Source organism: Paroedura picta, chromosome 2 (genome assembly GCF_049243985.1).
Source record: "Paroedura picta isolate Pp20150507F chromosome 2, Ppicta_v3.0, whole genome shotgun sequence".
NCBI lineage: Eukaryota > Metazoa > Chordata > Lepidosauria > Squamata > Gekkonidae > Paroedura > Paroedura picta.
In genome coordinates this window covers 61,711,408-61,782,056 of record NC_135370.1, presented here as the reverse complement: position 1 = coordinate 61,782,056, position 70,649 = coordinate 61,711,408, and the positions used below count along the sequence as shown (strand labels likewise).

General features: G+C 49.3%; 1 protein-coding gene and 1 long non-coding RNA gene across 6 annotated transcripts; both read left to right on the top strand.

The window, feature by feature from the left end:
* The first annotated feature begins 15,442 nt into the window (after positions 1-15,442).
* Positions 15,443-24,363, top strand: LOC143828677 (uncharacterized). Its single transcript, XR_013227825.1, has 3 exons — positions 15,443-15,568; positions 18,907-19,056; positions 24,149-24,363. It is a non-coding gene; the product is annotated as an uncharacterized LOC143828677 (long non-coding RNA).
* A 17,864-nt stretch (positions 24,364-42,227) lies between these two features.
* On the top strand, positions 42,228-54,345 carry EN1 (engrailed homeobox 1). Of its 5 annotated transcripts, XM_077320310.1 has the most exons (4): positions 42,353-42,449; positions 45,756-45,827; positions 47,790-48,844; positions 53,262-54,345. In XM_077320310.1, the coding sequence occupies exons 3-4, from the start codon at positions 47,926-47,928 to the stop codon at positions 53,693-53,695; spliced, it is 1,353 nt and encodes a 450-aa protein (XP_077176425.1). In that variant the 5' UTR covers positions 42,353-42,449; positions 45,756-45,827; positions 47,790-47,925; the 3' UTR covers positions 53,696-54,345. The 5 variants fall into 5 exon arrangements, with proteins under 5 accessions (XP_077176427.1, XP_077176423.1, XP_077176424.1 ...); XM_077320312.1 differs by lacking the exon at positions 45,756-45,827 and having other exon boundaries at positions 42,228-42,410; positions 47,790-48,469; XM_077320308.1 differs by lacking the exon at positions 45,756-45,827 and having other exon boundaries at positions 42,260-42,410.
* The last annotated feature ends 16,304 nt before the right edge of the window (positions 54,346-70,649 follow it).

Below are 70,649 nucleotides of genomic sequence, written 5' to 3'. Positions count from 1 at the left end.
GGGTGGGTGGCAGGCAGCTTGAAAATGTTCTCCACCTGCAGGGCTGGGCTGCCCTTGGTGTTTGTTTCCTTGCTTGTGACTGATGGGGCTCACAGACATATGGGGGAGGCTAGGATTTCTGTTCCATGCTGCCCAGAACACCCCTGGAGACCCAGCCCTTCTTGCAGGCCATCCTGCCCGATTTCCTTCCCTTACAGAGGAAAGAGAAGAGTGCTTCCTATCCTTGCATTGGGAACTTGCTGGCATCACATGGGGCTTACTGGTAAATGAGGTTGAAGTCTATCTCAAGATTATTTTGGGGTGCATCCTTGCCCCGGTGTCAGGGTGGCCAAACTCAGGGGCTCATAGATATTGTAGTCCACAGATATCTGGAGAGCCGCAGTTTGGCCACCCCTGGGGTACCCCGCTTTGGAGTAGCTGACCTAAGTACCAGGATCTGGACCATAAACAGCATACATCTTCTCAAAGATGCCAGTCCCCACCTTCCATTTCCCACCCCCAGGCTCTAGCACCCGTTGTACTCCTCGATACAATGGGTTTTACCCCTAGTGTAATATAAAAACACAGTATCCATTATTCACAGTGTTTTCTTTCTTTCTTTCTTTCTTTCTTTCTTTCTTTCTTTCTTTCTTTCTTTCTTTCTTTCTTTCTTTCTTTCTTTCTTTCTTTCTTTCTTTCTTTATTAGATTTTTAGCCCACCTCTCTCTGAACACTTGTGGTGGGTTACAATATACAAAACCCCATAAAACTCCATCCCATAAACAAAACAAGCATTGTTTCTTTACACTGTGATCCTGGTTTGTTGATGTTATACTGAAGCAGGGACAAGGCTCCTGGGTCCAATCCCACTGTCTCCCTGCATGCACATTCCTTGTATCCATATAAAGTGTGCCCAGGGCTGTAACTAAACACATGAATCTGAAGCTAAATTGCATATTTACCTTCTGTCATTCACTCAGTGTGGTTTCACAGTTCATTTTTCCTGTAAGTGGTTGCAGAAAGCTCATTGTGAAATGAGATACTAAATAAAGGAAGGAAAAGTGCTGAAGCAGTGTGCAATTGTAGGTGGAGGGCTTATGACAGTGGAGAGTTTATTAATAACATAGCCACTTCCTGCACCCATGAATGGGGCCTGGGTAGGGGAGCAGGTGGAGAACATCCGGGAGGGTGAGAAATATCTAAGCCAGAGACACAACAGAACTCAGCCTGTAACAGAAGCATGAAAACATCATCTTGTGCATGTGTATTGTTGCTTTGTACACACAAACACATGCCAACCTCTGCAGACACTGTACATGGCATACATAAAGTTCACATCAGGTACATCAGAAAAAAGTGGCCAGGAAAGGAAATGCCTGGCAGTTTGAATGAAGGCCAGCAATGCTTTGTTATCCCATCTAATCTAAGTGTGGTGACTAAAGTTCTCAACAGGCACCTTGGGTCTATAATGGACAGGATTAGCTGGACCTCATCACACAGAAGATTGGGGGGGATCATGAGGCTTAGAAGTTGACTTTGGAGTTGGTATTCAGTGGATGGTGTTGTGTTATATCTTTGAGGATTGCACTCACAGCTTGGGGGTACTGCTGAATCCTGCTTTGCTTCTGGAAACTCAGGTTCCTTCCACCTGCTTCAGGTCGTGTACCAGCTGAGTCTTCTGAGGAACACCAGAGTGTTTCTTCAGGTGGAAGCATTTCCAAGCATGGAGCATGACTGTCTCACCTCTCTCTCAGTGCCCCCTATATTGCTGTGTGAGCTGCAATGGGAGAGAAGAGGCAATAAAGTCACTCATTGCAGGCAGGAATAGTCTCAGAAATGCCCCAGTGGAGCCAAGCCTTTTTCGTTTTTCTCTCTGATTTCCACTTCCTTCTGTGATTACTATTGAACCATGGCTCCAGAATGCCCCTTCCCTTATTTGAACATATGGATAAAGAAGGCATCTTAGAATTATAGTTTAATTCTGTAATATCTAGGATACTCAATGACAATTGATTCCCCCCCCCCCCCCTATAGACCAGGCTTTCTCAACTAGGAGGTATTCTGCATGGAGCCAAATAAAACAGTTTTAAAAACAACCAGTTTAGACCACTTTATTATATTACAATCGTTGTTCTGCATTGAATATAATATGTTGAAAAACTACGTTGCAATGCTCTCTGCATGAAACAATTCATAGCCCTGCCCCCTGTAGTTTTGCCAACTCTGCTTTGTTCTCGAATGCAGTCACTAATCTGCATAACTAAAGATCTTCTCTGCATAGCTAATAGAACATCTCAGGCAGGCAGGAGAGAAATGAATCGGTGAAAAGCACCGAAGAGGCAGTTCACCATGCAGAGCAAAATCAGTTTTGCGGAGTAAATTAACTCTTCTGTGCAGAGATCAGAAAAACCACAGTGTATTTAGTGAGTTTTCATCAGCTTATCCATCATGCAGAAGAGGCCTAGGGTTTCATGACACCCTGATTTTCCTTAATAGCCCTGGAACGGTTTTCTGAATGTGGGGAAGTTAATTTTTATGTATTTTAAATTTTTGTTAATCATTTATTGGGTGATATGACCATATATGGTCATGTTGATCTGCCCTCCCCTTTCACAAAGTGACCAATGATGGGCCTGGAGGGGGTGGGAAGGGAAAGGGCCCTTGATGGGCATGTAAACAGCTCTGCTTCCCAACCATATTCTGCATTTCTGGTTTTGCTCAAAGCCTGTGGAATGTTACATGGGTTTTTCTATAGTAAAAAAGTTGAGAAAGGCTGCTATAGATCCTTACTCCAGAATTTGGAAACATCTGAACATCTCTATGTCTTCTATGTCAAGTTTCCTCCAATAGTGCCATATCATCAGTGTTTCGTGTTAGATGAGACTGAGACTAGAACTCGCAGACATTTTATAGACCCAAACATCAAATGTCATTTTATTAGAGACAACTGCTGTGAAAGGAACAAATGGGGATTAATCCCTCCAGAAATCCCGCAATTTCTGCACTGCAGTTCCTTGCTTTCAAGCTATATCCAGCTCAGGGGTCCAGGCATAAGCAGTATTTGGATGAAACAACCATTTTTGCTCCATCAACCTTCATAGTGAGGGGCAGTATATATATTGAATGAATAAAAATAAATAAATAAAAAGTCTTCAGTGGCTTCAGTCAGGAGAACTGACTTCTCTGATTTCTTTCTCCACATGTCTATTAAGCCTGAACGGTAGGCTTTCAAGAAATGACGGTTTTTTAAAAATTGTCCTTTGGCAGGGAAGATTTAGGAACTGATATGTTCTTGGCCCTAAAGAGCATAGATTGTAACATGACTGGGATAGGAAATTGCCTTCCTTATACAATTTCTCCAATAGTACCAATTTGGTAGGTACATTTTTAAAAAACAGCAACTGGGGTACCATAGCATATGCACACTTCTTCTGCTTGCATTCATTTATAGACAAAACAAGAAACTTCCAGAGGTGGGTAAGGGAAGTACGCAACGGTCATGTCTACTACCTGCATGGACAAGACCGTGAGTTTGGAGGAGAATCTCGTAATAGCAATTGCCAAGGAAATAAGGAAGTCAGCAATGATAAAATGGGAGTCACCAGATCAAACTTGTGATGGGAGCCATATTCAATTCTAGTACTGAAAGCAGACAATTTGTTAAACATTTAGACAGCCACTGTGTTCATTTTTTGGAGCAACTTTTTCTTCTGCCAGGCATTTTACCTTAACATATACATCTTTTCATGTGAGCCTCTTAGCTTATTTTGCTACTTTGGCTCTTGCGACAGCTCTGCCTTTAGCTGCTAAATTAAGGTTGGTCAATGATCTTTATCTTCTTTTCCTAGAACTGATGGCTCTTTAACACTCTGCTTGCCTGCTTCTCAGGTCTAGAATATTCTTTCTGCTTCAAAGGAAACTGAGTTAGGACTCAAGGTACACTAAGAAATGTAACTGGTTTCTTGGAATGCACGGGGTGGGAATTTCTAACAGCCAACAAAAGAACATTGAATGATAAGAGGTTTATTACAGTCAAGGTTCAAGTGAGGCTCATGAGGAAATTGTCAATCCCAGACAATTTCCCTGAATACACTCGAGTGGCACATACCTGGCCTCAGTGAATGGTGCCTTGTATTAGGGCATAAAGTACTAAAGAAATAAAAAAACAATTGCTGAGCATCTGACATGTCTTCACCCAGTCTTGCCATGTTGCTTTGTTTAATTGCGCTGATTGAAACCAGTCTGGTCCCCACATCTCAAGCATGAGGTATGATAATTTCTGTATCATTAACTCAGCTTCTGGGGCTTTACATCCATCCCAGCTGTTCAAGAAGCCACCTGCAAAGTGTTTAACAACCAGATTCTTGCTCCCTAATAAATGTTGGTCTGGTAAAATACTCAGTGATGAAAGTGAAGGAGAAGGGGAACTGATGTTTATTGAAGTAACTTCACCTGACAAATACCATTCTCTTAAGAGTGTAGGTGAGATTATATTATTGTTGTGGGCCCATATATAAACAATAGATGTACCTGGATAATAAATCTTCCCTGTCTGCAATTCCCCTTACCCCATATTATGGTAGAAGAATACACCAGTAGATATGTGTACCATTTCTGTTAACAATTTGGCCAAAAGTAAGGGCAAGATATATAATGGTTATATAAAGTGTGTGTTTTACAAATGAACTTGTGCAGCTGCTCCAGATGTGACAGATTTCTCAAAGGGTTATGAACTTCAAGGTGGGGCTTGAGGTTCTTCCAGAATTACAACCGATCTCCAGACTACAGAGATCAGTTCTCCCTGAGAAATGGCAGATATGGTGGGTGGACTTTATGCCATCAAATCCTCACTGAGCCCTCTCCTCAAACTCTATAATACCCAGGTACTCCCTCCACATCTGCAGGAACTCCCCACCCTTCAGCTGCCAACCTTTCTTCCTTATCAATGCCACCAAATCACAAGAGCCTGATGCTGTTCTCTTTTGGAAGCAAAAACTTTGCATCTTTGGGGCTGTTCACATGACATGTGATACACCAGCACTATGAGACATCAATGGGAATTTTAATGTGGTTAGTTGCTATGACCCGCCTCAAGCCTGTTGGGAGAGACGGGAAATAGATCTAATAATAATAATAATAATAATAATAATAATAATAATAATAATAATAATAATAATAATAATAATATGAACACCTAAAATATTGTAATAAATTATCAATTGTTACAGCTTCTAAATGGAAACACTTTTGTGTAGAGAGTCTCCCCCCCCCAGAGGCACATATGTATAATTCTTAGCAGCTAATCTAGGATCCCTTGTTCTCTAATGGCAACATTCTTGTCATGACAGCCATCTTGGTATAGTGGTTAGGAGTGTGGACTTCTAATCTGGCAAGCCGAGTTTGATTTCATTTTACACATCCATCGTAGGGCCTGCCTATTGCAACTCCTGCCTGATCTTTTGTTCCTGTCCCAATTTTAATGCTTTGTATTTCATTTGTGTCCTCCCTACTTGTCATGACCCTGTGCCCCCTTTGTAATACGAGTTTAGAGATTATTCAGGTTCTTCAAAGAACTGATCCTAGACTCTTATAAAGGAACTCACTTACTATTATAGACTACATAAGTAGGGCCTAGAAATTCTAACAACAAACATTACAACAGCTACCTTATGGCACACTCTTGGATCATTGCAAATTGTGCCAGGAAGGGCTTCAGTTTCAAGAGTGGTGGTGGTGGAGTGTTCCACTTGTAGGCCCTGAGATTAATGGCCAAATAGTGAAGACTCTAGTTGTAAAGATTTTGAAGGAGAATAGAAACCTTTGCATTTGCAAAAACATCAAGGGGATTGTTGGCTGGCTGAAAAGCAGAACAACTCTCCTCCCAGATGTATTTGGAAGTCTTTCAACTCTATCAAAGTCAATATGATGCATTTCTGCATGCAGAATTTGTCTCAGGGTCACAGAATTGTATTTAGTGCAATTTGATGGTATTGCAGTCTGCATGTAGAACCTGGGATTGTAACTTCCTCTCTACTCTTCCCTAACTGGCAGAGGGAAACGGTATCTACTGTGTTCTTAAGCCAGGAGGTTTATAATTTATTTTAGTTATGATTGGAGCCTTGCTTTATTGTACAAGTGACAGGGAGGAAGGTATAGGGTCTCTGAATTTAGGGCACTGAAGTCTTGCCTAAGGCTATTGTGTTTGCCAGCAATGTTATCATTACCATTCTATATAATTCTGAACCTCTTGAATCTGTACCTGTTATTTATTCAGAAAACACTTTCCAGGGGCACCTTCCAGGGGGTGTTACTTGGACCCCATATATCCAATCCTTACCAAACCTTGGTGGCAGGTATTATTATTATTGTTATTTATTTAATTTATAGACTGCCATTCCCCAATTAGGTCTCATGGCAGTTTACAACATGAAAACATTTAAAAGACAATAAAATCTTTAACAAAACATGCCCAACTTACATCAAATATCCTATCATACCAGCGGCAGTGGCCACAATTCCAGTAAAACCCCCGCCCCCCATGTTCAACACAGTGGAAAGATAACATTCAGAGGGTGGGAGCCAGTCCAATAGAACTTAATATTAACTATCTTGGTGTTAGAGATCACAATGTTGGGGGATCCTTAGATGGACTAACAGGAAGACTGCTCTGGCCTCAACCATACGCCTGATGGAAGAGCTCTGTCTTGCAGGCCCTGCGGAAAGCTGGTAACTCCTGCAGGGCCCTTAGCTCTTCCGGAAGCTCATTCCACCAGGTTGCGGCCAAGACCAAAAAGGCCCTGGCCCAGGTCGAGGCCACGCAAACATTCTGTGGGCCCAGGACAACCAGCAAATTCATACCCACAGAGCAAAGTGCTCTGCGGGGGGGGGGGATAAGCAACCTAGCGGTCTGGCAGGTAAGTGGGACCCAGGCCGCGCATGGCCTTGAAGGTCAAAACCAAAACCTTGAACTTGACTCGGAAACAGACTGGTAACCAGTGCAGATGTCAAAGCACCAGCTGAATATGGACCCTCAGAGGTGTTCTAGTGAGTACCCTAGCAGCCACATTTTGGACCAGCTGTAATTTCCAAATCAAAGACAAGGGTAGGCCAGTGAAGAGCGAGTTACAGAAGTCTCATCTGGAAGTGACCGTTGCAAGGATCACTGTGGCCAAGTGTTCCAAGGACAGGTAGAGCGCTAGTAGCTGGGCTTGGTAGAGGAGAATCATTCAGAGATCCCCAACAAATTTGGTGTCTCTAGCATGCCAAGGGGGGCATTCTACCACATCAAAAATCAAACAGGTTCAATTGGTGTCTAAAGGTTTGTGATTTTCCATGGCTCATGAGGTGGACATGCCATAAACCAATAAATGAAATGAAACACCTTTTCCCAGATCGTGCCCATCCCTAATCTTGAAATAGTTCAAATTATGAGCAGCTATGTACAATGCAACTGCTTCTTGGCTACCATTTTTGCTTGCTTGGCTCCTCCTCTTTCCCTCTTTATACAAGCAAGGATCATGAGTTTGTCACAATTTCAATGGCAATGCAAATCACCACTAGCAATTTTAGACTCCCATTGCGCAAAGTGCTGGTTCCTATTTCTTATTAGGCAGAAAGACCTATTAAAATTTAGCAGGGGACATTGCTCAATTTAATTGCTGATAATGGTGAGATTCAAAACAGAGTTGCTAGTGTCAACAGATAGAAATAACTTCATGCAGCAATTTCATTTTCTTGCCATTCTGTCCTAGCATGCACCAACTAAAAGAATCTCTATTGCTTTTCATTGAATTCTTCACTATAACAGAGGCTACAGAGCCAACTTGGTGTAGTGGTTAAGAGTGGCAGCTTCTAACATGGTGAGCCGGGTTTGATTCCTTGCCCCTCCACATGCAGCCAGCTGGGGGACCTTGAGCTAGTCACACTCCTGTTAGAAGCTGTTCTCACAGAGCAGTCCTGTCAGATCTCTCTCAGCCTCACCTATATCACAGGGTGCCTGTTGTGGGGAAAGGAAGGGAAGGCAATTGTAAACCACTTTGAGATGCCTTCTGATAGAGAAAAGTGGCATATAAAAACCAACTCTTCTTCTATTTGAGTGGGGATTACAGCACACCAGTCAAGATCCAGCCTCAACCTGTGTTTGACTCATATTATATAACTGGCTCAACACATACCTCTTCCATGCTCCTCTTCTTTTATTTGGCTTCTTTGGTTTATGCTTCCCAAGTTAAGGCCCTGGCCATGGTTAAGGTCAATTTCACCTCTCTCAGGCCTGGGCCCATGAGCAGATTTTGATTTGAAGATCATAATGTTCTTGGGGCATTAGAAGAGAGGAGGCGGTCCCACTAGGATGCTGGTCTCAAACTGTTTAGGGCTTTCAAAGTTAGCACCAGCATGTTGAACCTGATTTGGTCTTCAATCTGGAGCCAATGCAGCTGGGCAAGCAGCGGTGTCAGGTACTTTCTATTGAATCCCTGTAAGGACTTGTGCAGCCACATTCTGAACCAGTTGGAGTTTCCAGAGTTTTTGTTATTAAAAATGTTATACATTCATAATTTCACAGCTAACAACAGCGTTCATTACCTTTTTGGTTGTCTTTTGAGTCTCATGATCAATTGCAAAACCAATGTCTCTTTTTCCCTAGTTGCTACATAATTATACTTTACATATATCTGCAGATGTTCAAAGTGTGCAGTTTAGTAATTTACAGGATTGCACAGACTTGTATGACAACATCTCTTTAACATTACCTCAAAGCAATGTGATATGGCTCTAAATGCTTCTATGAGTCTCAAGCTGTGACTTATTCAGCAAATAATTATGTTTAGGATATACTGGACACTGCAGCATCTTTACACTGCTCCAGAGGAGCGGTATAATCTTTACACTGCTCCAGCAGAGCGGTATAAATAAAAGGCTAAGGGCTAAGTGGGAGGAGAGGGGGCGGGCGCTGTCTGTGATAAAAAGTCATGAGTAAGTGATGGTCCTCATCCAAGAATGACCCGACCTAGAAGTTTAGCCCCAATCAGGAGGAAGTCCTCAGCCAGGAAGGGCTCTCCACTTCCAACATCCTGCTGGTTTCAGACGTTTGCTGGCTGGAAAAGGAGCTGGCCTCAGAGCATGCCTGGCTGCCAGTAAGTTGCCGTGGCCTCTTTCAACTCAGAGAACGTGCGGGGAGCTGGGGCAACCTCTGCTTGCCTTCTAAAGGGGGGATTGCAGGAGGCCCACAAACAGCTCCCCTGCTGGCCCTCTGCCATGGGAATCATGTGAGTAAGTCATATGAGGTTAGCAATCTGCAATCTGAGAAGGGAGGAATGCTTTGTGGGTAGCCATCACAGGCAATTGCAGCAGGGGAAATGATGCTGATGTGGGTGGGACTGGGAAGATGTCAACTTTCCTTATCCATATAGATACCCCCTTGGTCTTGATGCAATCTTCCCAAGACAATCACAACAAAGCAAATTTGAGACCAATGGCATAGAAGATGGAGAAATTGTAGACAAGGCTCAGAAGCACCATGAAGCACCATCAATCATCAGAAAGGCCAAAGCTGAGAGTGAGCTAAGATTGGCCAGGGAAGCCCATTGTAACAAGAAAAGATTTTTCAGTTATGTGAGGAGCAAACGTAAAGTAAAGGAGGCAATAGGCCCACTGTTGGGTGCGGTTGGACAAACTCTAATGGAAGATGCAGAGAAAGCAGAAAGGCTTAGTGCCTATTTTATATCTGTTTTTTCCCAGAGGTCAAAAGGTTTAGGCACATCTAGAGATGTCAGTAGCCAAAGGATAGTGTCTGGATGGTAGGTTAACATGGATAGAGAGGTTGTCGAGAGGCATTTAGCTGCACTGGATGAGTTAAAATCCCCTGGGCCGGATGAAATGCACCCGAGAGTACCCAAAGAACTTTCCAGAGAACATGCACAGCCCTTGTCCATCATATTCGGGACCTCTTTAAGGACTGGAGATGTCCTGAAGGACTGGAAGAGAGCAAACGTTATTCTGATCTTCAAAAAAGGGAGGAAGGATGACCCGGGAAACTACAGACCAGTGAGTCTGACCTCTGTTGTGGGGAAGATAATGGAGCAGATATTAAAGGGAGCGATCTGCAAACATCTGGAGGATAATTTGGTGATCCAAGGAAGTCAGCATGGATTTGTCTCTAACAGGTCCTGCCAGACCAACCTGGTTTCCTTTTTTGACCAAGTAACAGGTTTGCTGGATCATAGAAATTCGGTTGATGTCATTTACTTGGATTGTAGTAAAGCTTTTGACAAGGTTCCCCATGATGTTCTGATGGATAAGTTGAAGGACTACAATCTGGATTTTCAGATAGTTAAGTGGATAGGGAATTGGTTAGAGAACTGCACTCAAAGAGTTGTAATCAATGGTGTTTCATCAGACTGGAGAGAGGTGAGTAGCGGGGTACCTCAGGGCTCGGTGCTCGGCCTGGTACTTTTTAACATATTTATTAATGATCTAGATGAGGGGGTGGAGGGACTACTCATCAAGTTTGCAGATGACACCAAATTGGGAGGACTGGCAAATACTCCGGAAGATAGAGACAGAGTTCAACGAGATCTGAACACAATGGAAAAATGGGCAAATGGGAACAAGATGCAATTTAATAAAGATAAGTGTAAAGTTCTGCATCTGGGTCAGAAAAATGAAAAGCATGCCTACTGGATGGGGGGTACGCTTCTAGGTAACACTGTGTTTGAACGAGACCTTGGGGTACTTGTGGATTGTAAACTAAACATGAGCAGGTAGTGTGATGCAGCGGTAAAAAATGCGAATGCCACTTTGGCCTGTATCAACAGGGGCATCACATCAAAATCACAAGATCTCATAATCCCATTGTATACGGCACTGGTCAGATGACACCTGGAGTACTCTGTGTAGTTCTGGAGGCCTCACTTCAAGAAGGACGTAGATAAAATTGAAAGGGTACAGAGGAGAGCGACGAAGATGATCTGGGGCTAAGGGACCAAGCCCTATGAAGATAGGTTGAGGGGAATGTTCAGCCTGGAGAAAAGGAGGTTGAGAGGGGACATGATAGCCCTCTTTAAGTATTTGAAAGGTTGTCATTTGGAGGAGGTTGTCGGCCCGGGAAGGATCTCACGGCTGCTAGCGCCCGCTGTATTTAGGAGACAGTGGGCTTTACTAGTTTAAATATAAAATTAAACTGTGGTTTTGTAATCTTTTGATGCCTTATTTGAAAGTTGTTGATGTTACAGTATATATATCGTTCCATGTGAGTTATATAATTTTCAAGGTAAACCGCCCAGAGCTGCAAAGAAATGGGCAGTATAGAAATATAGATAAACAAACAAACAAACAAACAAATAATGAATATTCTGCAACAAAGTTGTATTCATCATCCATTCACAAATTTTGAGCTAGGTATAGCTGATTCATTTTGAAGATAAAACTTCTAAAACTATGTGTCAAGTTGCTTCTGACTTCGGGTGACCTTATGAATGACCTACAAAATGTCTTGTCCTTAACAACTCAGGTGTTGCAAACTGAGGTTTCCTTGACTCCATCATTCCATCTCAAGTTCTTCCTCTTTTCCAGATACATGCCTGTTGGGAAATGTACTAAAAGAATGTGTTTGAATAAATGGTGTTTGCATAATGAAGACTGACTTGACTTTACCTTACTTTACATTATTATAATTAATAAGAGAATCCATAGTATAGGTCACAAATTACCTGGGAATAAGCCACACACACACATACAAAACCCATTTCTGTCCTGGAGACTTCATGCTGGAGTTTGAGCCAGGGCATGTTGCCTCGACTCTTCCTGCTCCCACCAGGGGAAGCATTTAGCCTGCTGCACCTTGTCTGTCCTAGATTTCTGTTCCCACAGGACAGCAAGGGCAGAAAAGTTCCCAGTGAGGAAATGGTAAGTACTTAACAGGGCTTTTCTGTACGCTCAACTTACTCCTGATTTTCTTTGCAATCAATCCACAAGTACTGGAATAGGTTTAGGTATTGCTCTTCCTCACATTTGCCCCCTCTCTGCATTGTCACAGTTGTGAAGTCAGTTTGCTTTCTTCCACACAAGTCTTAAGTCATCATGATTTTCCAAGGAGGGAGCCAATCACTTGTCTTCAGAATGGAAAGAGGAGAAGGAGTGACTTGGTGATGAAAATAGCCCAATCATTGGAAAATGGGCTGGAGATAAGGAAAACAGGAGGGGAAAGATGACTCAAAATCTGCTTCCTGAACAATGACTGGAGTAAAAGTGGTCTCAAAAGAAATAAAAAATATCTGGAAAAGAAACAGAAACTGAAGTGAAAACTAAAGGCACAAAAAGGCATGTGGAAATCAAAGGATAAAGCAAAGTGACCTAGGACCAGAACCGATGAGGGATGGGAACCATGCAGTGATGCCCTGAAAAAATATCTTAAAATATTTCTACTCGCCCAAACAAAAAAAACCAAGAAAATAAAAAGGCTTAATGAAGAAGGAAAATTGGGGGGCTCCATTTGCTAATACCCTTGGTCTACCTGAACAAACCCTTGACTTACTGAACTGTGTTATTGACTTACTGTGTGCAGTTCTGGAGGCCTCACTTCAAGAAGGATGTAGATAAAATTGAAGGTACAGAGGATGATCTAGGGCCAAGGGACCAAGCCCTATGAAGATAGGTTGAGGGACTTGGGAATGTTCAGCCTGGAGAAAAGGAGGTTGAGAGGGGACATAATAGCATTCTTTAAGTATTTGAAAGGTTGTCATTTGGAGGAAGGCAGGATGCTGTTTCTGTTGGCTGCAGAGGAGAGGACATGCAGTAATGGGTTTAAACTTCAAGTACAACTTGTAGGCTAGATATAGGCTAGATATCAGGGGGAAAAAATTCACAGTCAAAGTAGTTCAGCAGTGGAATAGGCTGCCTAAGGAGGTCCCCCTCACTGGCAGTCTTCAAGCAAAGGTTGGATACACACTTTTCTTGGATGCTTTAGGATGCTTAGGCCTGATCCTGCATTGAGCAGGGGGTTGGACTAGATGGCCTGTATGGGCCCTTCCAACTCTATGATTCTATGATTCTATGTCAGCAAGTGGTTTCCCCCCTACTTTTGTACACCACTATGGAGTGCTTGTATAACTCTTTGAGTTTCAGTGGCATATTTCTGATCTTTCTCTAATCTACTTTCCTTCAAAATTTTGGGAAATATCACAGTAATATCTGAGTGGGAGCTGTGCAGATGTGGGGGGATTGGGTTTTCCCCAATGCTCGGCAGTCCTTTTCTCTGAGATTGTCCCTGCAGCAGCCATTTCCTCCCCCTGCCACAGAAGGCTTTAATTTTACTATCTTTAAACCGCCCGTGGCGCCACGGCGCCACAGACTAAATAAATGGTTAAGCGGCTCTAAGGCGGGATGTGTCCGTGATGAGGAAGGGTCCAGATTGGACCCTTCCTCAGGACAGACAATCGGAGGGACCAATCGGCAGGCGCGAAGCTGATTCCCAGCCCCAGCAACTGACAATGCCAAGAATAGCTTATGGACTAGCCCATTAAGGCAGGGTATAGGGGAAAGGCTGAGGAGCCTCTGGTGAGCTCCCACAGGGCTCCAAGGAGCTCTGTTTGGGAATCCCTGGGCTAGTAACTTACATTTTTAAAAATGGAATCTGGGAATTCAGAGAACTTGGTACAGCTGGCACCCTGGAAATTTGTTCTCCTGCTCCCCTCTCTTGGTGGTCCTGCCCATGACTGTCCTAATTGACTGAACGTTTCTCTGTCAAACTGTAGGAGAGATTCATCATTTTGCACAGATAGCAGGTTTTCTGATTCTTACTCAGCAAGGAAATGCAAATATAACTGGCAACAGGAAGCTGTCCATTGTTCTCTCATTGTCTTGGAGCTCTATTTTGGGTCACTCTGAAGAAGTTATCAAGAAAGCCCTTCCTTTTATTTGAGTGGAAACAGAAGTACAAACATGTGTAATTCTACATCTAGCAAAAAAAATGTGTTCTCAACAAGAAGACCCAATAATTATTATTATGAATAATTATAAATAATTACTACTGATAATAATATGTAGTTAAACCAATGCATTGACCAAAAATGAAGAATAGATCCAGTGAGTCTATGTTCTCTGAACTAAGAGGATCTTCATTGTTTAATTAGCCACACAGTTTGTAGAAATCATTTTAACCTTTTCCCAGTCTCTTTTTTAACTTTACTATTTTGAATATTTTGGTGTCGTATGTAAGCTGGGACACCTCACTATTGCCTCTTCTTTCCTGGTAGTTTGTGAATAAGTAAAAATATTGTTCCCATACAAATCCTGATCTAATTAAAAATGAGCCTGAATCATGAAATTCAGCATAATAAAATTTGAAAGCCTATGCACATTTGGAAAAAAATCTCTGGGTTTGGAACCAAAGTGTTGTTTCTGCTTGTGCTATGCTCTTTTCCATTGTAGAAGCAATCCTCTACTGAAGAATCTTGTTCCTCCAGTGCCAGCAGCTTCCATGCATGGAAGATTAACATCTTTCCACTAGTAAAAAAATACCTAGCATCAGAAGAAAGAAGAAACACAGCAGAGGACACTGCTTCTGCAACCCTCAAAAAGGGGTGCAAACTGAAGCAAGATATGATTATCCTCTCCCTGATACCTTTAATTTCTTCTTGGTTGGGCAGCCCCTTTTGTTTCTTCTTTGTTATTCTTTCTGTCCTACCTAGATGTTTAAATGTATGTGGATATATGTTGGCCATACCTAGGGATCTGAGGGACCAACTAAAATCCTTCTTTTCTTTTTGTTTGATAATAGCACACAAGGGTCTGACAGAAATTTAAAACTAACAAATTGTTTTATTTTACTTATGAGCCCTTTAACTAGGATCTATTTCCCTCAGACTGAATAGGGGTCATCCAACTTTTGCAGGAGCTGTTTCCCTCAGACTAGATAGGGGTCACTCCCTTTATTAGAAGCTATTTTTCTCACACTTGAATAGGGATCCTTCATGATCCTCTCACTCTCAACTTTCCTTTTTAGTCAACTGTCATTCTTAAATGTAAGCTAGGCCACTTCACTATTGCCTCCTCTTTCCTGGTAGTTTGTGAATAAGTAAAATATTGTTCCCATACAAATCCTGATCTAATTAAAATGAGCCTGAATCATGAAATTCAGCATAATAAAATTTGGAAGCCTACGCACATTTGGAAAAAAATCTCTGGGTTTGACACTCTCAACTGTAGAAGTCTGTTCTCAAACCAGGTTAAAGCATTAGCCAATTATTCTTTATCACCGAAGGCTTAGAATCCAAGCTGTGAGGCAAAGCACCCTAATTTCCCTCAAGGGTTAATGTGATTATTAGCAGGCCTGCTCTGGCATGCAGGTGTCCATAGTTAGGGTCTTCCTGCAGATAACATCCTTATCTCTTTCAGGGTTGGCTTTAAGAATGTGGTAATTGGTTGAGAACCTTTGTTGTGTAACAAGATGGGAAGGGGGGTTAGGAGTGGGCATTAACATCTTCTGGCAAGTTCCATCAAGGGCGATTCCTAATTGGACTGTAACTTATAGAATTATTTAGGCTACACCTTGGGTTATTATGTTCCATGAAGGTGTACCATCTAATACCAGGTACTAAATTATTAGACAAAAAGGTTACTTTTAAAAAAATTATCTGTTGCTAATCTATAGAGATTGTACTGCATAATGATATCCTTTTAAAACTATTCAATAAGCCTTTATATATATATATTTATGGCTGTGAAAGTTGGACCATAAGGAAGGCTGAGTATCAAAGAATTGAGGCTTTTGAACCCTGGTGCTGGAGAAGACTCTTGAGAGTCCCTTGGACTGCAAGGCGAACAAACCGGTCAGTCATAGAGGAGATCATCCCTGACTGCTCCTTAGAAGGCCAGATCCTGAAGATGAAACTCAAATGAGGCCACCTGATGAGAAGGAAGGACTCCCTGGAGAAGAGCCTAATGCTGGGAGCGATTGAGGGCAAAAGAAGAAGGGGACGACAGAGAATGAGGTGGCTGGATGGAATCACTGAAACAGTTGGTGTGAGCTTAAATAGTAGAGGACAGGAAGGCCTGGAGGATCATTGTCCATGGGGTCGCGGTGGGTCAGACACGACTTCACAACTAACAACAACAGTACTTTTTTTACAAAGGTCTGCTTTGTGTGCATTTAACCTTGATGACTCATGGGGGTGCTGCTGAAGTAAAAAGGAGTGGTGAGCCAGAGGTTCTCAGGCTTGGGTCTCTGACACACACCATTGAAGCTAATGTAATTTACTCCTAAGTAAACACACGCAGAATCCATTTATGTATCTCATTGACTGCAGTAAGTGGTGAAACTAAGACAACCCATATCCTTTCTTTCCTTTAGTTTCTTCCAGCAAAGTTCCACGAGACAATGCTCTTGAGCAGCAGAAATAACTTTAAATTAAGGCATGAAAAAATTAGCTACATAGGAATATGGCATTTTTGCCACAAAGTAAAAATTCAAAGTGTCTGAAATTGAAAACTCAGAATGTCAAGCTAAAAAGGGGATAATATAAAAGAGAAGAATATGAAAAGAGGTATTATTGTACCCAAAGGACATTGGCAGATACAATCAGAATATGGAATGTTCATAAATCTCCCTTGGCTAGAAGGGCTAGCATTATCCTAGCCAGACAGAAGGCCCTTGCATGTTGAGGAATGGTCAACTAAATATGCATATGATGGGAGTATTTTGGGAGAGGAAGTAAAATATTGAGATGAGCAAAAACAATGTGCTTTGAATCTGGAACTTTGATCATTCTAACCAGAGCCTAAATCTCTTGTTTCCCATACTAATATTTTCCCATAGGATTTATATAGCTAGTGTAGCGTGGAATAAGTCCAGTACTTTGCTTGGTTTGTATTTATTTCTAGCAATATCAAGAAGGCAGACCATTAAGAGAGGCAGGAAAAAGTAAATCCTAGACATCCTACCCCCATCTTGTGGTACAGCTATGAAGTGCATTCCATGAGCTATAAAGCATTTACTTCAAATTTCCCCACACAAATCTTATACCAGATACATTTAGAAATACTGACTCCTTCCTTGTTCCTTGATGATTCACATCGATGAGTCCTGGAAAACTATCCTGGATTATTATGGCCAGGTTTATAAGCTGCTGCTCTAGCAATTGCCTTCCCCGAGATCAGAAAATGACTCTGTCTACTTCAAACAAGAGTCCACATCCGTGAAGCATTTTGTGACACCCCATCACCAGCAAGAACTAAAATTAATTTAGTTTGTGGGAAATTTACAAACCATGTTGAAGAAATGTTGAGCCTTTGAAGAGTATATTGCAAGCAGACTGATAGAGAAGCCAGTGTGAAATCCATCTGGACAATCAGCTTTTTAGACAAATAGTTTTGCCATCTTCTTAAGGATGGTTGCAGCCTTGCAGAACTGAAGATGTACAGTAAACAGTGGTGCTCAAAGCTGATTTAAAGAAAAGTGATTTTAAAACACTGACATTGAAACTGGTGCCTTTTGATTGCTATTTACGCCCTGTTATTCATCCACAAAGCTTCACTGAGGTACATTTCATTTATAAATGTGCATTTAAAGGTCATTACAAACATTAAAATGATTTTAAATAATTTGAATTTAAATAATCCAATTAATGTCAATGATTTGTTTTTACCCACTGCTCTCAATAAACATCCCACAATGGGTTACAATGACAATTTTAAAAACTCCAATACATAAGCATTCAAAATCCAATAATCCATATTAAAATAATACCCCTGTGGAAATCAAATAAAGAGACCTACCCACCCAACTATCCCCTACTCTGACCCTCCCTCAAAAACCTCAGGGGGGGAAAACTCTTCAGAGGTGTCAGTCAATCCAGCACTAAATCTCCCATTCAGTAAAGAATATGGAGCTACAGAGGGGCCCCTCGATCTTCCATGCCCTGGAACTTGCAACAGTTCCTGCAGTGCCCTCAGCTCTTCTGGGAGCTCATTCCACCAGGTTGGGGCCAGGACCGAAAAATTCTCTGCCTCATATTCTTTTCATTTCAGAACTGGTGAGTTTTAGAGTGTTACTAACTTACTGTGTCACTGTCTTCAGATGACTAGCAAAGGGCATGAGAGAATCCTAAAACTGTAAAACTCTCCTTGCCAAGATCGTTCTTGTGCTGTTGAGCAGCTAGCCAATGTTCCATCAGCCACCATCTCCATCTGCTTGGAGATTTGCATGAGGAAATCATTAGCCACACATTGCAAATGAACAAAGTGTGAATTAATGGTTGACGCATCCATTACAGACAGATGTCATACGGAATCCTTAATTCCAAAGTTCAGAAATGTGAACAGGCCTTCAAACGCATTTGTCCAAATTTCTAGTGCCTTAGAAACAAGATTCTGGGGGAAGAGATCCAAGTGAGCATATGATGGGAGTGGAGGGAGAGGCAGCAGCTCTGAAAAATACAGTGCACATTGTGACTGGCAGTCACCAAACCGTATTCCTATGCAGTTCTCCACTAACTTCAGTGGGGTTTGTTTAAGAGTACAGTTAGTTGTATTTTGACTATGTTGTTGCAGAAAAGATGCGGGGGAAAGGCTGGGGCTCAGTGGCGGAGCTTGTGCTTCCCATGCAGGAAGTCCCCGTTCCAATCTCAGACATTCCCACTTAAAAGAGTCAGGTAGAAGAAAATGTGAAAAAAAATGTCTACCTGTATCTCTGGAAAGTTGCTATCTGTCAGATCAGGCAATACTGGCCTTGTTAGATCAATGGTCTGACTCAGTGTCAGGCAGCTTCTTATGTGTATTTGAGTTCACTAGTCAGCAAGGAACAGAATCTGCTGACCCTTGCAGTTATTTATCAGCACAACAATATTAAATTACGGGCATGAGTTGATGAACTCCATCTGAGCATCAAGCCTGTTTCTGTTTTCCCTTTGTTTTATTTTGTCTCCTTTATAGAGCCAACTGTCACCTGACCAACCCAAATTATTCACAGTTTCAGAACAAGCTCTCCGCGTCTTTTAACTAGCGGACATCTGACTCACAGCTGTGCTCTCTTCTATTCTTGTGGCATCTATAAAAGCTGTGAAGATAACCATGCAATGAAAGGTATTCATGCTCATGTTGCTCGTGAGTCCAAGAAGGGGAGGAGAAGGGGGACAAAGATGCAGCATTCTTCTGTAGGGATGGGCCCAAACCAGGAAAATGCAGTTGGGCTAGGTTCATAGTTCATGGCAGATCTGGTTCACAAACCATGGACTGTTACAAACTTTTTTGCTGTAGACAAACTGGTTCAGTTAATGAAGTTTGTGATGTGTGAAATGACCCCCATAATATGTGCTGGAGACAACAAACTTGCAGAAGATTTCAGCTGATTCTCTTCCTCCTCTCCTTCATGTTTAGTGAGTATTGGATTAATGGGGTCTGAGTTATGCCCCCCCCCCCAAGAAGGTGACCACATGAAATTTCTGGGGAAATGACAGAAAATCCAGGCTTTCAGGGTCATCTCAAATAGAATATGGGCAGACTTGATGCTGCACAAGAAGTGGGCAGCCAGGTGTCCAGCAAGACCTGAATCTTGAGGGTAGCAATGTCCCAGGAAGAAGAAAGAAGAAAGAAGAAGAAGAGTCGGTTCTTATATGCCGCTTTTCTCTACCCAAAGGAGGCTCAAAGTGGCTTACAGTCGCCTTCCCATTCCTCTCCCCACAACAGACACCCTGTGGGGTGGGTGAGGCTGAGAGAGCCCTGATATCACTGCTCGGTCACAACAGCTTTATCAGTACCATGGTGAGCCCAAATTCACCCAGCTGGCTGCATGTGTGGGAGTGCAGAATCAAACCCGGCTTACCAGATTAACCAGTACACCAAACTGACTCTCCTGGATTTCAGTAGGGCTTTTGACAAGGTTCCCCATGATGTTCTGATGGGTAAACTGGAGGATTGCAGACTGGATTTTTGGATGGTTAGGTAGATAGGTACTGCCTAGAAAATCACACCCAAAGAGTGGTTGTCAGTAATATTTTATCAGAGTGGGGGGGGGGAGTGCCACAGGGCTCAGTACTGGGTCTGGTACTTTTCAACATTTTTATGAGTGATCTGGATGAAGGGGTAGGGGGACTCCTCATTAAATTTGCAGATGACACTTAAGAGGACCCATATCTAGCCTGTGCTGAGGCAACTGCATTGGTTGCCAATTGCAGCCTGGATCAAGTTCAAAGTTTTAGTTTTAACCTTTAAGGCCCTTCATGGTCTGCAACGCACATACCTGAGGGATTACCTATTGCCTTATGCTCCCCGCAGGGCCTTGCACTCTGTTGGTACTAATTTTTTGGTGGTTCCTGGACCATGTGAGGTTTGCCTGGCCTTGACAAGGGCCAGGGCCTTTTCAGTCCTGGCCGTACCTAGTGGAATGAGCTCCTAGAAGACCTGAGGGCCTTGCAGGAACTATCTTGGTTCTGCAGGGCAAGATGGAGCTCTTCTGCCAGGTCTTTGGTTGAGGCCAGGGCACAGGTGATCTAGGGGCCCTTCCACACCTAAGAACTTGCTACGATCTGTACTGGAATGGTCAGCACCCTGGGACTTTCCCTGAGGTGCTCGGGGGGGGGGGGATTTTCTCTTTGTTTTTTCTTCTTCCTTTTTCACTGCCAGTTTATGGTTAGGGCTTTTGACTTTTAATCTTTGTGAGGTTTTATATTTTATAATTGTAACCCACTGTGAGATGATCCCTGATAGCAGAGGGTATAAATCTAAATAATTAATAGACACACAGACACACAGACAGACTTTGGAGTCATAAGCAGACAATTTCACTGTGTTTCATTGCCCTTCAACAAGGGTAAAATTATTAATGGCAACAGTTTTTGATAAACTGCTCTATCTTGGAGCTGTGAACTATCTTTGATATTGGTCATGACAGTTTATCACTGTGTCACTTACACAGGATGTGATATTCCCTGGGCTCCAGATATGGACAAGAAACACAGAGACACTTGAGTGATCTGGGCTAGGCATCTCCCTGAAGCCCTATATTGCATGGCCCTACAAGGCAATCTGTGCTTACAGCAGCCAGTCATAGATAGGGATGTGATGAGGTTTTCTGTGAATGAAGTAGAACATTTGCTATAAGGCATTAGATGGCTTTAGATAAGAGATCTCTGGGTAAGTAATAAGTCTTGTATGGCAATTCTTTTCCGTTCTTGATGCTAAAATGGTGTGTGTTTTCATAGTTTATGTCCCACCTGTTCAAGAATAGGTGCCAACCCAAGCATTACTGGAAGCATTTCAACATATGGTATTTGCAGACAATGAGACAGACTGTGCTGATAAGAACATGAAAAAGCAGTGCCACATGAATCATCAATCAATGTTCATCTGTCACATTTATCCATAATAATGAGCAGAATATCCAGTTGATCAAGGTGACTGGACTATGCTGAGGAGGACCATTCACATGATGTCAGATACCTCAGTCGTTGGACTGAATTATGCTGGCTGACCTTGTGTTCCTTTTAAAATCCAAAGAGTAGATAATGGGATAGACCAGTGCCCACATTTTTAAAAATAAGGGGCCATTCCACACAACTTAAATGTAGCAGAAGTTTTACCTTTGGTAAACGCTACAAATTCAAGGTTCCGCATGACATCACACACAATCTGCAACACTCCCGCAAAAAGTGCTTCGTTGTAGCGCTTTTCGGGGAATCGGGAAAAGTGGATTCCCCCTGAAAAAACACTATACTTCTGAGCACAAGCTGCAACAAACCAGCAAAAGACATGTGCATTCTCAATGTAGTGGTAGAAAGGAAGTCCCTCCCCTGCTCTTGCCCCGAACTTCTGGAGAAGCTATCGCCATTTTTTCCCCTTAGACCTGCGAAAGCAACAAACGAGCGAGGCTTCACTGGCTAAAATCCCTCCACAGAACTGATTTAAAGTAAAACAAAGCTCCTTAAGTTCCCAAGCACAACACAGCCCCCTGTTCAGCACTGCATGTAATTTCCGCCACAAATCACTCCTGTGGGGGGGGGATTTTTTTTCTACTTGAGGAGCATGTAAACGATTAATTGCCAGCTCCTACGCCAGCAAAAAGGTCTTTCCGATGCAATGATTGAACACATATTCATTGCAACAGGTGTGTTTGTTTTTTTAAAAAACAGTTCTTAAAGGGAAAAGGGCTTTTCGGGAGCATGAATACAACAGCCCATTGGCTGTTCCGTTTGATTGATGGCCAGGGGCGGGAATAAGCGCAGAAAAATATCGCTTCCTTTGTTGCGATTCCAGCGAGACCGGAAACCTGTGGGGAATGAATGAAACACTACTGAGACTTCTATATTCCACTAAAAATAAAGGTATGCGGAATGACAAAACTCCACTATTTAATATAGCGTTTCTGCATTCTGTGAACATTTGGCAACATTGGTCCTTGTGCAGAATGGCCCTAGTTATTTGCAAAACATGGTAGCATAGTGCAATTGCAGTCTTGTTCTCTGTTATGTGATCCCAGTGAAGTCATTCTAAAAACATCTGCTGAAAGTCAATGCTGTGTTCCAATGGAATTTGCATCACAGTTGGGCATATGGGATTAGGTTGCCATGGTCTTTTTACAGTATGATGCTTTGAGACCGACATATGGGTGCCAGTTTTAACAAAAGCAAGCAATGCATCTGTGATGGGACCCCTTACACACTTCTCCGTACTGAGGTAAAATTTTCCCTCCAAAAATCTAGCATAATTTCCTAATTGACTGAGCAGCTCAAGTAGCGTGGCTTCTTTGTTTAAAAATAATGAAACTAACTGTCCCATCCTGTCACTGGCAGAAGATTTGATTATAACTCAGTCCTGGAACTTTATGGGAAGCTGTAAGAGCCCTCTTCACTAAGACCTTTTCAAAATAGTATTGATATGACATTAGAATTCAACAAAACAAATGACTGTATTTAACATAAAGAGAAAGGGTAGACGGAGGGGGACAAAGCTTTGCATTTAAAAATAGCTGTTGTACAGTTTATTGATCTTAATTACAGGCTTTAGAGAGGTATAGGATCTTTCTCTTCGTTTCTTTTTACACTAAGGGGCTTTTATTCTTGTGTTTCCCCCAGATACTTCTGTCTTTTGTCTTTTTAAATTCCCCTGTTTTTTTTCAAAGGCTGATACCCTCTTTGGTACAAAAATTTCCTTTCTTAGGAACACTACTCACCCTCTAATTTGAGGTGTCTGAAGCAAATTTCTTTCCACATCAGTCCAATTCAATCTCAACTAATTTCTACTTTTTAACTGGGCAGGGATTCTTCTTCTCTCCCTAGAAGATTTCTCCTCTTTCCTTTAGCATGATTTGGTAGTATCACACCACTACTCAAATCCCTCTGCCAAATATCTTTCCTCCTGACAAACTGCTTTCAGCTGTTCAGGGAATGTTCAGCCTGGAGAAAAGGAGGTTGAGAGGGGACATGATAGCCCTCTTTAAGTATTTCATAGAATCATAGAGTTGGAAGGGGCCATACAGGCCATCTAGTCCAACCCCCTAAAGGTTGAAAGGTTGTCATTTGGAGGAGGGCAGGATGCTGTTCCCATTGGCTGCAGAGGAAAGGACACACAGTAACGGGTTTAAACAACAAGTACAACGATATAAGCTAGATATCAGGGGGGGAAATTTCACAGTCAGAGTAGTTAAGCAGTGGAATATGCTGCCTAAAGAGGTGGTGAACTCCCCCTCACTGGCAGTCTTCAAGCAAAGGTTGGATACACACTTTTCTTGGATGCTTTAGGATGCTGAGGGCTGATCCTGCATTGAGCAGGGGGTTGGACTAGATGGCCTGAATGGCCCAACTCTATGATTCTATGATTCTATGATTCTAATGCAGAGATGCCAACCTGGGAATCCACTGGAATTATTGGAGAATATGAATGCTTTGAAGGATGGACTCTGAGTTCCCAGTCCTCCCTAGGCTCCATTCCCAAATTTCCAGGAGCTTTGCAACCTGAATCTGGGAACCTGAATCTGGCATTTTAAACTGGCTGGATCATTTTCTTGGGAAGGGTTAGCACCTTGGTCCCCCACTCAAGTATTTCTCAAGCCTAGCCCATGACTTTTGTGTGTGCATGTATTTGCAATGTACAAATGCGTATGATCAAGAGAAATTTTAGTGGCCATATACAAATAGATGTATAGTTTCTGAGCTGTAGCCATTCTCTTTTTCATTTGCAGTACCCAAGGTGAACCACAAGATGTCTCGTGAAATCTGCATCTGAAAATGAGTGCCAGTAATAGGAGGAGGAGGAGGATGACCCACCTTTTTAACTTGCAGTGTGTTCTGAATTCTTCCATGACTACTGCAATATGATCGGTGTCTGATCAGTGGGAATGGGATTGGCCTAGAAGGGTTAAGCCAGGGACTACTATGACAAAAGAATGATGCCTGTGGTGGATGATAATAGATAAGAATGGTTCTCCAATAGTTCTGCTTAAGTACCCATCAAAGGCTGGAGAAGGGAAAACAGTCTTTTGAGTTGGGAACAGACAGACAGCTAAGTCTACAGTGAACCAAAGGACCTTGGAGTCCTTTTCTCTACCTTATATGAGTGCCTTTCCCCCTCCTACCCATGTATCTATAAATATAACCAATGTTATTGGAGAAGCGTATGTCTCCAGTACTCCTCCCTCCAAAGGGAAGCATCTCAGGCATTGCTTGGGAAGGTGTAGAGTATATCTTGAATTTCCCCTTGATCTTTAAGGGTATTACCTGAGCTGCTTTGACAACATGGACAAGTGTCTGTTGCAAATTATGACAATCACCATGCCCATTGATCTGTATAATCCCAGACCATAATGTTCAACAAGTCAGACACTTGGCCTAGACCTATCTTGGTCCCACCATACTTAAGAATCAACTTTCTGGGCAGTTGGCCTGCACAACGGCACATGGAGATCAGAAAGACATTTCTGTCCTACTATAGTCCAAGACTTGTGGTTTCTCTTGCATATAGTCACTCAACAGGACACATGAATTGCATGCAGAAGGTCTGAGAGGTTCATGTCCCGGCTAAAATTATCTCATGGAGAAATTTTTGGGAAGGACCACTTCCTGAGATTTTGATGAAGTCTTGGAGTCCAAAGTCTCCTGAAATTACTAAGTAACCGGTTCATATGTTAATGGTTTGATGTTTGCAGAATTTTAAAATCTGCGCCCAAAGTCTATGTTGTCTACATGAGCTTTGCCATTTATCTTTGAATAACCATTAAAAAGGTCTTTCCTTTCTATTGTGGTTTCCACCTGTCAATCTTTGGAGGGTGAATAGAGTGAAACAGAATCATTTCCCCATTTATTTTAATGGATTTTTCAGTTCTTATCACCAAACATCTTCAGAGGAGGCTTGCCCTGTGTTAATTGGTAGTGCTTTATCAAAATATGCTAACTCAGCATAACAAAAGGGAATGGCTAAATGCCTAGACTTCTATTATGAGTTTCTGATTAGATATTTGCACCTGAAGACCTCCAATTATTAGTCTGCTTGTACAGTGTAGCAACAGCAGTTGGTTAGTCTTCTGCCACGCTTGTAACAAGGCTGGGATTGAAACAGTAGCCTTGTCCACAAGTTACAGTAAACACATGCATCATCCATGTACAGTTGATTTTGCTTTATATAAAAATTGAGTAATTCTCATATTTTTGCATGTACAGTTCAATGTGTGATTTAAACCCATATATCCAGGTATTGGTCCCTGGTTTTATTTAGGACCTTTCTTATAAACATACATAGAATTCTCACATATTCACTGTAACATGTAAACAGGGCTAATATTACAAGTAAAACAGGGCTTCCATGTGGGTCAATGGCCAGCTGGTAGAGTGAAAATGTTTCAAATGGTAGAAGCAGAAACCTGAAAACAACCTCTCATGTTCCCAAGATGCTTCAGTCTTCAGATAGAATATTACTCTAGCACAACGGAAAATATTACTTTGGGGCTTGGGATAGAAAAGACTGAGTTGGATCTTCTGTTGGGGTGAAATCTATCAGCTGAAATCTATCCAATTTAACAAGATTGTGAATTGCGCTGGCTGGCACTTTGATGTATTTAACAAGCATGACCTTCAAAATGAACAATCTGCTAGGAGAAACAGCCTTAAACCATCAGCCCTCCCATCCTATCCAAGACTCCCCACAAATTCACAGTGGAAATCTCTAGAGCAAAGAGGAATTAGTAAAGCCTATATTCATAAAATAGTATGAGCTAATTACATGTGGACCTGAACCTTCTGGGGGAACTAGAGGGAGGCCTTTCATTAGATAGTGGCTGGGAGTTCTCATCCTTTGTCTATCTCAGGAACATCATGTTTTTACTCTGATGAGGGAATTCAGATTTGGCTACAAGGCATGTAACATACAAAACTGTGTGGTGCCCCTTAGCATTAATTTAAAAATAGATATGCAACTGGAGGACTTCTTTATACCAATGGCCCTTTCAAAATGTGTTGACAGGGCCCAATCCAGATAGGGCTACAGCCTTTTAAGTTGTGTAATTTGACGGTGATAGCTCTGCTTAAAGCATAGTTTGAATCAAATTGTGAGCAGCAGCTGCAAACAACTGACCCCCCCCCATGTTTTTTCTCCCACACAAAATCGTTTGAAATTGTCCTGTAAATGTTTTGTACTTGCAAGTTCTAGCATGGCTGTTTCACCATGGTTTTCTTCTTCTATCCACTGCGACACCCAATTAACAGAAAGTTTGTGTGTGTGTGTGGGGGGGGGGGGAAGAATTGACTTACTAAAGAGGGTTTCTACCACCACCACCACCACCACCACCACCACCACCATCCCATTATCTCAGTTTGGCTGTGGTAGAAAGAATGCTACAAGGCTTGTCTATCTCCAGCACATTTTATTGGCCTGTCTGTCATAGCAATGTGTTCACTGAATATTCTAAACTGAGTTGCAATACCGCACATATATTCACAGTGCTGAGTCAATATGTTCAGTGCATATACCAGCACAATGAATGCTGCCAACTGCTCAGGTCTAAAGGCAACCTGTATGGCATGAAATGTTGCTGGTTTGAAACTGTACATGAGCCTAGAGCAGGGGATTATGGGAATTATAGTCCGTGGAAAGCCACAGTTTGGCCACCCCTGTCCTAGAGCATTCCTTCCTTCCTTCCTTCCTTCCTTCCTTCCTTCCTTCCTTCCTTCCTTCCTTCCTTCCTTCCTTCCTTCCTTCCTTCCTTCCTCTGTCCTCCCTGCCTTTCTCTAATCCTCTGATCTACAGGAACAATTCAAAACAAAGAGGATAGGCTACACTACGGGAAAACTGTCATCACAAGCTGCTTGAGCAAGGGATCTAGCTTTTAAAAGTGTATTTGCTGGCCAAGGATCTATTTCATTTTTAATAAAAAATATCTAGAGGAGGCTTTTCACTAGCTTGATCCATTTCTCTCTAGCTTATTTAGACTATGGCTATTCAATGAAAACATGTGCCATAGTTTCAATGATTCCCTAATCCATAGCCACAACACCTTTCTGAAAATGGAGCCTATGTAATCCCAGGAACCCAATAAATTGTGGGCAGGCACAAAAACAGCTACCGGGCCAGCTAAATCTGGAATGCCACAAACTGCATTGTTACAAAGCCAGTCCAAATGCAGTTCATGTTATATTGCAATAAAAAACCAGTTCAAGGGTATGGAGGCTCACAAGGAATTGGCATTTCAAGGCCATTAAAGTGCCGTTTCCAACGAACCATTGAATTAATCAAGTTGAATTAATCAAGATCACTGATCTCTGTCTTAAATCTCCTCTTTTGATACAAAGAGGACTTCAATGTGTTTAACTATAATTTCCATTTTTAAAGTGTTTATGATTTGTTGCCTCAGGAATTGGCAACATATGGAAACAATCCCACAATTTGCTTTTTCAGACCACAAAAGATGACATTTTTTAAAAGAACAGTATATTTTTGAGTGTAATATTCTCAAGACAGTTTTCCAGATAAATATTTGTCTTTATCAATGGGGAGGGGGGGAAAGCAGTCATCTATATTAAATAACCTCATTTTAGATGATGTAATGTTTATTCATATTAATTAGCAGATGAAAAGCCACTGAGTCAGATAGTCCAACCCAGGGGTAGTCAAACTGCGTCCCTCCAGATGTCCATGGACTACAATTCCCATGAGCCCCTGCCAGCATTCGCTGGCAGGGGCTCATGGAAATTGTAGTCCATGGACATCTGGAGGGACGCAGTTTGACTACCCCTGGTCCAACCAGTTCACAGCCTTTTATCAAAAATCTTTTTTTCTTTCTTTCAGTGCAACCAATTTCAGATATTCAGCTATATCGACATTCAGTCGTTCAAATTAAGCTTGCAAATTGAAAAACCAATAGCTTTAACCCATTCACTCTTGTCTTTCCAACGACTGCCTTTTAAAACAAATCATCAAAGGCCAGGCCAGAGAAGACAGACCACAGGAGAGTGGCTTGAAAAACCACTGAACCCTGGCCTGTTCTTTGGTCAGCCGAGTCCTGCCCTCACAGTTTTGTTTGCCTTTCTTTGGGGGATCTCAAATAGGGGTCCACAGTCTACCTCAGCTCCATTGAACTTCATGATGAGGCTAAGATCCAAGACCATTCAATGAACTTCCTAGATGAAGGCCAAGTTAAACTCCAGTTCCACCAAAGAGGATCTTGTCCAATCAGTCAGTACTTGTGAGGCAGTGACTGGGAACATCCACAATGCAAAACAAACATCAGTGCAGCGTGACTTCTTCAGACATTCAAAAGGCCCCCGACCCATCCCATTTTCACAAGCCCTCTTGGGAAATTCCCTGGGCCATTCCGCACAGATTCTTTGTAGCAGGAGTGTGGCAAATTGTAATCGCTACAAAAATGAGGTTAGACAATCTGCCACACACCTGAAACCGATCCGCAAAAAGCACTTCATTGTAGCGCTTTCAGGGAAATCCCAAAAAGTGGATTCACCCTCCGGAAAGTGCTACACTCTTGCAACCAATCTGCAACACTAGCAGAAAAGTTCTGTGAATTACCACTGTTGCGGTTTCAGCAAAGTCCCTCCCCCTGGTTCTCTCCTCTGATCTTCCGGCGAAGCGATCGCCATTTTTTTTTCTCGGAGTGAGCGGAGATCAACGAATCAGCGAGCCTTCATTCACCCAGCAAGGCTTCCCCGGCTGCAGTCCCTCCCCAGAGCTGTTTTAAGTCACCAAGCACCACACAGCCCTGTTTGCTGGTTTATTTTCCCTTTATTTTTCCCTTTATTTTCAGCTGAAAATCGCACCCGTGCACAGGGGGGGGGGTGGATTTTTTTTTTCACTCGGGGGAGCATAGCAACGATGAAACAGCAGCTCACACACCACCTGCTAGCTAGATGGGTCTCTCCGTTGCAACGAATCAACGCAGATTCGTTGCAACATGTTTTTTTTTTTAAACCTGCCTTAAAGGGAAAAGGGCTTTTCGGGAGCATGATAACGGCCGCCCATTGGCTGCTCGTTTGATTGACGGCCAGGGGCGGGACAAAGGTTGGCAAATATCGCTTCCTGGATAGCGATTTTTGCCGAGACCGGAAGCCTGTGGGAAACGATAGAAACGCAACTGGATTCCACTACAAAGGCAGGTATGCATAACGACGAATTCCACTATTTAAAATGGCATTTTTTTGTTCCGAAACCAATTTGCAACATTGATCCTGGTGCGGAATGGCCCCCTCTTTCTGCCTTGGCCCATTCCCCAAGTAAACAGGTTGAAGCGTTTGATGTTCAGAGAACAAGGAGTCAGCTCTGTGTTTAGCCTTTGATTCCATCCTATCAGGAAAATTGACTTCAAAGAACTACTTGAGCCAAATTTGAGACTTGTTGAACGGCCTGGTGAAATATGACTCACATATATCATTACAAATATTATCACTGCCTGTCATAAGGAGGTGGCTGTGCATGGGGTGGGCTGCTGGAAGTAATAAACCTGTCGAAATGAAAATGAAGGGTGAAATGGTTGAGCATACACTACCAGTGCTCTCAGAATTATGATGAGCTCTCTTTACCAGGCCTGTCATTTCCCAGTATGGTCTACAAAAATATATAATACAGGCTGCCTGAAGTGATGTTCAAGTTTGGCCAGCATGGTATAGTGGTTAAAGAGTGGTGTACTCTAATCTAGAGAATCAGAATCAATTATCCACTCCTCCAGATGCAGCCAGCTGGGTGACCATAGGCTAGTCACAGTTCTCTTTGGGCTGTTCTCATAGAGCAGTTCTCTTAGAGCTCTCTCCACCCTGCCTACCTCACAGGGTGTCTGTTGTGAGGAGAGAAAGGGCAAGGTGTTTGTAAGCTTCTTTGAAGAAGAAGAAGTTGTGCTGGTTTTTTATAACCCACTTTTCACTAACCAAAGGACTCCCAAGGATGGATTTCCACTGGGACTCCTTCAGACAGTAAAAAGTGGGGCATAAAACAGCTTCTTCTTCTATCCACTGGCCAATAAGAATGGACGTCCATTTCTAAAATGAGAAGTGTTGAAGGTAGGAGGTGCAGGAATCTTTTCCGGAAGCTAAGAATGTCTAGGCCTAGCTAATACCATGAGTGGATTTCATGGATGCTGCTGCAGTGAGCATCTGGAAGGAGGGTGAAGTCCAAATGTAACAACGGAAGGAGCCAGGGCTCAATGGCAGAACATTTGCTTGGCATGCTGAAGGCCCCAGGGTCAGTCTCTGGCATCTACAATTAAAAGGACCAGGTAGTTGGTCCTACCTGAGACCCTGAAGAGATGCTGCCAGTCTGCATTGATAGTACTGACCTCCAGGGGCCAGTGATTTGATTTTGTAGAAGGCAGCTTCATGAGTTCACAGATTTTTTTTTTGGAAATAACACATTCCCACCCCCACCCCCATTACCAGCTGTGCAAGGGGCAGTGGTCATTCCAAGAGGCATTCTGCACTTCTCTAATGCCCCTTTCTTCATAATTTCACACATTTCAGAACCAAGTCATGACCCCAGAACAAATGAAGCCCTGCAGGGATTGGGGAAGAGCAAATCCTTCTATGTACTTTGGAGTGGGAAATGCAGACGTTGGACCTCTGCAGGTAAGTGTCATTTATGATCAGTAGAAGATTCCCTTATCACGTGCCTGCTTGCAGTCAAGGGCGGCCTTGGCCACAAAGTCACCTGCTTGCCTCTGGTGGAAACTGCTGTCCCCAATGAACAATGCCCAGATATACTGTGGTGGGTCTTGAGCAGTGCCCCTGCTCCAAGAACCCTCGGAAAGCTGAAGCAGCCTAAAGGGTCATCTTGCCAAGTGGTAGTAAGCACATAGAGGATAAATGTTTTCTTTATGGACATTGACTAGCTATGGACATTCTTTGTGGCCTTGTGCCATTCTCTTCCTCCTCATTCCCCACCCTGTTAATTTATCAGACTTCAACGAAACCCCCCCCCCCAAAAAAACAGAGGTCATCACACCCTTTAATAAAAGTTAGAAAATTATGTTTCTGAAGCACGTTCAGTTGTATAGAATTTCCCCCTCAAATCCCAGTTTGTAGAAAATGCAAGGAATTTTGTTATTGAGATCTCTATTCCCCCTCTCTCCACAATTATTCCCCAGGATTCTGTGGGAAAGGAAAAATATAAAGTTGTTTCATGAGTCAGCACAGAAAACTCTCTCTCTCTCTCTCTCTCTCTCTCTCTCTCTCTCTCTCTCTCTCTCTCCAGCCCCCTCCATGATAAAAGGCCTTTGGCCATACAAGATATCCTTAGGGAAGAACAGAATTATAGGAAAAGATAGATGTAGGAGACCACTTCCGCATTGGTAAATGGGTTAAATTTGTGCAATAACACCAAATCACCTGTGTGCTATTTCTGACACTGCTGTGTGTACAGCAAAGGGGGCGTGGAAACTCAAGGTGTCTCCAGAGGACTCATTTTGATGCAGGGAAGGTGAGCAGCAAGACAAAGGGTCAAGGAAAAACCAGGATTGCAGGGCCGGGGAAGAAGCCAACCGTAGCCTCCCACAGGAGGATGACTGAAGTGGTGAGAGGGGGGACAGGGTTCCGCCCTCCTGCCAAGCGTGGCCGCTGCTTTCCCTTCTCCTTCGCCACCCTCGGGGGTCCCATACAATGGAGCCCATGCCTGGCCAGGCAGGCAGGCAGGAAGGAGTCAGCCTCCCTTTGCAGACGCCTCAGAAATCACGGGGTGGACATGGGCCTTTCTGGCTCTCGGAGAGCACTGGACACTGTCTCCGATTCTCTCAACTCGCTCACTGGACCACTCCCTGTGCCCCCCCCAGGAGATCCCCCACGCCCTCCTGCTGGATCTGTCGGGGGGGGGGGAAGGGCTCTGAATCCTGGCCTCACGGAAGAGTCCGGCATAGGAATCCAAGCTGACCAGTTCAGTATCGCCCTGTAAAGGGGCATCTGCCTTCTTCCCACCCTTCTTTCCCCAATAGTTTCGCTGGGGCCCGCAAACTCCCTTCTGGTCCAATTCTGGAGGCCAGAAGGTGGCCCCAAGATGCTCACATTTCAATCTCATTTCAGTCATGCAATGAATGTTTTCCATTTGGGGGAATGGGGGAGCACTGGGAATATTAGCAGATTTGCCTCCCACATGTTCAGGGGAGAATCAGGCCCCCCCCCCTTCTCAGACTCTTGCTGGTCTCCGCGGTGACCTCGGACTCCACCAGTGTGCTTTCCTGCCCCACAGTGGTCCTTCCCCCCCCCCCGTGGGCCTTCGCTTCCACTGTGGGACCCCTGGGCTTCCTCTGCCCCTGTGCCATAGGGCCTGCCACGGAGACTTCCCGCCCGGTGGGTCGCAGCAGAACGCTGGATCTGGAGCCCTCGAGGCCGCAAGGCGAAGAGCTGTTGGCTAATGCTGCCCTTGGCCTGGGCCACTTGAGGGTGTCTCGCTCTCCCTGGGGTGGCCAGCCCTCGGATTGGCTGGTCCGCGGAGAGAGGTAAGAGAGGCAAAACCCTTTTAAGGCCTCCAACAAAATGAAACCCGTTTTAGGATTAATCTGCGGCTGAGCAACAGGCAACACGGCCTTCTTTGTCGTGCAAGTCCTTCTTTGTCGTGCAAGTCACGGCGGCAAGCCAGGGCGCCATCGCCAGCCTCTGCTACTAAGGTCCTGCTCGATCCCCCCCCTTTGTGGGGGGATGTGTCTTTGAAGCAAAACAGCTGTCCCAAAAGGACACCGAAGTCCAGGAGCACCAATCAACGCTGCTCGTCTTTCAGGGGTCACTGGGATGTTGCTTGGGTTTTTAAAGGTCTCATTCCTCCCTCTCCCTCCCCTGAATCACCTGTTCGGCTGTTGTTGTTTTTTTAATCTGATTTCAAATCTGAATTCACCTCCCTTGACCGTGGCCTCCTAAGCATCTGTGGTGGGAGTCCAAGCTGCCGGCGATCTTTCTTGCTCCGGATGGCGGTCAAGCGGGAGGGGGGAGGCGGAGGGGTGCTCGCTTCTGCAGACCCCCCTCCCCTCCACTACTGGCACGACCTCCTCCCAAGGTGCTTCCTAGGTGGCTGCGGCCACTTTCCCATCGCGCGCCCAGAGCAAGAAGAGGTCGGCAGCCAGAGAGGATGGACCCTCCTCCTCATGCCCTCCGCAGCAACTGGCCGCTGCCCAGAGTGGTGGGGAGGGGGTTCGAGCCCGAGAGCCTGGCAGTGACAGGCCAAGAGCCAGCCAGCAGCGAAACAGGACAGCACGTAGTCTGAGTCCAGCCAGCGGCACCAGGAAGGCCGGGGAAGCTTCACTCCGGGTAGAAGCTGCCTTCCTCTGCTGCTTCCGACCGCCCCCTCCCCCTGAACCGAAACAAGCAAACGGGACAAATGCGTGGCCATGGGATCGAGGGGAAGCGGAAAGTCCTGGAGATTCCCAAGGCTCCTGTTTCCGGCCCGAATCTGTGGCTAGAGAAGTGGAAGGTTTTTTTGGGGGGGAGGTGGAAACTTTCTTTGGGAAAGTTCAGCTTTTTTGGGGGGGGGAAGAAGGCGAGACAGTGATTGCCTTCTTTCAGTATTTGAAAGGTTCCTGTTGGCAGCGGTGGCAAGGACCCGCAGTCATGGGTTTAAGCAACGTGGAGAACGGTACCGAAAGATCGATGGAGGACGGGGATTTTCCAAGGAGGGCGCCGATCTCTTGTCTTCAGAATGGAAGGAGGAGAGGGAGTGGCTTAGTAATGAAAACAGCCCAATCATCGAAAAATGGGCTGGAGATGAGAAGAAGGAAAACAGGAGGGGAAAGATGACTTGAAATCAGCTTCCCAAACAAAAACTGGGGTGAGAGTCAGGGGACCAGGCCCAATGTGGAAAGGCTGAGGGACTTGGGAGCCTTTAGCCTGTGGAAGAGGAGGTTGGGAGGAGACATGATAGCTGAAAGGTTCTCACTTGAAGGAGGGCAGAAAGGTTCCTGTTGGCAGCAGAGGAGAGGACCCGCAGTAATAGGTTTAAACTAGGTGCAGGACAGTACCTGCAAGACGGGGGGGGGGGGGGATTTCAGGCTCAGGATAATTCAGGTGTGAAATCGGCTGCCCAAGGAGGTGGTGAGCTCTCCCTCCTTCGCAGTCTTCAAGCAGTGGCTGGACAGATACTTATCCTGGATGCTTTAGGCTGATTCTGCATTGGGCAGGAGGCTGGACTAGATGGCCTGTAGGAGGCCAAGGCTCCAGAAAGGGGGGGGGCGCTCCCTTGGTCTGTGCCCCAGTCGCCTCTCAGACCCTTCCACTTCCAAAGGGATCTCGCCTACTGTTCAGCCAAGCTAGGCTTAACTCCTGGTGCACAACCAGTTTTGGGGTTGCCGGCACTCCAGCCTCGGTAACTGCCCTGCTGACTGGGGGGGGAGGGGGCGGGAAGCCTCCCTTGGGCAGTGCTCGGCTCCATAGAAAAAGAGCGGCTACAAATGCCACTTAGCTTGGCAGTACTGAGATCCCTGAAATATGCCATCTTCCTTGTCTCTCCTGCCTTCTCATCCTGCCTTTCTCCCCGGGACTCCCGGTGGATCACAGCCTATCAACAGCATCCTCCTACAGGGAGCCTGGCGCCTAGGCAAATGGCCCTGGCCAACGAGCGGGATGTGGTGGTGAAAGAAGGAAGGCCTCTAATCTGGAGAGCTGGCTTTGATGCCCCACTCCTCCTCCACATGCAGCCAGCTGGGTGACTTTGGGCCAGGCACAGTTCTCTCAGAGCTCTCTCAGCCTCCCTTGTTTGGGTGTCTGTTGTGGGGAAAGGAAGGGAAAGGGGTTTGGAAGCCTCTTTGGGACTCCTTGGGGGTTGAAAGTGGGGTCCAAAAATAACCTCTCTTCTCCTTCTCCTTCAGACTTTAAAGCATCCCATCCCGAGGGCCGTGTGCTGGACTGAAGACTGTGGGTCACCAGTGATGATCTCCTACGTTTGCCCCCCTTTTCCTCCCCTAATATCAGCTCCCTTAGAAAAAGAGAGGTGCTGGCCTGACCCTAGACATGATTCCTGGGAACTAGCACCCGCTGCCTTTACTCAGGAGGCGTACTGAGTCCCATCGGGCTCGCACTAGCCGGGAGTCAGAGTTCTTCTTTGTTGGGGGGCAGTTTGGTCTCCGAGGGAGTCTGCTGGCCGGGGGGGGGGGGGACTCCCTTTCTGACTCCGGAAAATTCCTTGCAGCCTCAAGGGAGCTGTGGGGGCTCCCCTGGGCCACGAAAGCTCAGGCTGTATGGAAATGTATTCATCCTGCAGGGGTCACAGTTGTCCGGGCTTCTGGCAAGGCTTCCCGACAACTTCTCGTAGTCCGGAGAGAATCCGGCACTGTTTGACTACATGACTGCTTTGGCCCGGGGCAGCTCCTTTCTTTTCTGCATTGCCAAGCCAGGAGAGGCTTATTTGAGAGGGAATCGAGAACCTGAGCTTGCTTGGGGTGTTGACATCAGATTCACCTCCGAGGCCACCGGAGAAAGCTCCCTGGGCAGTTAACGACTGCACTCCCTCGTGTCCAATTCGCACTGGAGCTTGGTATTAGTGGGGACCGCCCACTCTTTGATTGCCGGCTGTTCCAAAATATGGAGGACAAGGTGCCATTGGGCTGGCCAAGGAGCTGGAGCCACATGGTATGTGTAGCCAGCCGCCCCTTCCCCGACGATGCAAGTGAGCAAGAGGAATCTGCCTAGCTCAATCAAAATCGATTTGCCACAGCGATGGACACGTCCCTAAAAAGTCTGAAAACGGCCTTGGTCACAAATCACCACGGTGGGCGCAGGTGGGAGGGGGGCTTCCTCTGTTGGTTTCGTAAACTTGGCGGAATTTTAATGTCCCTGCAAATCCAATATTTCTCTACTCCCAACGCCTGCTTCTTTCCGTGATTGGCCAGCAGGTGGCGCTTTCCCCTTGCAAATACGGTCAAGGATGTGTGTGTGTGGGGGGGGGGGCTGGTGGTATTTTCTTAAATAAAAGGAATCCAGTCTCTGGCTTCGGTTTGAGAGTGATTCCTCTGTGAAGTAAACTTGAAATGTAGAAACCGGATGCAGAAAGTGGCCAGGGACGGAGAAAGTGACGGGGCCAACAGTCCAGAGCTGGAGCGAAAGGGACGGCGAAGAAGCCACTCTCCCTGCCAAAGAATGGAGTGCCCCACCTCTCCGGGTCTTCCTCCGCGCGGTTTAGGAGCTTTGAGGAGCCGGGGGTCAAACGAGGGCGAGGGCTTCACAAGCCGACCGGGGTCTGCAGGGCTCGGCAGAACGAGACGCCCCAGCCCCCTCCCCCGCCCGCAGTGCCTGAAGCCACCAAAGCCAAGGCCGAAGCTTGCGCTCGGCCTCCCTTGCAGACGCGGCTCACTGCGACCAGCCGGGCCCGGGAGCTCCGTTTCGTCATTGGCCATCCAGGCTGGACCTGGGCCGGTCGGGGGCTCCGTGCTCAGACCCCAGTCTCCTGCAGAGGTTGGGGTGGGGAGAGGCCTCGAGAGACGGCACCCGCAGGCCGCCTCTGCGTGTCGGAGACGTCCCGGTTCCAGGACATTCGAGGGGCAGCAGGCCAAGTGCAAGCTCACCTGCAGAGGCCTCTCCGGATGGCTCTGCGGCTGGCCTCTTCATGCCGCAGAGGGAGTTGCACAGGGGTGGGGGAGAAACCGGGTCCATTTCGAATAATCGGAGGGTAACACACGGGACGGGAGCACGTTGAAACATGCACGGGAACTTGGAGCAAGGGATCCGGAATGGGTTTCTTCCAGAGGCAGAGAAAGGCTGTCCGTCTATCATCCATCTCCCTCCCCCTCCTCTCATATCTAACTTGTCAGCCTCTAATTTGGAGAACAGAGTTTGATTCGCCACTCCTCTACATGCAGCCAACTGGGGAGGCTTGGGTCAGTCCCAGTTCTCTTAGAGTTGTTCTTGCAGGGCAGTTCTCTTAGAGCTCTCTCAGCCCTGCCAACCTCACGTGGTGTCAGTTGTGGAGAGAGGAAGAGAAAGCTGTTTGGAAGCCACTTTCTGACTTCTCAGGGTGGAAAAGGGTGGGGGACCAGAAAGCCAGTTTTTCTTCTTCTTTCTCTCAACACCAAGCCAAATTGTCTCGGTGGAAACTGAGTTCAACTACCCCGCTGGAACTTCTACAGCAGACTTTTGGTGAAACCTTGGGGTTCCTTGAGGGCTCTGGAGGGGTTTCCCAAACAGTTGGGAGTTGGGAGTTAATTCATACATATATGAACTGTTAAACATTTATTGGGTGATGATATGACACATTAACCCGTTCCCCCCTCCCCAAATGGCCAATGATGGGCCTGGAGGGGGGGGAAGGGAAGCAATGCTTCCAAGCCGTCTGATGCATGCTCACACCATTTCTAGGGGTTCTCGAAGCCTGGAGAAGGTTTCAGGGGGTTCTCAATGGTAAGAAAGGCTGTTCTACATACTCCCTCGTTCTTCTGTGACTCCCCAAACAAATGTGTTTGGTGGTGCTGTCTTCACAAAGAGAGAAGGGTCTAGCCCATCTCTCAGTTGTTTTGAGGCCCAAATAAGGGGAAATTCCTAAACGCCCAGGTGACTTTAGACTACAGGATGTTCATCTAAGGAACTTTTAATAGGTGTGCATCTATGCTGGAGGGGGCCGATGGGGTTCCAAAATAACCTTCTTTGCAGTTAGGAGTTCAGGACAGGCGTTCCCTTGGGAAAGCAACTTTTACTTCCTGGATCAGAAGTCCCATTAGCTGTAAGCTTTCCTCCTACCCAAGTGGCCACGTGGAAAGCCAGGCTGGCCTAGTAGTGCTTACAGCAGGGACGGCCAAACTGTGCCCCCCCCCTCCTTGTCTTTGGGCTACGATGACCAGGAGACATTACCAGGAGATTCTGCAGGCCACCCTGACTTAAAGGGTCGAGACACCCAGGCTAGGATCCCTACCCCTTCCGCTGGAAGTTTGCTACGGCCAACCCCACGCTCTCACTCCAGTTGACCTCACCGGGTTGTTGTGACGATGGAATGGGAAGAAAGCCGCCTCCGGTGTCCGAGGGGGAGGATTGAGTAGGAGCTGCGGCACCTAAAGAGGGCGAGGGGGAGCATCTCCGAAGGCCACAGACAGGTCCCGACGACTTCCACGAAGCGCGGACGAGGTGGGCGATTTTCCCCACGACGGCTCCTCGCCCCCTTGCCCCAGTGGCCAGGCCCATGACGGGTGGCTTCATTTCCAACCAAGCGTCTCTCCTGAGGAGGGAGCTGCGAGGACTCCTCCCTTTGGCCAGGCTCCTCAAAGGTTGGCGCTTTGGCAAACCGACTGCACTCCCCGTCGCCGGCAAGGGAGGGGGGGGGGAGGAAGCGAGGCTGGGGGAGGGGCAGGGATGCTTTCAAGGATGGCATTTGAGGGAACAGCCTCAAGAGGAGTCTGGACCCCGGCTGGCATCCAGCCCCCCCCCCCCCAGCCTCTTTCCTCCGCAACCTTTACCTTCCATTACCCCTTCTGGGTCAGCAAGGGAACCCTCCGAAGGGACCGGGAATCTGTGTCAGGTCAGCACCGAACGGACTCCCTGAGAACTGGGTCTGGCTTGGTTTGTGGAAAGCGCCCCCCACCCCCAGCACCCTCTCCCAAACGGTTTGGCGGGATCTCAGTTCCTCTGCGGCCAAAGCGGCTACCTGAGAGAGCCGAGGCCGATTGTCTGCCTAGAACTCCGGGCAGGTGGGAGGGAAGAATTGGTGACACCCCCCCCACACACACACCGGGAGACAGATCCGACCATCAGGGCCCTCACCCCACTCCTTTCTTCTCCCCCCCCCAATCTTATTGCTCTACATCATATTAACAAACCGGGTGGGCTGGAGGACTCAGCGATTACTATGGATCGCAGCCGCCCCGGCTGGTCTCCTCAGCTGTCCTCAGCTTGTCCTTGTCCTTGGGTTCTGCTCGGGCCAGGGTGACACAGGGGCGGCCTGCAATAAAGAGTGCGCAGAAACAGGTTTCAAAAAGAAGATGGGAGAAGCTAGAACTCCCCCCCCTTGCCCCGTCTTTGCTCACAGTCTCCTAGTAGTACTACTACCACTTCTACCAATGTGGTGTCACGTGTGGCCTGATCTGGAGAACATGCAGCCAGCTGGGTGACCTTGGGCTAGTCACAGTTCTCTTAGAGATGTTTTCATAGAGCAGTTCTCTCAGAGCTCTCTCAACCTAACTTGCCTCAAAGGGTGTCTATTTTGGGGAGAGGAAGGGACACTCCTTTGTGATTCCACCGGGTAGTGAAAAACAGGGTATGTATAAATTTCAAAAACAGCTTCTCTCCCTCTCCTATGATTACTAAGAAGCCTTTGCCCTCCCTTCAGGTGCCAGCCCGACTCCACTCCAGGAGGCCCTCTTGCCAGGCTCAAGCCGGTGGCCATTCTGGTTCTAGCAGAGTGTCTGGGTTCCCCCAAGCTCACGGACCCGGTTGGCGAACCAGGAGGCAGGTGTGCGGATCAAAGCAGTCCATTTGTGTCTGCATGAGGGTGTAAGTGTGTGTGTGTGTGTGTGTGTGTGTATGGGGGGGGCTATATCCTTAAAAGGTCTTTCTAAACCGGATTGCGACCATTTCCCCCTCTCCCCGGGAAAAGTGACTTTTCTGAATCTGGGATCGGGTCCCTGCCCTGGGAAAACACACGCGGGCCTTCTTCCTGCAGCGTTTCCGCCCATCTGTGGATATGTGGGTCTGCTCTAGGGGTCTGTTTAGATGGATGCAACCAACTACCCCCTACGGCTGGCGGGCTGGCTGGCCGGCAAGGAGGGAAACGGAGGGGCGCCTCTTCGGGAAGCCTCCTGGATTGCATGAGGAATTTTCCTGGCCGTGCCTCCAGTTTTCTCCCTCCGTGGCAGGAAGAAGGAGGGCCGAAAGATCCCCTCCGTCCCTGCCCTCCCGCAGCCTCGCAAGGCGGGTTTCGGAGGAAGCAAGGCGAGTGTGGAGCCCCCGGGTGGGAGCCCCGGTCCACTAATGCCCAGAACCCTGGGCTGAATCGGTGCCCGCAACTTCTCTCGAGGCAACGAGGGATCCTAGCGGCAGCCAAATACTGTCGGGCGCATGTGCGTGTGTTTGTGGAGGGGTGGGGGAGGAGAGTGTTACAACTCGATCCACAAAACATTAGATATTAATTGCGCCCGATCCTGAACCTGTCACCTCGGAATTAAACCCCACCCAGGCAATGGAGCTTTTCTTGCTACGCTGCTTGTTCAGGGACACATCGAAACCTTAGAGCTACACCCATCTAGAACTCCCAAAGGCAGCTCTGGCTCAAGCTGACCGCATGTCAGCTAAGCCATCAAGCTCCCGGCAGAGACAGTGTGTGGGTGTGTGGGTGTGGGAGGGGGGCGTCCCAGTATGCGTGTGATCCTGACTGCGCTAGTGGCCAAGCCAGCAGCGATCCTGGATGGGCTGGAGGGAGAGCTTAAGGGAGAGAAGGTCGCCGGTTCCTAAGCGGCATGGCTGGATTCTGGCAATTAGCACGTCCCTCTTGGATGGAGATGTTCTTTCTCACGTCCTTGCCTGTTGTGCAGACAGACTTTATCCACCTATACCTGACGGATCGATTCATATCTCCCGTGCCTCTCTGTCTATCCAGGCAGATACGGATCTGTCCAACCAACGAGTGCTTATTGCTATATTATGTGTTCAGGTGGATTCGGACAGGGCTGGAAGTGTGCGGCGAGGACGTTAAGGCTATGGTCGCATTCACGGCCGGCTCCCCTGGCCCTTCGAGAGAGCCAGGAGTCCCCCGCCCGCCCCTCGCCTTTCATTCTCTCGTGGCCAGACAGGGCGCTCCTTAGACATCGGCATCCTACGCAGTCACCCCCCACCAGTCTTCTGACTGAAGGGGCTGCTAGGTAGGCAAGGAATGGGCTCGAGCATCTGTGGATTCCTTGAGGGGCGCTGGGCGCGATCCTGCAGTGAAGCCGCTTGGGCCAGGCCAACCCCTGGCAGGAAGTGCCTGGGCGCAGAGATTTGGCCTTCTGCGGTCCTCTCTCCCTGACGGTGTCTAGTTCGCAAAACAATTCTTCATCGGAAGAGGAGTTTCCCCTTCCTTTCAGGTGGAATCCTGTGTGGAATCCCCATGTGCGCTCTCAATGAAATTTGTTAACATGCTCTCTCTCTCTCTCTCTCTCTCTCTCTCTCTCTCTCTCTCTCTCTCATCCATCCATCCATCCATCCATCCATCCATCCATCCATCCATCCACCCGGTCCCTTGGCCAGCATTCCCCAAGGGCAGCTGCCTCCCAACCCCACAGATGTGTGTAGACCCCGAGTAGCACACCTGCAGCTGGCGAAGAGGCGATTTAAACTTTTGCCGGGAGAAAGGCTTGGGGTAAGGGGCTGCATTCCTCGCTGTGGAAGTGGCTGAAACTTTCCGTGGCGGGAACAAAGGCATCTTTTTCTCCTTCAACTGTCGGGGGTGTGTGGGTGGGGAGGGCACCTTCTTCTCCTGTCATACCGAAATAAGTCATTGCAAAGGTATTCCTGGCCCATTATGAAGCCCCAGACAGACACCCTTGCATTTCGGGGGGGGGAGGGTAGTGGGAGAGCCAGTTGCCCCCCTCCCCTCAACCTCAGGCCGCTGCAGGGGAGGGATTCAAAGCTTCCGCCATCTAGTCAGCACCCTCCAGACCGGAGGCCAAAGCCCCCAGGGAAATCCATTGGCTCCTTCCCCCCCCCCCCCCCCAGCCATCCGCTCTCCCTATCCTCCCAAGCCGGAACCAAACTCTCCGGGAAGGCCCGGCTCGATGAGCAAGACAGCTCTCGGTTGCCCAGCCCTCCTGAGACGGCCACGCTCCCTGCCCCACCCCCTGCGGCTCCCCAGAGATCCAGCCTCATTCTAGGGCAGGCGAGGCGCCACAGACCCGGCAAAGGACCTGCCCGTCTGGCCCGACCAAGCGAATCTCGATGGCCCGGGGCGGCAGGACCCGCCGCTCGGAGGCGGCGGCGGCGTTGGTGGTGGAGGAGGAGGAGGAGGAGGATGTGGCCGGGCTCCCTTCCGATGCCCTCCCCGTCGGAAAGGCGAGCCGAGGAAGAGCTATTTCCTGTGGCCACGGCAAGGTAGCACGCTCAGGTGGCTCTGCCCGCTTCCGGAGAGAGGTAGGGAGGGGAGGCGGAGGGGGCGGGCAGGCGGGTGGGAGAGGAGGGGGCTTTCTTCCCCTCGGAAGGAGAAGGAACGCCGATCCGGTGGAAAGCCCGTTCCTGGGGGAAAGAAGGCGCTGAGGTTTTTGCAACCGCACCGACGCCACTCTGCCGTTCAGGATACTGACTCCCGTCTTGCTGGGGAGACAGCGACGATCAGGATCGCTGGCCGACTCTGTGTCTCCCGCCATACGTTTGGGGAAGGAGGAGCGCTGCACCTTAAAGGGTCAACCTTCTGAAATTAGATAGCAGGGCCCCACATATATCTGTGGGGGGGGGTTTACTATCCAGTCCCGCTGCTAGCCTGGAAGTGGCCTAGGAAGACCCGAGGGCTGTGGAGCTCTCCAGTGTGGCTGACCGCCCCCTCCAATAACCCCATCCCCCACCCCCAGCTAGGTCAACCTGGGCCTTGCAGTTAGACAGGGGGGGCGACTGTCTGCTCCTCCCCATCCCCGCTTTCAGGACCGGACCTCTGGCAGTTGACCTAGCCCAGATGGCCCTCTCCAGCCTCGACGCCAGGACTCCTGACCCTCAGCATCACTAATTGAATTCATCCCTCGAGGAGATTGTCAGGTGCCCTGACGTGGGATCCCTGCGCATTCCAGTGGCTCTATAGGCTTGGGGGACCCCGGGACGGAGCGCTGACCTTCCCACTCGCCATCATAATGCCGCACGTGCAAGAGAACCCCATTGGCATTCAGTGGTAACAAAACGGCTGGTCAGCCGGTCCTTGTAGGAAGGATGGGATCTATTGTATTGCAACAACTCATTTATGTCCTTCACCAAAGGCCCCCGTGAGATCCGATCTGGCCCCAGAAATAGGATTACCGGCGTGGATAGGAAAGACGGCGAGATACATGTATGCTTCCCAAACAGACAGGGCCGAGCAGTCAGACAGAAGGCTCGGCACGCACAGGGAAGAATGGTCGGTGAGGCAGGTATGCCCACACGCAGATGGATACATGTGTGTATGTACACACACATATATCTCCCAGATATATATATGTGTGTGTGAATGTGTCATGTATATCTATCTATGTATATCTCCCAGGTAAACTCGGGAAAAGGAAGCTCTGCCATCACTTCCCCTTGTTTCCCTGCGACGCCATCACTCACCTTCAGTATTCCCGCAGTGCTTTAAAACACACACACCCTCTGTTCAACAATATCCCAAACCTCTCACACACAAAAAAAATTGCCTACGCCAGTGTTGCGACTGCAACGAAACTTTACGTATATTATGCTTAAAATACAACTGAGAGAAATAAAAGTGGCACAAAACAAAGAGAGAATAAATCAACCTTCAATTGAATTTCTAACTACGTGCCTAAGAGCTGTTACTGTGACTTGATTTTGATTTAAGATGATGTGTAGCTTCGAAGCAAAGGTTTAGGACTCATCACCTATAAGAGGGGGAGGGTGAAAGGGGGGACAACCCCAAAAGCAATCCTAGCTCCTTGAAAAGTAACAATAATGCGATCGATAATAATGTAATGTTATAATAATAATACGGATATAAATTCAAGATTTATAAATCCTCTTTTCCCTCCTTTTGACAAACATCCAGGGGTCTACAAATGAGGCCACAAACAGGGAGGAATAAATAAAGCAGGACACTTTAAGTTTCTGCTCTGAGACTCGGGTTTCTCTCCCCTCCTTAGTGTCTTACAACAACTGTTTATTAGGGAATGACAAAAGATTACCCCCCCCCCAGTTCAGAAGATTTGCCCCTTCCTGCATTGGGGATCTCCCTTCTCCTGCATCCTCCCCCCTGACAGTCGCAAGAATCCAGGCCTGGTAGATGCCTATACAGGAGGGGCATTCCCCCCCCCCGACTCGCCTGCCCTTTCCCCGGGGGAAGGCGGGAGGGAACCTGTTCAACCCCGCAGGTAAGCGGTGGAAGTTCTCTACTCCTGCTTCCTTAGTGCTGCCTGGCCATGGGGCAGTTTCATTGGGTCTCCTCCCCCCCCTTTACCTTTCCTTTTCTTCTTCTTCTTCTTTTTTTTTTGGCCAACTTGCTCGCTGCCCAGTTTGAGCCCATTTTGGTATGGTGTCTCGTGTGTGTGTGTGTATGTGTGTGTGTGTGCACGCGCGCGCACGCATTTCTTCCAGTGCCTAATCAAAGCTATGGGTCCGCCAGCGCATTTATCATCCCATTACTGTAACAAATCCGGGCTCCCACTCCATGAAAGGTAAAATGAATTACCGACGTTAAGCCGTCAATAAAGTCATTTCTGTAAATGGTGTCTCCGAAGGACTGCAGCATTATTCAACCAGCTTTATCAGCAGCTGGGAAATTACGTGGAGAGGCGCGCAGCGTGTAATAGGGGCCCTGCTTACTTTGATTAAGCGCCGTGCCAGGGAATAGTGACAGTGCTTTTTGACCAGGTTTTATTCGCCGTCTTCTGATGAACGCCAAGCTGATCAGGCGGAATGAAGAGTAATTAAAACCTATAAATTATCTTTCGCAGCCCTTCTCAAGGCGTCGCTTTGCAGGCGAGATAAGGCGGCGGCCCCCCATTTACGGCGCTGAAAGGGACCGCGGCACACAAAGGCTACGCCGCTAAATGGGATATTGATAGTGTCCTAATTAGAATTTAATTAAGTACCCACGCTCGCTTTTGGGATAAAGATTTCAATTTCCCCCCTCCCCCTTACTTTTTGCAAACTCAAATATATCCCCCCCCCCGCCGCCCAATTTTAGGGGCGACTAAAGGAGCGGGATTGGGAATGGCCAGATCACTCATTTCTTGAGGGGTGGGGGGTGAGAGAGAGGCGGGTGGAGGGTTCGGCACTGGTGGATTCTCGGGTGCGTTTATATCTTCTTCTTCTTCTTCTTCTTCTTCTTCTTCTTCTTCTTCTTCTTCTTCTTCTTCTGCCGCTTTGAAAGTTGATTCTTCCAGTTTGGGAAAGCAAGGCCTTCTAATCCCTCTGTCTCAGTCGGTCCGCAATGGCTAGAGATTTACGGAAGGCCTTCCTTCAGTGAATCAGAAACATTTGCCCCGTCCTCACTGTCCCCCGCTTTCAAATCATTTGGAGCCCTGTTTGGGAGACGAAGCACCTCTAGATTCTCTTTCCCCCCCCCCTCGCTTTTCACCCACAGAAAGCAGATTTGGAGTTGAAACGATTTGTCAATTAGAAAATCGATCTGCAAAAAAAAAAAAAAGAAGAAGGGGGGTAGAGAGGGGGGAAACGAGAGTTCCTTTGAGGAAGGCGGAATAAGAATCAAGTCACGTGACGCCAGCTTTTTTCTTTTGTAAACAGGTTCGCAGGTCTTTCAACCTGCTGTCTAAGAATGTTTATGAATACCTGAAACAGGCGCTGCGTCCTTGAAAGGTAAAAACCTCCGGCCCAATAAATCGCCACCGCGGTGGCCCCGGGCGTCCCTTCCCACCCACCCTCGCCAGTCGCTGGCCATTAAATACTCCATTCCAATATTTCAGAGCAGCACAGTTGCTGGGGGAGGGGGATTATTGCAAACAATTAAATGATCCATGCAAAATGAATAAAGCAACGCGAATATTATACTAGAGAGCAGCCTAGTGCGAAGAAGGAGCAAGAGTGGCCGTCGGCTCTCGTTGTTTACAAAGGATGACTCTGTCCCTGAATAAACTGCAGGAAGTCAGTTTGGGTTTGGTGGGGATGAAAGATTTGGGCGCAGGAGATGGAGGGTGAGGTATTCATAGTATGTTTGTGTGTGTTTAAAACACTGGCAGCTCACTTGCAAAGACCAAGCGGCTGATAAACGTGTGGTTTTTACAACTGTCTGTTCATCCACGGGCTTTCCTAAAAATACAGCCTGTTGTTTTGAAGAGGCACTTAATCCCACCTGTTAATCTGCGAATATAGCCCTCGTAGGGACAGGGTTGACACAATTAAAGGAATGCATGGACATCTTGACAGAGTTCACCCAACTAGCCCCCAACTGTGGGGTTTCCAGAGATCCGAGATCCTTCTCCAGGCCAAAGGAAACGGGCACAAATCGAGTGCTTTTTAAATTGATGGGAGACCAGGCAAACTGAACTATGCTGGATCCTGTCCCGTGTCCCCCATGGCTCCCTCCACCCCCACCCCCCACCCCAAACTGTCTAGATGGGTGAAGTTTTTAAAAACTGGTTAACGTGTGTGTGAAACAGACCAGGCATGGAACCAAAAAATCATCAGAATCAAGTGAGACATTTGTTTGAATCTTGATCTCAGACGTTGTGACCCTTGGAGATAGATGTATACATATATACGTACATACATGTGTGTGTATGTATATATGTAAGTATATATATATATATATATACAGTAAGTATATATATATATGAAAAAAGTATATATGTATGTATATATGTATGTATACATATACATATACATATACATATACATATACATATACATATACATATACATATACATATACATATACATATACATATACATATACATATACATATACATATACATATACACAAGTGTGTATGTGTGTTTCCCCCTCCCTCGTGGACTAGGCTGATTCTTTTCTTTTTTTATATATGAAGACGATCTTGTGAAGAACTTCAATATTGGTCCACTGGAAAAAGCACATAGGGAAAGGGCTTCAGTCCCTGTCCTTACAGGAGGTGCACGTACTCGGCCGTCCTATCGAATTGGGGGGGGGGGTGGATTATCTATGCTGGTGATTTTTTTTGAGGACCGGGACCTTCTCCAGGCGGAGCGGGGCTCCGGGACGGGATGCGCAAAGGCAAGCGCAAAGCTGCCTCTGAAGGAGCCGGCCCCTCGGCGAACGTCGCTGCAAAGTTGCAGGGCTGCCCATTGGCTGACGTCAGGGGCGTCACAGAGTTCTTCGGCTGCTCATTGGTGCTTTCCACGTGCGGGCCATCCTCACGTGCTTCCGGTTGGAATGAAAAAAGTGTGGCTGAGAGATTTTTAGGGAGAGTTTGTTGCAAGATCGGAGCTGTTTTTTTTTTTAAGAGAGAGGTGTTTTTTTGGGGGGGGGGAAAGGTGTGTGCGTGTGTGGGAAAATATGCACGTGCAAACTGGCGATTAAAGCATCTGCCAAGGCTGATCCCTGGGCAAAGCGGACTCTGACACTTGGGGAAGCCCCAAAGCTGCCGCCTGTGGAGAAAGATGGGTAGATTGTGAGAAGACTTGGGGGGCAGGGGGCGGGGTTTGGGGGGCTGGTTTTGTTTTGATCTTTTTTTTAACGAAGGGGTTGAAAGAAAGAGAGAGAGAGAGAGAGTGGAAATATAAGATAACTGCAAAAAAAGCGAAACCCTCCAAATGTCTGAGTCTTTGGATATCTCTCTCTAGGACCCGCTGCAAGCCAACAACAAGTGGATTGGATTTTGCATTTGGAGATTTCTTTTGTTTTTGCGCGAACGGACAAAACCCTGCGGAGCGGGGAGGGGAGAGCCGAGGCGGCGAGCTCCGGAGCTGGCGGCTGACTATGGAAGAGCAGACGGACAGTAAAAGCCTCCGCGACCCCGCTCCGCCGCCGGCCAGCCACGCCACCAGCACCAGCAGCGCCAGCGCCAGCCCCACCAGCAGCGCCAGCGGCGGCGGCGGCAGCAGCAGCAGCGACGGCGAGAGTGCAGCTGTATCACCCAGCCCGGCTCCCCTGTCCCCGGCCGCACCTTGCCTGGTCTCGCTGCCCCACCACCCGCATCACCACCACCACCACCACCACCACCACCATCACCACCATCCGCCCCAGCACCAGCAGCAGCCGCCTCCCCAGCCACGGCCACCGCCACCGCCGCCCCAGCAGCAGCAACAGCAGCACCAGCAGCAGCAACCAGCGCCACCGCCGCCACCGCCGCAGCACCGCACCACCAACTTTTTCATCGACAACATCCTGAGGCCGGACTTTGGCTGCAAGAAAGAGCAGCTCTTGATCCTCGCGGGGACACCGACGGGAGGAGGAGGAGGTGGAGGAGGAGGGGGCGGCGGCGGCGGCCGGGACAGAGCCCTCGATCGCGGGGCCAGCTCAGGTAGAGAAAATGTCAACCCTCTGCTCGGCAGGCCCCCCAACCCGGCCTCCTCTCTCCTTAGCGGCGAGCCGCCCGGGAACCCCGACGGCTCCTCCACGGCCTCCAAAGCAAGCCCCGCCGCGGCGGCAGCAGTAGGGACGGCCAAGCCCCCTTCCTCTTCCTCCTCCTCCTCCTCCTCCTCTTCCTCCTCCTCCTCCTCCTCCTGCTCGGAAGGGAGTGGAACTAACCCGGCGAAGTATGGGGAGCACGCCAACCCCGCCATCCTGCTCATGGGCTCCAATAATGGAGGAGCCGTGGTCAAGAGCGACTGCCAACAGCCGCTGGTATGGCCTGCCTGGGTGTACTGCACTAGGTATTCAGACAGACCATCCTCGGGTAAGGATCCTCGTCCGTGCCTCCAGATCCACAACCCCCTACCCCACCCCACCCCGTGTGTGATGATTGTGTTGCTCTGGGCAGGTCTACTCGTGAGCAAGCGCCCTTGTGTCCTCCAGGGCTTACTCTCCGGGAAGGGCGCGCAGCGGCTGCAACCTGCTGCTTCGTGAATGGGTGGCAGGAGGGAGGGAGGGAGGTGACACCTCCATGGAGCTGGGGAACTTGCTTCCGAGATACCAGGGATGCGGCTGCAGCGGCAGTGCTGCGTGGCTTCTGCAAACCGGACAGCTCGCCCTGGCTCTCCTTGCATCTCTGGAGTTGACCCTTGCCTGGGCCAGGGCGCTGTGGGGGTCAGGGGCAGAAGCAGAACTGGAGGGGCAGCAAAGGGCCCATGCGCAGGAGGCCGCCCCGAGTCCGAAGGCGTTTCGCCCCGGTCATCCGCCTTGAGCTCTTCGCCAGTTCCCGCTGCCTCCCCCTCGCCCCCGACCGGCCTAGAAGCAGAGGAGTCCGGCGGCCCACCCGGCCCTCCCCCGCCAGCCAGACTCTGGAGGTCGGATGCCCGTTTTGGGAGGGTCTCTGGGCAGCCTTTGGGTCTCAGGCAGCGGACTGGCCGGGCTGGAGGGAGAGACGCCACGTTCGGGGTCCTTTCACTATGTGTGTGTGTGTGGGGGGGGGGGACTGCGCTTGTAGGAAACTGCCTCTGTGTGAGTGTGCCTGTGTGTTCGCGTGCGGGTGTGTGTGTGTGTGGAAAATGCAAAAGAAGATGGAGGGGCGCGATGGAGGCCACCTCGAGGCCTCTTGGCGTTGCGGTTGTGTGGGGAAGGCCGGCCCTCGGGGGCCTCGCTCCAGGCTCCTTTCGTCCGTCCGTTCCTCGGCTCCAAGGGGAGCCGCTTTCCAGGAGGGTTTGCCTGGCTCCCGAGCAGGGCTGCTCACGGCGCCGGGCCCAGAGGTCGCTTGCTCGCTCGCTTGCTCGCTCGCACGCTCAGCCGGCGGAGTCCAGCAAGGCAGCCGCTTTCGGACCATGGCTGGAGAAGGAGGTGCGGGGCGGCGGATTGCGGCGGGGTCCAGGCTGGCCAGGAGGCGGGCGGCGGCGGCTCCGTGTGGAGCGCTGAGGCCCTCTGGGCCGCCGGCCATTGATCAATCTGGGCCGCTATCAGCGCCGGCCATCTCGATCGCAGCACCCGCGCCTGACACCTCCCCATTCCCGGAGACGCCGAAAAGCCACTTTGATTGACTTGCTGGCCTGCGGGAGTGATTGAGCTGTCAGCTCACCCTTCCTTCCTTCCTTCCTTCCCTCTTCCTTCCTTCCGATCTGCCAGCCAGTCCCGGGATTTGCTTCTGCGTTGCTCCCCCAACCCACCCTGCAGAATACCCCGAAAGCGGCTGCCGGCGCCGGCCTTGTCTCCCTTGGCTATCCCCACAGACAGGCGAGCAGCCCCTGCTGGCTCCTGCAAGGCCCGCCCGCCTTCCCCGAGCCGAGCAGCGGCCAGCCCGGCCGAGCCACACCCGGGGCAAAGCAGCCCTCTTGGAACTGCGGGGGAAGCAGAAAAACCTTGGGGCTTTTTTTTTTGGGGGGGGGCGAGCTTCTCGTGTTCCTTCGCTGGCCCCTGGAGGACTCCGTCCCAGGTCGAAGATGTCTGGCGCGAAGGCTGAAGGCCGCCAGCCCGGGAGGCAACCGTGGGCCTACTCGCGGCTCCCCTCTCCCGGCCTTTGTTCAGCGTGCCCGGCCCGAACGCTGCCAGGGAGCTCCCGAAGCTGAAATCAGGAGGGCTCTTTTTCTTTCAGCAGTCCATTTTTTAAATGTTCCCCCCCTCTTTGGATTTTGTAAACACATTCTTGAAAGGAGGCAGTGAACATACGCCATGTCCCCATGGCCGGAGATAGCTTCCGACCAGAACGCTCCAGTTCAAGAGAGTGTCTTATTTTTATTTTAAAAGAAAGATCATTTAAAAGATATTTAAAAACTGGGATCCTGACTTCCTTTCGTAAAATAGGTCGTATTTAAAATACCTTCAGCAAAGCAGAAAGGAGAAGGCTTTCCAAAAGAGCCTTGTGTCTATTTTTAGATATATTTTACATGATGCAATATATACAAATAAATATATAAATAGATACATACAAATGTGTGTATGTATATATATATTTCCTACACAGCATGTAATATCAATACATGGTCCTACTCGATCAGCAGCCCCCTTATCTCCGGAAAAATACAGCAGGCGTTATTTGCCATCCTGGACAGGCGCGATTGCCCGATATGCAGCCTGGCTCTGTTGGAGTGACCCCGCAATCCCTCCTCCTATGTTGTGATCTTTTTTCTCCCCCCCCCCCGTTAAAGGAAAGTAGAATCCTGATGGTTGCTCTGGCCGGCCTGCTCAGGGCTCAGGATCGGCATTGTAAGGCTGGCGGAGTAGCTGGTAGGCTTTCTTCGGCCTGAGCTCCCTGAGTTCGGGAAGGCAGGCTCAGCTGGCGGTTGTTAACACTCAAGGCAGCAACCAAACAGTCCATTTCAGTCCCTCCCGAAGCCCGACAGGGTCGGAGCAGGTTGGCCCATCAGCCGGGACGATGCTTCCTGGGCAAAGATGGTGAGAGAAGACTGTGTCGCCCCTGTACTGTGGCACCAGGTCGGGGAGGAACAGTGTCTTGGTGGCTGGTCCAGATCCCTGCTGTTTCCTGGGACTCCTTCCCCCCTCCATGTAAAGCTGCAATCCCAGGCGCGCTTTCCTGAGAGTAAGTGACATTGCACAGCGTGCGACTGACTTCTGAGCAGGCCCGCCTGGCGCAGTGGAACATGCTGGGAGTCCACACAGCGAGTGGAGGAGCTCGGGGCCCGGGGCCCTTCTGTCTCCTCGGGTGTCATGCGCGGGACAGTTTGACATTCCCTGTTTTGTCCCACTGCAAAAATGAGTGCCTGCGGCTGACCCACAGCTGGCCTCGTGTCTAAACTGGATGGGCACTATTATTGCAATAATGGCCCAGTTCTTGTCTTTTAAAAATAGATCTACACGTCAGTATTTTTTAAAAAGGAAATGAAGCCCCCTGTTTGCTGATCGAAGGGCTGAGTTCATCCAACAACCTTTGGTTTTCTCACTGGATCGAAACCTTGAAACCCAAGGCTGGCCATAACGTAGAGGCGCAGGTGAGGGCCGGCAGGATCCACTTAGCTGCAGTTTGATACAAAACGAAAGCGAAGGACTTCGGGCTCGCTGTCTTCCCCCTTATCCCACCCGCCAGCCCCAGCTTCTTCCTGGGCCCCTGTTTCCCTTTGGTCTTCATAATGCCTCTGAAAAACTCTCGTCCAAGCCCATGGGAACCTACCCTTGTGGGTTTCAAATGTTCCTCAATATGCGCACCCTTGGAAGATGCATGACGTTGGGAAAGGGGTTCCGAACTTCCTGGTGTGTATGTGTGTGTGTGTGCGCGCCTGTGTGCCTGCGTGGGTTTCCTAACACTTTTTAACTCTTGAGGCCCTGGCAAGACTGTTTATCTGTTTTGCGAGCCTGGGGGGATATATATATATATATCTATATATATGTTAGACTTCTCTCACTTCCCTTATGAATATACTGTAGGGCAGGGAGAGGCCTCTCTGTTAACACTGGAAACTTTTGCAGAAATAATTTATATGCAGAAACGGCAATACATGGGGGGGGGGGAGGAAAGGAAGCGGCGCCTAAGCCCCCCCCCCCCACGACCATGTTTCTTGGGAAGCATTTGCCACCAATTCAGCTGCTTTGCCTTTAAGAGAAAAATGTCTTTTAAGCTGAGGCGTTTTGGGGAAAGGCCCGAAGTGACAGGCCTCATTGCAGATGCGGGATGCAGTCCAGTCCCGCCGAGTTTGACAAGCAGATAGATCTTACCCCCCCCCCCCCCAATACGGTTGACTGCTTCTCTTGTGCTGCGGAGGGAGCCGGAAGTTGGGGGGGGGGGGGTTGGGTCCCTGCCTGGTGCCCGCCGAGTTTCGATTCAGGGCCCAGGCCGGGACCAAGGCCAGCCGAGGCAGAAGTGGGGGTCCTCTCGCTCTCCTTCCCCCCTCCCAGTTTTGGCGGGATCTCCTCAGGATCCGTCCCCCTCTGGCTAGGCTGCACGAACCTCTGCGCCGCTGGACTGGGGACTCAGGCCCGTGGGACCGCCTGCATGCACTGGGGAGGCTGGAGGTGGGTGGGTTTTCCCTGGGCGGACCGAGAAGGCGATGGGGTGGCCAGAGATGCCTTCCGGACTGGGGGTGGGGGGACTCTTTTGAGCCCTGCGACGCCATGACGCTTCGCCGCTGCGCCGAGAGGAGTGCTGTTTTGGGGGGCCCCTTGCTGACCCAGCCACGCTGTCCCCCTTCCCCCCTCTGTCCCTCCCTCCCCCCACCCACCTTTCCCCCGTCTTGTGCGTGTGGCGTGTGGCGTCTCTCTCTTGCCGCCTGCAGGTCCGCGCACGAGGAAGCTGAAGAAGAAGAAGAACGAGAAGGAGGACAAGAGGCCGCGGACGGCCTTCACGGCCGAGCAACTGCAGAGACTCAAGGCGGAGTTCCAGGCCAACCGCTACATCACCGAGCAGCGGCGGCAGACGCTGGCCCAGGAGCTCAGCCTCAACGAGTCGCAGATCAAGATCTGGTTCCAGAACAAGCGCGCCAAAATCAAGAAGGCCACCGGCATCAAGAACGGCCTGGCCCTCCACCTCATGGCCCAGGGACTCTACAACCACTCCACGACCACCATCCAGGACAAAGAGGAGAGTGGACTGAAGGCCGCCCCGCCGGGCCACCCCCCACCCCTAGTATTATTAATTATTCTTATTCTTGCTGGTGGCGGTGGCCAGGGACCGGGTCGCCGCGGACGAGGCCAAGGACCGTGTGATTAAACGAGAGACAGACGGGACACTTGGGAACCCACGGACACACACCAAGGTCTTTTTCACCGCCACGCTGGAGAGGGACTTAGAAGGGTGCTATTTAAGATAATAATAATATTAATAAAGAATCAGATTTATCGTCTATTCATAGTTATAAGGATTCCGATTTAAAAACAAAACAACAAACCCAGAACACTTACAAAAAAAATTATCTATATAGCCAAACGTCGTATGACTTTGTATATATTTAATTTCAGGTAAGGAAAAAAATTACTGATGCTGTGTAGCGTTTTCTGTTGGCTCCGCTGTGGAGCTGCGGCTCTTTCTCTCTCTCTCCTCCGCTCCTTCTTTTGTCCTCGTTTGTTTCCTTTCTCACCTTGGGCTCCCCCCCCCCCCCAGCCTCTCTGCGCCTCTGCGTCTCCAAGGCGCCGTCCGACCCGCCCTGACTGGGCCGCCCTGTGGGTTCCCGTGTGTGCATTTCTCTCTTTCTTTGGTGCGTGCGTGTGCTGTTCTTTCTCATCCCCCCCAACGGCCCCGAGGAAGAACAATATCAATAGGACCCACAGACTGCGAGACTGAACCCCTTGCTGCAAGCCAAAGATTTTTTTCTTATGTTCAGAAATCTGTAGTCTGAAATAAAGTGTAGATTGTGTTCAGGATACAGGCCGCTTGTAATTCTTCCCCCATCTCCGCCCCGCTCTGCGTTTCCTCTAGCCCCCCCCCCCCCTTTAAAAAAATCCCATTCTTTTCGATCGTTTTGGGTTTTATTTTTACCTGACCGCTCTCTCTCCTAAGCGCAAAAGGGGTCCGCCGATGTTTCTTTCCGACCGCGTTCTCGCCACTGCTCCAAAAGAGCTAGTTGCAGGGAAAGGAGTTGAGGCCAGGCAGGGCAACGGGCAACAGCGCAGAGAGGCCTGGCCAGCAAGCCCGTGGGAGCAGAGCTGCAGACAGGGAGCCTCCGGGCCTCTCCTTGGGGAAACCAGCCCCGCGGGTCCCATCAGCATCCGCGCGGCTCCCCGCCAGGTCAGGCCAGGCCACGCCAGGCCCTGGGTTCACGGAGGGACAACACCCCCCCCCCCCGTTTTCGCGGGGCTGCATGCGCGGAAATGGTTAAAGACAGGCCCCGCGCTTGTACGTGCCTGTGCCTACCCACATACATATAGGATAAATGCATAATCATGTCAGGAAATAATTCTGACTCCTTCTAGTTCCAGGATGTGCCGGGAAGAAATTTGTCTGACAGCTCCCTGCCTCGCATCCAAAATCATATTGAATTTCCACCGAGGCTTCTTTTTCCAGGAAGAGCCATAGAGGCAGAAGGGGGGGGGGGGGAGTGGAAAATGATCAGTACTTTGCAGACGGTTGCTTAGCAGCAGGGCATAATGAATAGAGGGCTGAGTGTGTGTGTGTGCGTGTGAGTGTGCGTGTGGGTGCGCGGAATTGCTTTCCCTCCTCTGCCTTCCTCGAGCAGCCATTGCCTTGGTGTTTTGGGGGAGGTTTTTTGGTTTGTTTTTTTGTTTGCGTAGAGAAGTAAATTCGGCCCCTCCTTCTTCCTGCCGACCTCAACTGGGAGGCTGCCGTCTGTCTTTCTCAGAGACTTCCCAACCCCATGAAGCCGGCCATTTGAACTAACCGAGAGGAGCAGGTGGAGAAATCCTCACACTCCGGCAGACCAACGTTATTAAGAGCAGAAACCGGTTTTAATTTGCTTGGAGACATCGCGAGAATGGCCAGCTCCACGTTCATTTGGCCTTCCTGTGAAATGGCCAAGAACCTGACGGGCATCAGGGTGTGACCGACAAGCCAGCCCCCTTTCTTTCTTTCTTTCTTTCTTTCTTTCTTTCTTTCTTTCTTTCTTTCTTTCTTTCTTTCTTTCTTTCTTTCTTTCTTTCTTTCTTTCTTTCTTTCTTCCTTTCTTCCTTCCTTCCTTCCTTCCTTCCTTCCTTCCTTCCTTCCTTCCTTGCAGGATATCCTTAAACACAGCCACTCAGGAGTAAATCCCATTGATTTCCGAGACCTGCGGTCCTCACCCAATAAAAACACCCGTGAGACTTATTTCCGAATAACTGCCGAGCTGGGATAGTATTCTTAGTTTTCTGTTGTTGTTGTTATTATTATTAGGCAACTCTGCGAGTGTATTTCAGGCAACGCATGACAGAGTCTGGTTTAGCGGCACCTGAAAGCCCTTGAAATGTGTTTTGGCTTCAGCTTTCTTGAGCCAGAGTGCAGTTACCCTTTGAGCCCCTTTGAGCCCCTTTATCAGCCTTCAGAGGCAACACACCAGTAACAACAACAAGAATACTTTCACTTCCCGTCTTTCTTTTCCTTTATTTATTTGTATGTACATTAAACACGACTGAGATGGAAGAAATTATTAAACAAGCCATCCTTCTTTTAACTAGCTTTGTTGTCCACCACCACCACCCACATGATGTTAAGGATGGCAGGAAATGCAATAAATTATAGGGAAGAAGGGACACGATCCAGCCCGAGTTAACCTCTCCTAAATCCGGTTCATTTAAAATGCACTTCCGTTCCCCCCACCGAAATCAAGCGGCAGGCTTCGATTCTGGCCCCTGCTTTCCTTCGGAACGTTTTGCTGGCATGAGAATGGGTGAGTCCGGCCGTGGATTCCAGAGCTCCTGGGACACCGACCGGCCCGAGGGCGAGGCCAAGGGAGTCCTTCTGCCCCAGCAGGACTCCTCAGACGCAGCCCCCCTCCCCCGATCCCCGTGGCACCTGCTCCTCCCAGGGGTGCTTAGGAGCACCGCCTGACTTGTGCATTACGCGTCCTGATTTGGGGCTTCTAGGAGGCCGGCGTGAAGAGCGGGGATCTGAGTGCCGAGGAGAAAATGCCGCTGGGTGTCTGTGGGCGAGTGAGAGAGAAGCCTTGCGAACGTTGTGCTTTCCTTTTTAAAAAGCGCCTGGCCCCTGTGTCTTTGGATCCTAGGCTCAGTACATAGAGGGATATTCCGAATAAGGCAACCCTTAATATCACGAATGTACTGGGGGGGGAAGGGGGTAGATACTTTGCCCAGTTCGGCAGAGCTTACTTTAACCCTTGGGGTTGTTAGAAGTGACCTCCCAACTACTGTTTTTAAATGTGGCAGAAGCCGGGGCGAGGTCTTTTCCTAGGCTAGACGGACGAGGCAGCAGCCGGGTGGGGTGGGGGTTGGGGGTGGAATTGTGGCTGAATTCCGGCCACGCATCCTTGGCCTTTGTCCCCATCCCTCCCCTCATTTGAGCTGGCCCCGTGAAGAGGGTAAGGTGGACCGATCGGGACTGGTGCCCCGTCATTTGCTGTCTTCTGGCGCTGGGCTGTTTGCAGGGTGCCGATCGGGAATCCGTCATGACTCGGCCGCGAGAGACAGTCTCAGGGTCATGTTCTTCTTCCACGGGTCCCTGGGGGTACAAGACACCTTTTATCACAGCATACAGGTGAGATGGAAGAAAGGGGCCAGAGTCCTGGAAAGGTGATGAGGGGATAAAGAGGGGAGCAGCCTTTAATTTAAAATGACCACAAAGACTGTTTTGCCGCACTGAATTGATGCCAGCAGTCCCGGGGGCTGCTTAGCCTCGGAGGCCTTCTATCCCTCTCCTTAGGATGGACCAGAAACCTGGGGGAGACCTAGAGGGCCTCGACCCCAGAGTTCTGCCCACAAGACTTTTCGGTTACCAGCAAGACAGAGGTCCTACCTCCCAACTGACAACTTCAAACAAGGAATCACTGTGACAAATCTCGTTTCAAATACCCCTAGCCTTCAAGCCATGGGAATTGCTCATCACCCGGGAAATTCCTACCCTTCCAACCCCCAAAGCGGGCCTTTTCAAGCAGGTTTTTAAATAGAGCCCAGAAGGGGAAAGGACACCAAAAAGGAGAAGTCACACGTCCACTAAAAAGAGGACGTCTGGTGGTCGCCCTGGACGTCGTTCCATCACCCGGCTTCCCTTTGGACGGTCTCTGCTCCTTCGCCTGTGAAGTTTCTGCGGTAAACTTTGGTACTCTTTGCCCACCGAGAGGCTGGGCAGCTATCTTGCCATTCTTGCTCGTTTCAGTCTCCCTCTCTCCTTTGGGGTCGAATTCCTTTCTTTTTGCCTCAGCTTTGTTACCAAGGAAGAAGCTGTACGGGGCAGACCCTTTGAGAAAGCCTCTCTGCGGGCACTCACTTCTAGGGAAACGGGCGGCCGCGGGCGGGGTCCATCCAGACGGGTGCCTGTAAGCCTTCGGTTTCTAGAGGGCTTCTTCATTGCACAAAAGCGCCTCTCTTATTTGGAATTCACCCCAGATCCTGGCCTTGACCCTGAACGAGTAGGAGAATCGCGCTCTGGGGTAGATTTAGAAGGGTGCAGTTGTCCTTCGGAATGCCCTGGAAAGAGTTGTGGGGCAGGGTAAAAGCTGTGAAATTGCAATGAAACTCATAAACAAGAATTCCGTTCCTCAGAAGGAGAAAATGAACGGAGCTTTGGCAGCTAAATTTTATTTATTGGAGGCAAATGGGGGTGGGGCAAAACAAACAAACAAATAATTTAAAAACTTTGCATTTTTGCATGTTTTCAATAACCCACCCAGGCAGTCCCCTGGCATCAGAGCGGACTGCCCTTTACCAGTGGGAGGGAGGGGGCATCACAGCAGCCACAATGGCTCTCAGCTCAGGATAACAGGAATATTGATCCCCACTCACTTGCCACACCTGTCCTTTCATCTGCCGAACTGGGAGGGAAAGAGATTCACAAAATCTAGCTCCTTTCTTCCTAGCAACTGGGGCTCCCCACCCTTTTTCTGTGGGAGAAATTGGTTGTGCTGTCCCAAACAGGACCATCCAGTGACTTCAGTGGGTGTTACTCTGTTGAGGATGGCACTCTTAGAGGTTTTTATTTTTTGTGCTTGTCTGTCTGTCGGTCATATAGATTAAATGCATGATGCTGTGTCCGAGGGATGATGGGTGCAATCCTTCTCCTGCTGCAATCAGGAGCAAAGCTGTCATTGAGTGCAACAAAGCTGGGCTGCAGCGAAACACACCCCACAAACAAGCATAAATATGTGAGAATATTAGGAATCTAAGAAGAGCCCTGCTGGATTAGACTAATAGCCCATCTAGCCCAGCATCCTGTCTCACACCAACCAGTTCCTCTAGATGGCCAACAACAGGGCAGAGAGGCTGAGGCCTCTTGGTTCTGGGATTCAAAGGTTTACTGCTTCTGAATGTGGAGGTTCCCCTCAGTCACCATGGCTAGCCACTCCATGAAATGATCTGCTCTCCTTTAAAGCTATTTGTTCCTGTGACCATCACCACAACTTCTGGCAGTGAATTCCACATTTTAATTGCTCCCTGTGCAAAATGGGACTTCCTTTTGTCTGCCCTGATCCTTCAGCCCATCAGTTTCATTGGACGCCCTGAATTCTAATATTTTGGGAGAGGAAGAAAAATTTCTCTTTGTCAACTCCACCCCATGCACAATTTTAGAAATTTCCATCATGCCCCCCTCCCCCTGTAGTTTCGTCAAAAGTGAAAAGTCCCAAATAAGGCTGTGCCATAGATCTGTAGAGGGACATTACAATATTGGCCATCTTATTTTCAGTCTCTTTCCTAACAATCTCTAATGTGGGGTTTGCTATTTTCACAGCTGCAGCACCCTGGGTGAACATTTTCACTCACTCCTCTCAGTCTCAGCAGGCTCATTTTCCAGAAGGCAATACTTTAAACTGGGGATTTTTTCTTGTTCCCAACCTTTACACTTACCAACACCAAATTTCACTTGTGGAAGTCTGCTTGGAGCTCTTCACAGTCAGCCTTGGTTTCACTGCCTGAATAATTTTGCATCATCTGCAAACTTGGCCACTACACTATTCCCTTCTGGTTCCAGAACATGTATGAATGCAAGGAAAAGGACCAGTCCCCGTTCTGGTGGGACCCCGCTGCTTCCTCCCCTCCTGTGTGAGGCCTGTCCCTTGATTCCTCCAAACTGCTTCTCATCCTTTAACCCGTTTTTAATCCATAAGTGAATCTGTTCTCTTGTCCCAGGAGCCTTTGGAGAGGTTCCTTGGCAAAGTCCAGGGAGGTCATGCTTACCGAGTCACCCTTCTCTGCATGCTTGTTCACTTCCTCAAAGAACTTGGAGAGGTTGGTGGGGCAGGATTCTCCACCTCTCTTGCAATGAGGTCTCCCCCCACCCCTCCCGTGTGTGAGTATAAGAGAGAGAGAGAGAGAGAGAGAGAGAGAGAGAGAGAGAGAGAGAGAGAGAGAGAGCTCTGCCTAGAGAGTCTATATTCGGAACTTCAGATTGTTTCTTTTAAAACAGCATGTCTTCTTCAGTTCGCTCCCTCAGAAGGAACAGCAGAGCCAAAGTGAACAAAACGCCTATTTCTCTAGGGCCTTCCCTACATGCGGCCAGTTTACATTCTGACGTATTGAATTGGGGAGGCAGGTTGGGACACCCTGAGCTTGAAGGCTGCCAGAAAATGGAGCATTGAAGGAAGGATCTGGCCAAGACTCGGGTCGAACATCCCAGATATTGTACAATGTGGGCCGCGGGATCAGGCCCAGATTCCAGCATGGAACCTGGAAGCCAACGTGGCTTTCCCACCTGGCACGCGGACCCTCCCGAGTCCCTGGTGGAGAATAGCTGCTGAAGCTCTCGAGAGACCCACAGCGCCTCCCTCTCGCAGGAAGCCCTCCCTCCCACAGACAAATGGGGGGGGGCACCAAGTCTGCCCTCCCCCTTTGTGTCCTATGCTAGTCCCTGGGTATGAAAGGCGGGCAGGTGTCTTCCTAGTGGATGGATGTTGGCCACCTTGCTATACACATCCCAAGAAGGGGGGGGGACCCGTGGGTTTCACCTGCCTGGGATTCCCCACTCCCCCTAAGGAAGTCTTAAGCACAGGGCGGGCTCTGCACAGTTCTCAGCAAAAGCGCAGAAGCGCCTAGACAGCTAGAGATCCTTCTGGGAAGGTGGCCCTGGAAAGGGCTGGTGGCCGCTCTCCTGCTGCTCTGGCTCACCTAGAGGGCAATGGAACCCAGAGCTTGGCGCCGACTCATGCAAGCCCCAGCACAGGGGGTAAGGTGGGGGTGGCCCAGGACTGGTCTGCGCAGGGCTTTGAAGGGCAATGGGGCCAGGCGACCAACCGAGACGGGATGTGGAGTGTCTCTCTGTGGCGAAGCTCAGAGTCTCTCAAGCAGCAGGGCTTGCTATTTGGCGCCAGGCAATTAGGCCAAGGGAAAGCCAAGCAGCGGGGATTTGGGGCTGGCACGGCAGCCAAGGCGGCTCTCTCTACTCGAGGCCCGGAGACCCTTAGAGGCCCACCAGAGTCCCAGGACATGATCCCCCAAAGCCAGAAGGTCCTGACTGGTCTCTAAAGACCTGAACTGGATTCGAAGTCTTCTTCTGCAGGCCAACGTAGCTGTCCCTGGAAACCCTCTCTCTCAGGCAAAATTTGGAGCCTTTGCCCCAGCAGAGCCCTTGGGGCCTCTTCGGTCAGTAAGAGCTCTGTTCCTTGAGGGAGGAGGGGGAGTGTCTGCCTGTCTAGGGGGGGGGGTACCTATGCCCTCCTGACAATGCGGAGTCAGGCCGACTTCTGGCAGTTTTCTTCCAGCGGACCCTGATCAATGCATTTCCGATCTCCTGAGCCAGCCCTAACAAGCAAACAGCCCCCCCCCCCCAAAAAAAAAAAATCCGGTACCGAAGAAGAAAGTGAACTGCAGGCACTAGCTTTTCCGCTGCCCATCTCCGGAGCTCCAGGGTCCCTGCTGTCCAATCCCTGCCCCCCCCCCCATGAGAGCCATCTCCTGACTCGCCAGAAAGTGAAGTTTCTCAGCCTCTGGGCACTGCGAGGAAGGCACTCCAGGGATGCTCTGTCCACCCAAGTCGACAAATGGGGGGGGGACACACACACAGCATCTCTCATTCATCTTTGCCTGTGAAAGTTCCCCACTGAATCCCAGAAACAGAGAAGTGAGACTCTTTTAATAGGAGCAAAGAATACAACCGACTTAAAGCAAACAGCGCGGGACTTAATGATCATTATTCGGTCTCTGACCACCCAAGACAGCAGAGCAACGTTTGAGTCCGAGGGCACCTTTCATACCAACCATGTTTTATTCCAGGCTAGTTTTGAGGGACAGGCACACTTCGTCAGATGCACGGAAGAAACCATCCTCAACCATCCAGTGTCGGGAGAGAGAGGGAGGCGCGGGGGGGGGGGGGAACATTGCCAAGGAGGTATCACTGCTAGAGTCAGGACGCATAAGAGAGAACAGCGGAGGCCGTGTGCCCAGAGCTGCGAGTGGATGAAGGCAGTTGCCAGTTGTGTTCTCTTGCTAGGGGACGTGGGTGATGAAACTCCACCAGAGAGCGAGGAGGTTTCTCCCGATTTGTGTGACCACGTCTCATCTAGCATATTAGGGGCTCAGGTCCAGACACTCAGGAGACCGAGGTCTTAAATGGCATGGCCGGGTGCTGGATCTGATAGGGGGACATAGGTAGGGGGCCTCGCCATTCTGGAGGGCGCCTGAGGCCTGTAGGGGTGAGATCAGGCCATTTTTGTCCTGGAAGCGATCAGAAAGCGGTTCATTCCTTGCAACCCCAATCCCCACCCCCCAGGGAATCCGACTGTCAATTTAGGGACTTGAAAGCGCAAAGAGGATCTGGGTCAGTGGGACAACACTTTCACACATGGTAAATTATGCAGTTCCAATCCACTTTCTTGGCCATTTGCAAGCACCCTGGTGATTACACGTACTAAAATCTAGTTCTGGAGTGGACTGAAAGTGGACAGAGAGTGTGTTGTTAAGCATGTGTGCGGAAGCGCCCCACTGGGTGAGACTCCCACCGCAAGTCTAAGCACAGTCGTGCCCTTCTAGATGCACTGAAGTGGAGAGGCCACCAAGCGCTGTCAGGAGCGCAGTGTGGAGGGTGACCGTCTGTCTATTCAGGCGAGGCCAGTGTGGCCATTGATTCAGAGGCATGATTCCCAGGACCGGCCTTGAAGTGCACCGATTCTTTTTCCACACAGGCAGATTAAGCATGTGACGCCTGCCGCGCCCTCAGAAGCCTGCTGCTGGCAGGAGTGCACCGTGAACAGGCCCCAGGACTGAGAAGGCCCATGGCGGCGGCGGCTTAATCTTCCAGGAGCCCCAGCCTTCTGGCCCTCTCTCTCCTGGGCCAGGTCCGACCCCGGGAGTGTCACCTGCTTTGTCCCCTACACGAGCCTTTGACACCTCCAGGCAATGGGTGCTGCTGGCCCTTCGGTCTTCCCGGGGAGGCCACGCGCTCCTTCGGCCCCCCTCGTCCTCCTGCGGAGGTGGCCATGCCACGACGTCTGCCACGAAGCTGGCGCCTTTGTCCCTCCTCCCAAGAATCAAAGCAGACACTATTGTGTGCTCTCTCTTTCCTGGTCAAAGGTCAGCTTGCCCCGTCCCAATTACCAGGATTTCCGAATGAGGGTTTATCTGGGGCGTGGCAGTACCGGAGAAGGGGGGTCCAGGGATGCGTGGGCCAGTGTGTGAGGGGGAGATGTCGGTGAAAATGCACCCACCCCCCCCCCCAAAGGCCATCCCAGGAGGGCCCGTGAAGGGATCTAGGAACTCGGGTCTGAAGAGAAAAGGGATTCCTCCCGGGGGTTCTAAAAGGGTGGGGAATAGCAGCTTGGGAAGGCAGGTAGGGAGGCCGGAGGAGTGGCTGAGACTACCCGGGGCTCTCCCGCCTCCGCGCAGCCCTGTTTGTTCAAGGTGCCCCACCCGACCTAGCCTGTGAGCCCAGCTGCCTAGTTGACCTTCACCTCCAGCCTGCCTTTAGACGCCCTCAGAGGAAGAATGGGAACTATTTCCTCGGAAGTGGAACACTTGGAGACTTCTCAGCACCCCAAGAGCCCGAGGACATACACCAAGAGCCCCTCCCTCCCTCCCTCCCTCCCTCCCTCCCTCCCTCCCTCTTTCTTTCTTTCTTTCTTTCTTTCTTTCTTTCTTTCTTTCTTTCTTTCTTTCTTTCTTTCTTTCTTTCTTTCTTTCTTTCTTTCTTTTCTTTCTTTCTTTCTTCCCCCCCTTCTACTCTTGAATGCTCTGTGGCTTGCACTAGGAAAACTATTGTGCAGTTGTTGATTCACAACAGATGATATCTGATCACCCCAAACTGCAGCTCGAGATTGATACTGTCTATGTGGGGAAAAGGCCTGCAGAGAATGTTTCCCCAGGGGAGAGTGTGTGGCTCCCGTGCAGAATAAGACAGAAACTCGCCCAAATGAACCGAATGAAAGCAGGGCACCCTGTCCAATACAATTGCAGCATCTAAAAAACTTATTACGAGTAATCTTACTAGTTTTCCCGCAAGTGCAAGCAAGATGGACCCCCAGGAAACACTGCTTCGATAGAATGGTGCTTTTTTTGGGGGAAGGGGGGGGGGTTCTAAGTGAAAGCAGAGGGCGTCTGTCAGGGAAGGATGCCCAGGAGAGCGAGCGCTTTCTCGTCACTTTTGTTTGTTTCTTTTTAAAAAGAGCCCTTCAAGTTTCCTGTGTTGAGCCGTTCAAAGTTAAAGATCAAGACCGAAGCCCCGTTTTCGCACTCCCAGAGTTGGCATGGGGTGTGTGTGTGTGGGGGGGGGAGGGTTGAGCGGCCGCTCCAAAAGCTGCTTTCCAGAGTGCCGGCAAACTTGCTAATGAAGGTCTCTCCCGGTTGACTGAGCCCGGGCCCCGGGCCCTGGCCGCAGCGGCCAGCCATTTCCTCAGAGCTCCGAGGAGGAGGGCCAGGGGAGAGCCCGTCCCGTCGGCGCAACTTCGGAGCCCCCCAAGTCCGCGAGAGGGAAGCTGCCTGGACCACGGTGCGGGACCGGGGCGCGCAGGGGGGGGGGGGGGGCGGAGGAAGGAAGGAGGGATGCCAGGGAGTCGCTTGGAAGCGGAGCGCTCCTCGGAGGACTTCTGCGAAGCGGGTCGCAGAAGATCCCACCGTGAAAAGTTTGCTTCTTGCGGAGGTGGGGAGAGGGCCAACGGCCTGGAAAGAGGCTGGCAGGGGACGCTTCTTTTCTTTTTTTTTTTTTTGGGGGGGGGAGAATCTTCTTGAGGACTGAAAACTGTTGCCTGGAACTTTCCTTTCTGCCGAAGTTGTCCCTTTGGTCTGCAGGAGGGGCCGTGGCGGCTTCCAGCCAGGCAGACTGACTCCGACCCCCACTCCCTGCGAGTAGGGGAGCCTTACTCCCGTGTAGACAGACACGGGGGGGGGGGCTTGGCGGTAGAGTGCGCTTGCTTTGCCTCAAGCTTCGCCTGGGGGAGGGTGCCGATTGCCCTGGCAGCCCCGTGCCCCGGGAAGGGCCTGGCCAGAAGAGTGAGGCAGAGGCGTTGGGAGCAGCAGGGTCACGGGTCTCCGGCGGGCTGGAGAGGGGTCGGGTTCAGGGCAGAACTATGCATTGTGGTGGAGTCCCGCCGCCCCAGGAGTATGCCAGTGGCTCTGCTCTGGAGCTCAGTGCTGCGGCAGTCCCTGCCAGCCCGTCCGGGCCACAGTCCTTAAAGGAAAAAAAGGTGGCGTCTCCGCTGGGCGGTTTGAAAGGAGCGCCTCGATCCCAGGTCGGGACGGCAACCTCCGAGCCGCGGGGCTTCGGCTTGCTTGCTGATGCCCAGCTGGGGCTTGGGTGCTCGGGGTTGCCGCCTGCCCGCCCACCCGCCTGCCCTCTAGGGCCCCGCTCAGGTTGCAGTGGCCAGACGAGGAGCCGCTCCTTGCACAACGCCCGGCCTTTGCGGTGGATCAGGGTCTCGGGTTGAGGAAGGCCGCGGGGTCTGGACACACCGAGCCAGCCATGTCCCTCCAGCTGGGAGGCGCCTCTGGGAGCCAGGGATGCGCAAGGGAGCAGAGCGCTCCGCGGGGTGCTGCAGAAGGGCCCCGGGAATACTTTGCAAAGTGCCCGGCTCTTTCCTTTCGGAGAGGGGAGGGGGAGGGGCGGATGAAGATTCGGTGGGGGAGCGGAGCAGAGGCGGCGGCTGGGCTCGTTTCAGTTTCCGGCCGCCAGCTGTCTAGTTCGTAATTTCTTCCTCCCGTGGCCTGGGGGTTCGTGTAGCCACGAGATCCGGGCAGGCAAGGGCCTTTTGCGGCGGTTTGGTATCTCGTTACATTGGGAGATCCTCTAGGTACCAAGCTAGGGGCACCTTCGATACCAAGAAGATTTATTGGTGGGAGGGGGGAGGAGCAGGAGCTTTTGGGAGTCAAAGCTGGCTTGGTCAGATCTGTCCCTCTGGAGCGCTCAGACCTCCAAAATCTTAGTGGGCTCCCTTCCACCCGACCAAAAGGTGTCTGTTAGCCTGGATCTAAGCTCGTAGAGAGGCGCCTGTGAAAGGAGGAATGAGACCGGCTCCATGAAACTCCTTGGCCCTTTGCGCCGCAGGTCCTGAACAAAGGCAGGGCGGGCAGTCTCAGAAGTCTGGACACAAGAGAAGACAAGGAAGAAGAGCTTTTTCTTGGGTAGCCTACTTTCCCCTACCCAAAGCGGTTTACCAACACCTTCCCCTTCCTCTCCCCACAACAGACACCCTGTGAGGTAGGTGGAGCTGAGAGGGCTCTGAGAGAACTGTGCCTGGCCCAAGGGCGCCCAGCTGGCTGCATGTGGGGAATCAAGCCTGGCTCTCCGGATTAGAGGCCGCTGCTCTTTCGCCACCAAGAGAGCACAAGGCATGATCTCGCCTTCCCACTAGCTGCCTCCTTTCTGACCCAGGACTTCCACCCAAGAGGACCATCCGGGAAGCAAAGGGAGGCCCCGGGGTGTGGGCTCCTCAAAGACCAGTGGGGCTCGCCTACCCCCCCCCCCCCGCCCCAGCACCTTGTTGGGACTGCAAAGCAATTGACAGAACCAGGACAGAGACTGTCAGCACATCAGAGAGCCGCCTCTCCTGAAGAGCAAGGTATCAATTAAGCACCTTGCCATAAATCAATCAAAAATGTTTGACGCTTCATCATTACCATAAAGGCAAAGGGAGAGCCTGAAACCATCTGAGCTTTGTGCTGCCTTGGCTCAGCTAAGCGGCCTTGTTAAAACCTGAGTTATGTTAACACCAACGGAGCAGCTTGCATGATCTTTATTGCCGATGTTTAAACTGTTTGAAGAGACCCAACCCATTCCACTCCTGGGTCCCTTCCCAGATTAATTGAGGCAGCCCCAGGCTGGGTGGTAGAGCTCTCCTCATGCCGAAGACTGTTTTCCTAAGGCTGCTCGGCACAATTCCTCTCCTGTTTGGGTCCCTTTGCAGGTCAGGCTTCTGCCCACCTGAGCAAGGAAGGAGGGAGTGTGTGGCTGTCCTCCTCCCAGCCAGTGTTGGTGTGGTGGTGAAGAGTGGCAGTCTCTAATCTGGAGAACCAGGCTGGATTCCCTATTCCTCCTCATGTGGCCAGCTGGCTGACCCTGGGCCAGTTACAGTCCTCTTGGAACTGTTCTCATAGAGCTCTCTCAGCCCCACCTACCTTACAAGGTGTCTGTTTGGGGGAGAGGAAAGGAAAAGTGTTTGGAAGCCACTTTGGGACCCCTTTGGGTAGTGAAAAGTGGGGTATTAAAAAAGCAACTTCTTTGCTTTCTTCTCCTTTATCATCATTTTCTAGTTGTCAACAGGCCTGGAGAAAAATACCCTGTTGCATTCATAGAGTCTTAATGTGTGGAAATCAACTCCTGGAGCTTTGCATGACACTGTGGTAAACAGCATTACCCTGAAGCTTCTATTGAAGGATCAGGGCGTCTTCCTCCAGTCCCCCTTGGGTACAGACGGGAGTCTGTTAATGTGCAAAACAGACAAAAGACTACTGCTGTGAGCTGCCCCGTCCTTGGGCAGGGAAAGAGGGTAGACACAACTCCATTGGCTGCATGGGCAGCAGATCCCTGGCATGCTAGTGAAAAGATCGCAGTTCTCTTGACTCTCAAGTGGCAGAAGCTTGAGATCAAACTGGGCCTTCATTCTCCAGTCCATTCCCCCACACCATGGTCCCCAGTCTGTCATTCCAGCTGCTTTCTCGCATTGCTGCAAAGAAGCCAGATGTGGCATGCTTGGAGTGTAATGCTAATCTACAAACTCTTAAGGAGGGGGGATATTTAGCTACACAAAATCCTTTTTAACAATCACTCCCTCTTGCCAGGACACATCAGTTCTGTAAGAAGAAGTGGGGTGGGTGGGTGTTTAGGGAGCATCCAGCAATCATTCTCAGAGCCACCCCGGAGGATGGTTCTCAAGAGAAAACTCCGGGCAGTTAAAGCAGCATAAAATTAATTTACGGTTGCAGCAGGGAAAGACATACCCTTTTCAACACGGGCCCTGCATGCCTAAGCGGAGGGACCACCCTTCCCAGTCCACTGAAGCCAATAGGTTTGGAAAAGGGTCACTGCTGTTCATTTTTGCAAACGGCAAAGGCGGCAAGTGCAAGTATCAGCGACCGGCTGCACAACAGGCAGGGGTTTAAGATGCTTGTTTTAAAGGGAGCAACATTGCTGCTTGCTTTGGGGGAAGGTCTGCTGCGGCCACTTGCGACCCACAAACCGCCTTATTCTAACTTCACTGGAGTCAGGAAGAGATTTTGGGGGGGAGGGGGGCTAATTATGGTGAGCCCCGGAGCCTTTGTTCTTCCAGAGCAGCACACAAAGGGACAGTCCATGAGGACAACTGTGTCCTTGCTCAGTCTGCGAGTGTCCTGCTTGGCTGCAACTGCTAGCCTGTCCAGGCATCAGCTTGCCAGACATGTGCCATATGGCGACTTCGTGACACATTTCCTTTGGTTCACCCTACGAGGTTGATCTGATCTCTCTCTCCCTTTATTCATTCAAAACATTTCTACAGCCATCTTTCTACCCCAAAGTGTTAGGACATCGGCCATTCAAGCATTTCCAACGTTAAAAAATATTTAAAATACATGTGATGAGAAATAATGCACTCTTATCAACAGATGTAGCTCTACAAACCAGGGAGGAGGCAAATTATGGGGGGGGGGGGGGAGAGGTTATGCCAAACAGAGCAAAACCACCACCACAACAAATAGCTTCCCCCACTGGTGGAAGATAACAATTGAGGGATACAGAGGCCCATTCCGCACACATAGGATAATTCACTTTCAATGGGCTTTGGTGGCTGGATTTTCCTGTGCAGAACAGGAAAATCTGCTTCTAAAGTGCATTGAAATTACATTATCTATTGTGTGTGGAATAGGCTTCTCCCTGGGGAAGCAGTTCCAAAATTTTGGTGTTCTACCAAGCAGATTTGCTGCCCATCGAGGCACAGATGGGGAGGATGGCGGGCCTCCAAAGGTGGCTGGAGAGAATGGGTGGGTTTCCAGGGTGCATGCTGCTCAATAAGCACAGGGATTTCTCATGCTCCAAAGCCGTCTTGAGACCACTGGAGCAGGAAAGCAGGAGAAGACAAGATCTAGGCATGGGAACACAGCCCATTTCCTCACTGTGGACATTGCGCCTCCTCCCCCAGCGTAGTTTGCTCCAACGGGAGGTGAGAGATTCCATTGCAGTGCAACAGAACAGCTTGAAACCTGGATGGGGGATTCTCAGGGTGCTGCTCACTGGCACAGCCTAAGGTTTCCTTTGCAGTCTTTACACGAAAGAGCAGTTTTAGTTTCGCTTCAGTGAATAGTTTGTGGAGGAGGAGGCAAAGAACTGCTTTACTATCTGGGATTTAGCTATTAGCCCTGTGCCTCTGGCAGCAGGGGGTGCCCTGCTGGCAACATCTACCTTGTGAAAGATCAGATAGGGGCTAAAATCCAAGTAACAGGCTGGAGCACCTCTGTAGGAGGATAGGGATACGTCACACTGGCGAGGAAGGCTAGGCTACAGCTAGGGCTCTCCAGAAACGAGAACAAGGACAAAGGGGATAGAACTTAAAACATACAGTCAACAAACCTCATTTAGACTGGAATGTTTCAGAAAAGATAAGGTGGGGATGTTTGTTGCCACGTGCCCAGTCAAAGATAAGCTAGGAGAATGCAGCTCATTTTTAGATCATAACCTTGAATATACCTTTGGATGATGTAGATTCTGGGTAGAGTTGAATCTGGCGGCACCTTAGAAACCAACAAGATTTTGTGGGTATGAGCTCTGGAGAGTCAAAGCTCTCCTCATCAGATGCAAGTAGGAATGGAAATCCCTGTGTACGAATATGAAGACATCCCAGTCTGAAGGTGGGAGAGTCAGGATGCAGAGATACATTGCAAAAGGTAATTGGCTTAACTAGAGCAGGAGAGAAAAGCTTAGGGGCAAAAAATTGGTTGAGGCCAGGCTAGGAAGACCGGGTCTCTCCCTGTATAGGCTCCATAGGCCGGACATTGCCAGTAGATACCCTCCCCCGGAGGGGGGGCAGTGGTGGCTGTTGTGGTAGGGCGGTGGGCGGGTGAGAGAGGGAAGGTCTAGTGCAGGGGTAGTCAAACTGCGGCCCTCCAGATGTCCATGGACTACAATTCCCAGGAGCCCCTGCCAGCGAATGCTGGCAGGGGCTTCTGGGAATTGTAGTCCATGGACATCTGGAGGGCTGCAGTTTGACTACCCCTGGTCTAGTGATTGGAACTGCCACCAGTATTGGATTGTTGTTCCATGTATTAGGTGGATTTTAAGATTTTATTGTAAACCTCCACGAGCCAGCAGGGTCCAGGAGTGGTGATTAATAAGTATGGATATAATAAATAAAATAAATCACTAGTGAGATAAGAATCCTATATTTCAGCACGGTGGGTCCCACTGTTTTGAATCTGTGAATGAATTCAAATTCAGCATTTTCTCTTGGCACTTCCTTGCTTGACGACTGCCACTCTTAGGTCAGCGGCGGAATGTTCTGGAGCATTAGAATGTTCTCCCACTGGTTTGGAACTCCGTGATTTGTTAAAGGTCAGCCTTCTTTTTATTTTTATTCTGAATTGTAAGTTGCCATGAGCTGGCCTCTGCTGAGAGCGGCGACTGATAAATCAAATCGATCAAATCAATCAATCATGCCCACTTATTATTTTGTGTGATTATT

What these genes read in the sequence shown, in the direction of transcription:
- EN1 (XM_077320308.1), top strand. Translation starts at nt 42,331, where the DNA reads ATGTGGCCGGGCTCCCTTCCGATGCCCTCCCCGTCGGAAAGGCGAGCC. An exon ending in TTTCCTGTGGCCACGGCAAG is followed by an intron (nt 42,411 to 47,789) that starts GTAGCACGCTCA and finishes ATCTCTCTCTAG; the next exon opens with GACCCGCTGCAAGCCAACAA. An exon ending in TTCAGACAGACCATCCTCGG is followed by an intron (nt 48,845 to 53,261) that starts GTAAGGATCCTC and finishes TGCCGCCTGCAG; the next exon opens with GTCCGCGCACGAGGAAGCTG.